The sequence below is a fragment of the Leptodactylus fuscus genome, chromosome 3 (assembly GCF_031893055.1).
Source record: "Leptodactylus fuscus isolate aLepFus1 chromosome 3, aLepFus1.hap2, whole genome shotgun sequence".
Classification (NCBI taxonomy): Eukaryota; Metazoa; Chordata; class Amphibia; order Anura; family Leptodactylidae; genus Leptodactylus; species Leptodactylus fuscus.
Window position 1 is genome coordinate 38,567,109 of NC_134267.1, and position 60,948 is coordinate 38,628,056.

At 44.8% G+C, this 60,948-nt stretch overlaps 1 protein-coding gene across 1 annotated transcript; it reads right to left on the reverse strand.

Moving 5' to 3' along the window:
* Positions 1–36,220: 36,220 nt before the first annotated feature.
* Positions 36,221–53,776, reverse strand: ANKEF1 (ankyrin repeat and EF-hand domain containing 1). The gene is made up of 9 exons (XM_075269504.1): positions 53,408–53,776; positions 50,172–50,371; positions 48,870–49,019; positions 48,100–48,223; positions 44,422–45,244; positions 39,935–40,161; positions 39,029–39,225; positions 38,100–38,219; positions 36,221–36,388 (listed from the first exon to the last, which is right to left on the reverse strand). Exons 1-9 carry the CDS (start codon positions 53,763–53,765, stop codon positions 36,221–36,223), a joined length of 2,367 nt encoding a protein of 788 aa, XP_075125605.1. The 5' UTR covers positions 53,766–53,776.
* Positions 53,777–60,948: the final 7,172 nt, after the last annotated feature.

Genomic DNA, 60,948 nt, shown 5'->3' on the forward strand with positions numbered 1-60,948 from the left:
TAAGAGACAGGGATCTAGTCAGGGATCTTTAGTAGGGCAAATCTGGTGTAAGGTCTGTGTATAAATGGGCCTGATCAGAGATCTGTATTTTTAAGGGTATTTTCATTAGTGTAAGGCATCTGGGAAAAATAAGAAAATGAAACTGAGAATTGGAGTAAATGGAACTGAACGCATACCGAGCACAATCACTACTAAAATTAAGGTCATGTGACTCATGAAATTTAGTCTTCATGTTAAAGGGGTTGGCCACCCTTAAGCTGAAAAAACCACAGTGCCCCAGGCAACTCAGAAAGATGGTTATAGGACAAATGTGCGGTAAAAATGAAATTTATCTTACCTGTTCCCCATTAACATGAGATATTGCAGTGTGAGCTCAGCCGGCCTGTGTGGGCGGGACATCAATAAACTGAAAGTAAAACTCCTGGCCTGCATTCCAGGCTGAGGCGCATCACAGCGCTGCCCACACATAGGATGTGATCACACAGCTTCATTCACCTCAGCACCTCCAGCCAGCAGAATGCGCTCACAATGGCTGTCACAACACTGGGCTGAATCCTAGGGGTCCTGCACAATTAATAGCCGCTGAGGGCCGCTATGATTCATCCAATATGAAAGGAGCCCCAAAACACCTTCTTTAGCGCTAAATTCAAATGGACTAATCAATAAAATGCCACTGGACACCATTGATTACAATAGGGTTGTGACTAAATCCTATACTCAGTAAGGACCTGCTCCTTATCACTTATAGTATTAGCCACCTCAGTGTGATCTAATTCCCATTACTGGTCAGGACCTATTCCCCCCTAGTGGTCAGGATCTGAACTGAAGTAGTATTTAGCCAGCTCACAGTAAAATGGCTAAATCTCCTACTCCAGAATGACCAGGTCCTCACCAGTGACTGTATGTATATACACTCACCGGCCACTTTATTAGGTACACCATGCTAGTAACGGGTTGGACCCCCTTTTGCCTTCAGAACTGCCTCAATTCTTCGTGGCATAGATTCAACAAGGTGCTGGAAGCATTCCTCAGAGATTTTGGTCCATATTGACATGATGGCATCACACAGTTGCCGCAGATTTGTCGGCTGCACATCCATGATGCGAATCTCCCGTTCCACCACATCCCAAAGATGCTCTATTGGATTGAGATCTGGTGACTGTGGAGGCCATTGGAGTACAGTGAACTCATTGTCATGTTCAAGAAACCAGTCTGAGATGATTCCAGCTTTATGACATGGCGCATTATCCTGCTGAAAGTAGCCATCAGATGTTGGGTACATTGTGGTCATAAAGGGATGGACATGGTCAGCAACAATACTCAGGTAGGCTTTGGCGTTGCAATGATGCTCAATTGGTACCAAGGGGCCCAAAGAGTGCCAAGAAAATATTCCCCACACCATGACACCACCACCACCAGCCTGAACCATTGATACAAGGCAGGATGGATCCATGCTTTCATGTTGTTGACGCCAAATTCTGACCCTACCATCCGAATGTCGCAGCAGAAATCGAGACTCATCAGACCAGGCAACGTTTTTCCAATCTTCAATTGTCCAATTTCGATGAGCTTGTGCAAATTGTAGCCTCAGTTTCCTGTTCTTAGCTGAAAGGAGTGGCACCCGGTGTGGTCTTCTGCTGCTGTAGCCCATCTGCCTCAAAGTTCGACGTACTGTGCGTTCAGAGATGCTCTTCTGGCTACCTTGGTTGTAACGGGTGGCTATTTGAGTCACTGTTGCCTTTCTATCAGCTCGAACCAGTCTGGCCATTCTCCTCTGACCTCTGGCATCAACAACGCATTTCCGCCCACAGAACTGCCGCTCACTGGATGTTTTTTCTTTTTCGGACCATTCTCTGTAAACCCTAGAGATGGTTGTGCGTGAAAATCCCAGTAGATCAGCAGTTTCTGAAATACTCAGACCAGCCCTTCTGGCACCAACAACCATGCCACGTTCAAAGGCACTCAAATCACCTTTCTTCCCCATACTGATGCTCGGTTTGAACTGCAGGAGATTGTCTTGACCATGTCTACATGCCGAAATGCACTGAGTTGCCGCCATGTGATTGGCTGATTAGAAATTAAGTGTTAATGAGCAGTTGGACAGGTGTACCTAATAAAGTGGCCGGTGAGTGTATATATATATATATTTATTTATTTATTTATATACACACAGCCAGGTCCTCACCAGTCCAAATTCCAGAGAAAAGTTCAAATTCTTATGACCCCCCCTGCAAGATACCCCCGCACTGCTAGCAGTTATTTCACCAATAGCTATATATTTCCTGTGCACCCCCAGACAAGCATTATACATCTCTCTAGTGCACCCCCATAGTGTTAATAAGCACTCCACAGCTCAGAGCACTCCAAACAAGTTTCACACAGCTCCCCATGTGTCTTTTATGGCCGAAGCCCAACGTTTGCCTCTCATGGAAACCTAAGGCTTAGTTCACACGTAAATTACGTGTGGCTTATTTTGGCACCGGAAAAAAATGCTTCCTAATTAGGAAGCGTTTTTTTGGACCTTGGCCTGTTTTTGTGGAGCTTTTTTTTGTAAAAACTGCTTCCAACAAGGCCAGGTGGTTTTCCCATTCCTTAAAAGAGAACGGGCCGCAAAAACCGCGTTGCGTTTTTACCGCGCGTTTTTTTGTAGAAAAAAAAACGCGACGCATTTGTATGCAAAAAACCGCGCGGTAAAAAAAAAGCCTGAAGAAACATCATGTAGCTTCTTTTTTCGTCTAGGGTAAAAAAACGCTAGCGAAAAAAAAAAGCCTCTACATAGACTATCATTGTATGGAGGCCGATTAGGACGTGGATTCCGCTGTCAAAATCCTCCTCCATGTCCCCGTGTGAACTAGCCCTAACACAGATATGAAAGCTTCCTCCATTCTTCATGAGCCTCTTGTGCATCACCACAACCACCCCCCAGCTCTCCATGTGCCTCTCTACTACCGTATGCACCCCACATCTTTCCTCCATAGTACACCATGCACCCCACATCTCTCTCCCCACAGTACACACTACACCCCACATTATACAATCTCTCCACCTCCACACTACAACACGCACCCGACAACTCTTACCCCATAGTACACCATGCACTCAAGATCTTTACCCCCCCCAGTACACTACACAATGCACCCCAAATCTTCCCCCCCACAGTACACCCCATATCTCTCCCCATTAGACAATGCACCCCACATCTCTCCACCTCCACACTACAACATGCACCCTACAACTCTTACCCCATAGTACACCATGCACCTGAGATCTGCCCCCCCCCCCACAGAGCACACCATGCACCTACATCTCTCAGCCCCACTACACAATGCAGCCCAGATCTCTCCCCCAGATTTGTCCTCCCCTCCACACCATGCACCCTACATCTCACCCACACTACACAATAAACCCCACATCTTTCACATCCCCACAGTACACCAGGCACCTCACATCTCTGCATGTTCCTCCACTGCAATGGGATACAACTTTTATACAGTACATATTCAAGGACCTTCTTGCAAGCACAGACACGCCTACCCAGTAACAAGACTAGAGAGTCATGTGACTGTGACGTCATAAGGTCCTTGCTGAGTAGTGAAAGACCAGGCAGAAGAGCAGAGCAGGCACAGACACGTGACATGGTCAAGCTGTGTCAGATGCCCCTCCATGTCAGGAGCTCAGTGGTCAGAGAAGGAGTGTCAGAGAGCCGGCAGAGCCAGGGAAGCGGGGGGCGTGGCTTCAAAAATAAAGAGACAGAAGCAGAATTGAAAATGAATGTCTATGAGAAAGTCTATTATTTATCTTTGGGCTACACATTACAGACTGTTAGTTATAAACTGGCCAACCCCTTTAAATATTAAATTAAAAAACAGAAAATTTCAAAGAATAAAACATACATTAATCAAACATAGGAGTACCTGTGGCTCACTCAGTATAACAGAATTGTATGTTTGTATACATGATATGAGTTAAAGTTCTGTCTCGCACTCACCCAGGTGAGCTATAAATTGCAGCAAACGTTAAAGATTAGAGATGAGCGAGTGGTATTCGATCGAATACCTCGCTGCCATAGGAATGTGTGTAAGTGGCTGGACACCAAAGGGTTAAGCGCATCAAATATTCAATGCGCTTAACCCCTTGTTGTTCGGCCGCTTACATTCATTCCTATGGCGGCGAGATATTCGATCGAATACTACACGATCATCGCTATTAAAGATCCATCGGCTCCAAGTCAGAGATTGAAAATCTGAGGACTACTAGTGAACAGACAAGTCTCCAGATGTGACGTTCTGAAGAGGCAACCTGGTAGAGTCCTTCACAGGGTGATTTGCTAATGGTACCTCAAATCAAAAGTGGACTTTCTTTACTTTCGCCTTCCTTAATTTTTTATTTTATAGGAGCAAAAACAAAAACACATTTTTTTTTCTGCAATGTATTAATGAGATGACACAAAACCTCATTCGCTTTCATGATAATGAGAAGCATGGCATTTTTCTACTGCATTTTCCAATCACTCAAAGCTGTCATCCTACAGACAGGACAGCCGCTACCAGGACATATACTCAGAAAGCTTATATTGCTCTGAGTTAAGCGCAGTGTCAGTTTTCTAGTGGTATGTAATGCTGCTCATCTCTGAGTACATGAAAGGTCCTGTTTAAATATAAGGTTTGTATACCCCATCTCACTTCTGAATGTGTATGTGAAAATGTGGACGAGGCTTCCAACAAAACTTTTTCCTAAACTGATTAATTAGGAACAGATCGACTTTGTACTGTAACTGAGAACTATATATTTCCATCAGAATTATTAATACTACCGTGTTTCCCTGAAAATAACACAGTTTCTTATATTAAATTCTCATCCTAAATATAGGACCTGTCTTACTTTTGGGGGACGTCTTATTATGGAGCGGCTGACAACCAGCAGTCATGCCGGCACTTCCTTCCGCCGGCATGACTTCCGGTTGTAGGTAGTGCAAGGGGGTCAGGGGGAGGTATTCTACTATTATCTTCCCTATCTGCCTCTGCTGTATGTGGCTGCTGCCTCCTCTGTATGCCGGCTGCTGCCTCCTCTGCTGTATGCCGGCCGCTGCCTCCGCTGTATGCCGGCCGCTGCCTCCGCTGTATGCCGGCTGCTGCCTCTTGGATGAGCTGGGTGAGTGAACTCCCCGCACCATATGCACAGCGGGCATCTCCCAGCTCATCCTACAGCAGTCAGAACAGTGGATACAACAGCAGAGGCAGAGGCTGCAATGATTTTTGGGGATGCCTTATTTTCGGGAAGGGGGGGTGCCTTATATTAGGCAATTCAACTGAAAAAAAAACCCATGCCTTACTTTCGGGGGGTTTCATATTTTGGGGGAAACACGGTATATACTATGCAATCGAGCAGAAGATCTCACTAGTCCTCATTAGTACAGATGTCAAGAAGGTATTTCATCCTGTAAATTGGACATTCATTGGAGGGGTTTTGAGATGCTTTGAGATACCAGATATCTTTGTCCAAAAAAGTCATGTCTTTGTGCAGGCATGAGTGCTAATATTAGGGTAATGGCACCTTTTCAGGGTGGCACTCCAAATTAGGAACGGCATGTGACATGGTTGTGCTCTATCTCTGACTTTGAATTGACCATGGAAACTTTGTTCCAGGCCATACGAGAACAACCACTGATGGAGGGTCTATGAAGTGAAGCAACAACATTCTGCTTATGCAGATCATCTCATAATGCTCAACATTGGTTACCCAAATAGGCTTTTCTATTCATTATTGATCACTTTGACCAACTCAGAAGACTCCGATTTCAAAGTGATTTACACATAATACATAAATACAGTAAACAGAAAGACCAGAAGAGGTTCTGTCAATGTAATATAGAAAATATTCCAGGCTTGTCTGCCTCTTCTCGCCTGGCTCTGCTTCTTGGCTGCATATGTGAATGACTCATCAGACTCTGAACAACAGTAATCCTAGAGACAAATGAGTAATTGCAAAATACATTGTTGTGTTTGTTACAGGAGCAATAGAATATTCAGTCTAGTATGAGCTGCAGTGTATGGTGAGAATGCATTGCACACAGTGGCATAACTACCGGGGTAGCAGCCGTAGCAGCTGCCACAGGGCCCGGGACATTAGGGGCCCGGCAACAGCCACGACCGCTGCGTTTTTTTTTTGTTTTTTTTTTTAATAGGCCGTTATCGACTGGAGTTACTGCAACCGGTAATGGGCCCTACTTACTTACCGATCCTGGCAGGGGCCGGGATCGTTAAGTGACGTCGCAGGCCCCACAAGCACTATTATACCCGGGGGTCTTTTCGGACCCCCAAGTATAATGATCGGAGGCCCAGGAGAGGTAATGGAACATAAAAAACTGTGTTACTTACCTCTCCGCGCTCCGGGCATGCTTGGGGCCTACTGGTGTGACATCACATGAATGGGCCAACGTCCTTATGCGTTGCGACGCAGGCCCCCCGGTCACATAACGTCCCAGCCGTCACTGAAGATGGCCAACAGCGGTGGAGAATGCAGCGGAGCCGGGAGATAGGTAAGGCCACAGTGGGGCATTATAGTTTGTGCAGAAATTAAAGGGGGGGGGGGTAGTTGTCAGTAGGTTGAGATCATCGTCATTGGTTAGGGGGGGGCCCATGTCAAAAGTTCACCACGGGGCTCCGCCATTCCTAGTTATGCCACTGATTATGCAGCTCTCGTATCAGGCCTTTTATGCTAATATTTATTAATGTTTTTGCATTAGGATTATTATTTATTGATGTGGTTTGAATAGATTACATTGATGAGATTATTTTAATAGCTGTAAAGATACATAAGCAAAGGCTGACACAAACAATAAGAACTGTTCTGATACAGAAGCTCCAAATCCCTTACATAGATATAGATTTTAAGTGGTTTTAAATATATAATGTCATTTCCACTAACTGCATAAATGAGCAGTACAGCTGAATATAAGTAATTTTGTAATATATTTTATCAGCAGAATATGGCCCTTTCTGCATTCATTAGGCTGTTTCTCTGCTTCTCCTCCAGTTGACAAACTGGATTTAACTGTGAAAATCCCTGTTCTATCCATCTGGAAACAGACTGAGAAAGAGAAGGACAGGCTTATTCTTCAATTTGTGGATGGGATTAGCCAGAATTCCGTCTATTTTGCAGGTATTGTTAATTGTAGTGGTTTTTTGCTGTGGCGTTTTCACTGCGTGGGGCCCCAGTTTTCAGTATTCCCCTCTCAAGGATCCTATCTATACTGGTAGCTTATGTAAATTGAAGATTTTTCCTAAATATATTACTTTAGAAATGCTGCTTTGTTTACCTGCTATGTGAACTTATTCCTCCCATTGTTAACGCAGCATTTCCATAGCGCCAGACCTGTGTGATAGGACAAGTGATGTCACTCACTGCTTTGCCGGCAGGACAATAATTTCAACTAATTGCAATTTGGGAATAAAGCCTCTTATCTCTCTATGTAAACACACAGATAATACTGAGTCCATTCTCAACAAGCATGTGCATATTATCTGATCTGCATAAGTATTGGAATACTTCATAGTGGCAGGGGGGAGGAGAAATACAGGAAGTGAAAAGAAGAGACAGCAAGCAAATTTCTGAAACAGTAAGGCCTGGTTTACATCTGCGTTCGGTATTCTGTTCGGGGAGTTCGCATGGGGACCACCCAATCGGAATACTGAATGCATTGACAAGCAGTGAGATTAGAGTATTAGAGTATAATGGCATCCGTGTGTTTTCCATGCGATGTCTACACAAGTCATGTGGAGAGAACAGTAGTTCATTAAGTACTTTCGTCTCCGCAGGTTCAGTGCGGAGACCGCGCGGAAAACACATGCACCCCATTATAATCTATGAGGTCCATGTACTTTCATAAGCTCACCACTTGTTAATGTGTTCAGGGGTCCCCATGTGGACTCCCCAATCAGAATACCAAACGCAGACGTAAACCAGGCCTGAGATGGGAAAACCCTTTAAGACTGCCTAATCTAAATTCGCTTCGTCTAATTTATAGAAAGTATTAGTAAATCTGCCCCGGTACACACACTGCCTCCCTTCCGATGACTTATTCTCCAGAGGAAACACCGTTTTGTTGCAGCTGACCCAGATATCGGCCGGCTTAAGACTTTTTATGTGCTTTTTAATGGCAAGTGCATCTAATAGGGTAGGGGTTCCCCTCTGCTAGCTAAAGCCAAGAGCTACGTCCAGAATAATAGAAGTCTGGAGGGATGCCCAGTGCACACCCACAGATTACAATGTAGACCATCATGCTTTGCTGCGCATTCAGCATGCTATAGGGAAAAGCAGCATTGATATTCCAGCACCCCTGGGAGGGAGATTTACAATCTGAGATGGATGACCCCTTCTTATCAATATTGCATAGCTCTCTGCCATACTGTTGATTTTATTCTATAAAGCACAGAGTTAGACATAATCCTCTTCTGGCTATTTTCCCCTGAAATCTCATTTAACTCTTTGTTTTCATTCTAAAGCTCATTAACAAGTGCAGAGAATGAATAGTCAGACCCAGTAAATGACTCGTCCTCCATGTTCAGGTACTTGATACACATAGATGTGTTATTTTCTATTATAAATGATACGGTATTATTATTATTTAGCTGATACTTTGTATCTATAGCCGGCACTGAGCAGCGCAGCGTCAGCCATAAAGCATGTTAATTAAAAGGGAAATGTTTGCCACTGCTGCAAAGTGTAAAGCCTATAAATGCGAGGCTGGAAATAGGAGCTGATCTGTACTGCAATGAAACTGTAACCTACAGAGCAGAGGATTTAACAAATCACTGCTGTGTGGCAGAATCGATTCATTGCAGCATTCACTTGGCACAGTAAGTGCCATTTTTTTCTTCCTTCTGCTGCAGTGTTCAGCCTGAAGAACTTGACTCATTGTTCTACATAATTTCGGTTTATCAGGGTGAGGTCAGAAAGCGGCGGTCACGCTTAATGTCACATTCTGAACTGAACCTTCACGTTCTTTAGCAAATAAAGTTGATTGAAAAAAATGGCAAAACAAAGACGGCCGATAGCGAATAAGGGGAAAAAACGGCCAATGGAAAAAAATGGAAATGAGATCTCAGCGCTGATAAAATAAAATGTGATTTTCGGTAAAATGGCTTTTATCTCCTATAGTGCACGCGGTGGAAGGAATACATTACACAGGGATGGTTCTGATGGGATGCCAGGAGCCTGCTCTCCCTTGCATTACGACCCTGAAGATTATTCAGCGTAGTCCAATCCTTTGTGCTGTGTTGTTCACATAATGTGATGTTCGGTCATGTAAGTAGAGAACGCTGTATAATAGATCAGCAGGAAAAAGGTGATAATACAGCAGGAATACATTACAGTGTGACAAGCATGGGGGCCTGATGGATATGGACGCCAATATAACATAACATGCCATATTTTTACAGTATATATGTATTAGATAGATAGATAGATAGATAGATAGATAGATAGATAGGAGATAGATAGATAGGAGATAGATAGATAGATAGATAGATAGATAGGAGATAGATAGATAGATATGAGATAGATAGATAGGAGATAGATAGATAGATAGATAGATAGATAGATAGATAGATAGATAGATAGATAGATAGATAGATAGGAGATAGATAGATAGGAGATAGATAGATAGATAGATAGATAGATAGATAGATAGGAGATAGATAGATAGATAGATAGATAGATAGATAGATAGATAGATAGATAGAAGCAATGTGTGAAGAATTAAGTACACCCCTACTGCTTCCATGGGAATTAAAAGGATAACATTAATAGAGAAGCAGCACGTGTGACCACTTCTATAAAAGCAGGTTTGCCAATCTGTTGATCTCCAGCATTCAGGAATGTCTTAATACAATGCCAAGGAAGAAATGATGTAATGATCTGAAGCGCACAAGACTTTGTAGAGTATATTATACTGTGTAGGGCCACTATGGAGCATTATACTCGGAACCATCTGGAGAACATGTTATATTGTGTGGGGACACTGTGTAGCATTATATTAGGGAAGTCTTTTGGGGAGCATTATACTGTTTGGGGCCCACTGTGAGGAGCATATTATACTGGAGGGAGCTCTGAGTAGCATATTATATTGTGTGGGGCCACTGTGGAGCATTATATTGGGGTGGGGGTGCATTATAAAGCATATTATACTGTGTGAGGCCACTGTGGAGCATTATACTAGGTGGACACTCTTAGGACACTGATGAGCATATTATACTTTGCAGGCCACTGTGGGGAGCATATTATACTGGGGGGGCTCTGTGTAGCATATTATATTTTGTGGGACCACTGTGGGGCATTATACTGGGAGTGGCGCTCTAGGGAGTATATTATATTGTGTGGGGCCACTGTGGAGCATTATACTAAGGAGGAAACTTTGAGGAGCATATTATAATGTGTAGGGCCACTGTGGAGCATATTATACTGTGCAGGCCACTGTGGGGAGCATATTATACTGTGGGGGTTCTAGGTTGCATATTATATTGAGTGGGGCCATTGTGGAGCATTATACTAGGGGTAAACTCTGAGGAGAATATTATACTGTGTGGGGCCACTGTGGATCATATTATACTGTGTGGGGTCACTCTGAGGAGCATATTATACTGGCAGGGCCTCTGGGTTGCATATCATATTGTGTGGGACTACTGTGGAGAGTTATACTGTGTGGGGCCACTGTGGAGATTTATACTGGGGGGGGGGGCAGTGTGGGGAGGTTAATATACAATTAGATTTATTTTTGCACTGTGGAGAGCCTATTATACTGTGTGGAGCCACTGGAAAGCATATTATATTGAGTGGGGCTTCTCGGCTACATATTATACTGTTTAGGACCACTGTGGAGCATTACACTAGGGACACATTATACTGTGTGGGGCCACTATAGAGCATATTATACAGTGTGGGGCCCCTGTGGAGTATATTATACTGTATGGAACCACTGAGGGGAGCATATTACACTGAGGGTTGCCTCAGGGTAGTATTATATTGTGTGGGGCTTCTGTGGAGCGTTATACTGTGTGTGCCCATTGTGGAGCTTTTTTTTTCTGGGGAGAGGGGCATAGGGGGGAGCCTTTTAAACTGTCAGATTTATTTTTCTGCAATGTGGGAGGATTATTATACTGTGTGGGGCCATGTAGAGCATAGTATAATGTGTGGGGCTTCTCAGGAACATATTATACTGTGTGGGGACACTGTGGAGCATTATACTGGGGGGGACACTGGGAGGAGCCTTTTATACTGTGAGGGGCAATATTATATTGTGTGGGACTGCTGGGGAGCATATTATACTGTGTAAGGCCACTAAGAGGTATTATACTGTACTGGGACACTAGGGAGCATATTATACTGTTTGGGGCCACTGTGGGGGAGATAAGGTGAGCAATTTATACTGTAAAGAGCACTGTGGAACAATAAATACCATGTGGAGCATTATACTGTGGGAGGAAGAAGGGGGGGGGAATTCCTGCTGAAAGCCCTGTGTGCTATGTCTGCATCACACCCCATACATTCATGTGCATGAACCAACCATGGAGATTCCTGGGCCTGCACAGTACTATAGAGGGTGGCTATCCTGGGAACATCCCATACTCAGTAACACTGAATAGTTAGCACATATGTAAGATGTCAGTGAATGAGCAGTGGTGCAGGCTATTAGCAGGAAGCTGTTGGGTGGGCCCTAGGACCTTCTGTCCAACAGTGCATATCATCCTTATATGCGGTACACACCTGTTATGGCATATTCCCAACATAGGTCATAACCTTGTGGAATTGGGGCATAAAGGTAACCAGCCCCAGTCACAGGGGGAGGCTTTCAGAAGGGGGTTGGGTTAGGAGTGCTAAAAATTAGTGATGTACAGGACCCTCCTTTGACAGATACTTGGAGATACAGCTCAGTCTGTAAATCTTTGCAATCCTTCTGCTGATCTGTAAACTCAGTACTTTTTGTGTTTATAGAATCCTAAAATTTAATAGGATTCTCCTTGGCTCTAAACCTCCTCCTAGAGATGAGCGAACACTATTCGGAACAGCCGTTCCGAATAGCACGCTCCCATAGAAATGAATGGATGTAGCGGGCACGCAGGGGGTTAAGCGTAGTCCTCACAGTTCTGAAGAGAGAAAATAGTTTGTTACCTTTTTGTTTGCCGGAGGGTGTAGGTGTGACAGATTTGGGTTTCTCAGTGTTCTGTCTACAATAAGGGGCAGGTAGTGACAACTATTTGTGTGGAGGTGCAGATGTTGGGGTTGCTATTGTTATAGCTGACAGTGGAAGTAGCGCCTCCATTTACAGTCATATCAAGGGTCACACATGCTTGTTTGGTGAGTGTGCCTTCGGATCTCTGACAGTTCACGGTTTAGGACATAATTTATCGTTGTAAACTTGAAGCAGATCTGTATATCTGTCCTTTCCTGCTCCTTCCCAATGAAAACAGGTTGTTTGCAGATCAGCCCTGGAATGAAGCCAATTCTGTGTGTAACATGCGGCTCCCATCACCGAATTAATCCAATACGTCTTTGGAGCTTTCTTACTTTTCAGGAATTCATACTGTCTCTCAGTTTCATCTCATTCGGCATGTTAATTAATACCTATTAAGTTTTAATAATTTACTCCAATAATTACAGAATGACAATATAACAGGTATATTTTTTGCAAAGGCTGGCCCCTCCAACATGTCTTACCGGGTATCCCACCCAGCACTAGATACAGTACATAGAATAATTCATAAGGTCCTGAACCACCAACATTATCATCTCTTTCGATCCACACGTCCATGTAAGGTAAATGTACAATAGGGTAGAAAGTCATTTATTTGTATTCATACTTGCCAACTTCATTTCAAAGACGGCTTCACATGTTGCAGATTGTGGTGCAGAAAATCTGCAACTGAAAATCAGTTCAATTTCCTTGAATGGGGCTTGTAGTCCATGGATTTATAGTTTTAGCAACTGTAGGGTCAATGCAGAGTTTTTTGGCAAGGATTTTGGAGAGGAAAAAATCCACTTCAGGAATTATGAAATGGTTTTTTTGAAGCGGTTTTAGTTTTTTTTTTCCTCAAGTGCATTGTGCGGACCTTTGCAAAAACTGTGTCAAAAACCGCTAGCGGTCTTTCCACCTCCCATTGACTCCTGTTGTTTTTTTTCAGGCGGAATCCACCTGAAGATAGGTCATGTCGCTTTTTTTCCCACTACCGGAAAACATCCGCTGGCGGAAAAAAAAGTTAGCGGAATACATAGAACTCTATGGAAAGCCGTTTTTTTTGGAGGCAGATTTTGATGCGGATTCAAAAAAATTAACCCTTAGTGGAGATGATTTTCAGGCCGGGGCCCCACTGGCCGGAAACGCCGCAGTAAAAATTGTGTCGTTTTACAGTACTTGCAAAGTGGATGGGATTCGTGCGAATCCCATGCACACTTTGCGGAAAAAATCGCAGGGCGGACACGCTGTAATTTCCAAAGCCGTCAACGTTTTGAAAAGGGCAGCATGTCATTTATATCTACGGAAACGCTGGTGGCTTTCCCATAGATATAATTGTAACAGAAAGTCTGCGGAGGAAAACTCAGTGAACTTTCTGTTGAAAGCGCTGCAGGAAGAACCGCGATGCGCTCATGTGGGGCCTTAGCCTAAGACAGGTTTACTGCAACACAATCTGTAATTTTTGAAAGCAACCTTAGGGAGCCTTCACACGGAGTTTATGCTCCGCTCATTCAGACACGTAAACACGTGTCAAAGTGACCACTGTAAAACACAATCCCATAGACTTCATTGTGTGTCGGTCTTATGCGCGCTACACATTGAAATCAATGGGAGGATTTTTAACCCATTGATTTCAATGTGTAGCGCGCCTAAGACGACACACATTGAAGTCTATGGGATTGTGTTTTACAACGGTCACTTTGAAATGCGTTTACGTGTCTGAATGAGCAGAGTGTAAACTCCGTGTGAAGGCTCCCTTAGTGATTGATGTTATCCTGTCAGTAATGTGATCCTTCGGCAGCTCAGTCCCAATCCAGAGCTGGTATACCAATCACAGCTGTATGCTATATAGGATATTGTGCCTTATACATAGTGCATTACTGTCTGCCCCGATCCCTTCACCTCTCTTCCCTACGTGCTGTACAATTATATTATACCTATGGAACAGTGATGCAGGGGATGAGAGCTGCGCTGGCACAGGCTGTGTGCATCTTCTATTCTCCTCCAGGCTCCCAGCAGTGCCATAGAGGAGTCAGAGGGTCAGGAAGAGAATAGAAGATGCACATGATTTGTGTGCCAGTGCAATTCTCACCCACTGTATCACTGCTCAGTATGCATAATATAGTAATACAGTTCAACAGAGCAGACTGAACAATATTGAGTGGAGGGGACAATCACCTGTAGGGGGCACTATTAGGCCACTATTACAGCAACAGTACTCCCTGTAGTTAAAGGGGCTCTATCACTGGGAAAAGTCATTTTTAACTAATCACATCCTTGCATAGGTTTTAGAAATACTATTCCACACCTACCATCCGTTTTCATTCATATGCTAATGAGCTTCCAGCCAGCACAGGAAGTTCCCAGCAGCACTCATCTCTGCTATTATCTCCTATGTCTGTGAGCAAACAGGAAGCTAACTCATCAGCAGCAGCCTGTGCTGTATACACCCATAGGAAACAATAGCAAAGGGGGTGCACGATGTATTGTGCACCAGTCTAATTAGCATATGAATAAAAACGGACTTATTCAAAAACCACTGAGGCAATTTACATACTAAAGGTAGGTGTGGAATAGACTTTCTAATGCCTATGCAAGGATGTGATTAGCTAAAAATGACTTTTCCCAATGCTAGAGCCCCTTTAATATCATTACTTGTCTGGGAGTGGGACTATTACCTGTAGGGGAAAAGGGGCACTATTAGAGGCCAGAGGGCGGACATTCTATGGAAAATGTGCACATCTGACCATGGGGGGGATTTATTATGTGACCTGGGTTGAAAAACTCAGCCTACAGTTATTTTGAACAAAAATTGTGACTTTTTAGTATTTTTACACTGCTGTCGTCACTTTTCCAAACATGGATGGAGATTAGTGGGGGAGGAGAACAGATTTACTGTAATAATACCAAAAACACTTCGCTGAAGAAGGACATCACATAAAATCGTATCACTGAAAGAGGCCACATTTATCTAATGCTTTAAAGGTTTGGATCAAATTCCTAAGTGTCTTCAGCTTTAACTACTTGTCAGATCTCTGGCTCGGGTTTACTGTAGATGTGCAGTCCTTTATAAATATTATATAATACATTGATAGTATATGAGGACGCACCATTGGGTCTTTATAGTGCTCTTATACATTGTATACATTGCATTGTATAAATAATGTAAAGAATAATGGTCAGTAGTCAGGTAATGGGCAAAGTAATGCCAATAGTGCGAGCGTCAGTCAGTGCAGGAAAGCTGACAAATCTATTTTCCAATGAATATTTACACTCAGAATAAATCCTGATCTGTCAGGATGATTTGTATAAGACTACATGCTACGTGACACACCCGTAAGGTGATGTAAGGGCTTCTACCCAACTCTGATTCCGATACTTTCTCTCCTGAAACTGCTGCAGTAGTTTATCTTAGTTCTTGTTTCAGCCCCGTGCCGGCCACTTCCATTCATTTCTATGGGAACATGCTATTCAGAACGACTGTTCCGAATAATGTTCGCTCATCTCTAAACATAAGCATAGCCAGAGGAGTGTTCTTGAGACAGTTGTACATGCTTATGAGTATTCAGGGCTCACAAAAGTCATAGGAGGAAATGATCAAACTTATATCCCAGAATTCTGGTATAGAATGCTGCAAACTATTTGAGTAAACTTTGCAACAATTTGCATTTTGTACCACTTTTGAAAAGTGAGTGGGAAAGTGGCTCAAATGGTCAACCTGTCTCACTAGCCGTACTCCACATCTACCAATTGCGACTTTTTAAAGAGATGCAAAAATTTTTGGAATTTCTCTCCAGTAGGGGGTTGCGTAGAAAGTGGAATGACATCTCAGGGCAGAAGTGTTCGTCTTATGGATGTGCCAAATGTATCAAACATCGCCAAAGCAGACTCCAACACAACCGACTTGAAGACTTCGCTTTGTGATAAATCTCCACTATAGTGCCTTATATAGACTGAGAGCTCATACGGACAAGACAATGTTCTGCCATGCTATTATTGGTATGCTAAATAGTGTTTTATATAAGTGCTTGGTATAAATGCGCTACCTGTATAACTCTATAACATCAAAGATACACAGGGACAATTTGGAATTCTGGTCATTTTATGGCCAGGGACTCACGTAGCGTAAGCACTGCAGGATATATGGCAAACCTGGGGGGCTGAGGGTTGTGTAAAATGTGAAAAGAAGTGATATTCTGTTATACTCAGTTCTCCATTTGGATATCGTGGCCCCTGCCCCTGGACGAGTGTCTCTTTTTGTAGATTGTGAGCCTCATATAGGGATCACAATGTACATTTTTCCTATCAGTATGTCTTTGTAGAATGTGAGGTAATCCACACAAACACGGGGAGAACATACAAACTCCTTGTTGTTCCTGATGGGATTTGAACCCAGGACTCCAGAGCTGCAAGGCTAACCAGTGAGCCACCATGTTGCCCCATAAAATTCAGGTGGTTCTTGTGCAGTCACATGTTGGGTACTGGTGACGTCACCACTGACTGATATGTCATACATTTCCAGTGCTCTACATGTTATCGCTGAGACCAATGATCAGCCTCAGCAGTCATTTGCTCTTATCACCCAGCCAGGCACCAGAAAGAAAAGCCCAAAAACTGGCATGAATTTTCCTGAAATCTACACCAGTTCCTGACTGACGCAGATATCATTTCTAGCACAAGTGACCTTACACTTACAGAGCCTCTGAATAATTCAGATGCATCTCGTGTCAGCGGGAGAACTGATCAAAACTGATGTAGGAAATGCCTGTCTCAATATATTCCCCCATTATTTCCATTGCTGCGATTCCTCTTTAAATGTGACACGGATAAGATATTACCTGAGCTTCCTTGGACATAATATGTGCAAATGTAATAACCGCACTGCCTTAGTTGCCTTCTATCTGTTCGGCTATTTCTGTAGCTTTTCTACAAACCCTTTTCATGCGGCGTCCTGAGAGAGCAGATACCTAATACTGTACAGAGCATATGTTATTGGGGTGTAATAAAGGGATACGAATGGCTCTCTATAACCCATATAGCTCATTCACTGTGAGACTTGTTAGCATTGCTTCAGTATTAGAGTATGAGGTGGTAATTCCGTAATATACTGCATTTATCATCCTCCCTTTGCAAAAAGAAGGAACAAGGATGGAAATCAGATTTATTACAAGTGTTCTACACAGTGTCTCAGCAGAATGAATAATCCTTTAGGGTCCATCCAAGTTGGGGGACAAATTTCACAGATGCAGTTGGATGACATCTGAGTGTACAGTCATGGCCAAAAGTTTTGAGAATGAAACAAATATTAATTTTTACAAAGTCTACTGCTTCAGTTTTTCTAATGGCAATTTGCATATACTCCAGAATGTTATAAAGAGTGATCAGCTTAACAGCAATTACTTGCAAAGTCAATATTTGCCTAGAAAATGAACTTTATCCCCCAAAACACATTTCAACATCATTGCAGCTCTTCCTTACAAGGACCAGCTAACATCGTTTCAGTGATTGCTCCATTAACACAGGTGTGGGTGTTGATGAGGACAGGGCTGGAGATCAATCTGTCATGATTAAGTAAGAATGACACCACTGGACACTTTAAAAGGAGGCTGGTGCTTGGCATCATTGTTTCTCTTCTGTTAACCATGGTTATCTCTAAAGAAACACGTGCAGTCATCATTGCACTGCCCAAAAAAGGCCTAACAGGGAAGAGTATCGCAGCTAGAAAGATTGCACCTTAGTCAACAATCTATCGCATCATCAAGAACTTCAAGGAGAGAGGTTCCATTGTTGACAAAAAGGCTCCAGGGCGCCCAAGAAAGACCAGCAAGCTCCAGGACCGTCTCTTAAAAGTGTTTCAGCTGCGGGATCGGGCTACCAGCAGTGCAGAGCTTGCTCAGGAATGGCAGCAGGCAGGTGTGAGTGCATCTGCACGCACTATGAGGCGGAGACTCTTGGAGCAAGGCCTGGTCTCAAGGAGGGCAGCGAAGAAGCCACTTCTCTCCGGAAAAAATATCAGGGACAGACTGATATTCTGCAAAAGGTACAGGGAGTGGACTGCTGAGGACTGGGGTAAAGTCATTTTCTCTGATGAATCCCCTTTTCGATTGTTTGGGACATCTGGAAAACAGCTTATTGGGAGAAGACGAGGTGAGCGCTACCACCAGTCTTGTCTCATGCCAACTGTAAAAACACAGCCATGAATAAAGAATGGTACCAGAATGTTGTCACATCTCTGCCTGTTCGGGCCCCTGCGCCACCCTCTGCTCGTGTGCTGCGGCGCAGGAGGCACGTGCAGTTTGATAATCTGCTTAAAGTTTTTAGTTGCACTGTGTGAACACGGCTCTAGTCCTTAATTGGATTTGCACCACACCCGTCTTCTGCCAAGGTTGCCTCTGTCCATTAAGTGGTTAATCTGGCCTTGCCCTTTGATTGACAGCCTGCCTTCCTGTGAACTCCATGGGCGGGTTCTTCCTCCCTATTTAGCCTTGGTTCCCATTCACACCAGTGCTTGCTATTGCCGTGCGCATACCTGCTCTTACTGTCCCTGTTTGCTTATACTATTATACCTGACCTCTGGCTTTCCTACTGACTATTCTCTTGACTCCGATTTGGCACTGCATCACTCTCTTGTTACCGAACCCTGGCTAGCTGACCTCCCTTTGTTGTTGTTCGTCTTGTCTGCGTTTTGTGTTTCACATATTCAGGGAGGGATTGTCCTCGTGGTTGTCGCCTATTACCTAGGATAGGGCCTGGCAATAGGAAGGGAAAGCTGGGGGCTTCAGCTTAGGGCTCACTGTCTCTTGTGCCCCTCCCAGGGTTTAACAGTTCTGGGAATTGCTGTCTTAGCAATTCCCTTACATAATAACAAGCCCAAAAACCTACATCCATTGCTTCCCTACAGACAGCATGGATCCTATTCAGTGCTTTGCAGCCAAGTTGGAGGGATTGACAGGCCTGGTAACTGAGCTAGCTAAACAGGTTCAGACCCTAACTGAGGCTGCTGCATCATCCCCAGCTGTTTTGGCACCTTACAAGGTCAAGATGTTACTCCCGGATCGTTTCTCAGGGGACCGTGAAAAATTTGAGACGTTCAGGGAGTCTTGTCGCTTGTATTTTCGGATTAATCCACATGTGACTCAGGCCCAAATGGTGGGAGTGGTTATATCTCTGCTACAGGGGGATCCACAAGCTTGGGCCCTTAAACTCCCTCCTGATGCTGATGAGTAGTCTGATGTGGAAAAAATTTTTAAGTCCCTGGGCTCTATCTATGCTGAGCCAGACCACATTGCGCTTGCGGAATCTCAACTCCTCACCATGCGGCAGGGAAAACGCTCTGCAGAGGAGTATTGCTCTGAGTTCCATAAGTACAGTGTAACTGCAGGTTGGTGTGAGTCAGCTCTAAAGGCTCACTTTAAAAAAGGTTTGTGTGACCGTGTTAAGGAGCTCTGGGTTGGTCACCCAGATCCCCCGACGCTTGAGAAAGCCATGACTTTGGCAGTCCGTATTGACCGCAAGATCCGAGAAAATTTAAAAGAGAGAGTAGGGTCTGTTGCCTCCAAGTTTTCTGTCTCTTCCTCTCTCTCCTCTGAAAAACCTACCTTTCCTCCCATCACTTCTGGTGAGGAACCCATGCAACTGGGAGCTATGGACGCCAAGACACGACGAGAGCATCGTCTCAGGAATAACCTGTGCCTGTACTGTGGTTCCTCTGGTCATGTCATCCGAGACTGCACTATCAGACCCTTGTCACCTGCGCAAAGACTTCAGTGCCTGAGTGGTAATCAGAAGAACCACTCAGGCAACCAGGTATTTGGTGGGAATAACAATAAGATGATGTTATCTGTGTCTCTGTCCTCTGGGGACAGATCTGTTTCTGGCAAGGCCCTAGTTGACTCTGGGTCTGCAGCAAATTTTATTAAATATTCAGTTGTTGAATCTTTGGGCATTGAGCTTTTGCCACTGGACTCGCCTATGTCTGTTACTGGAGCGGATTCTACTCCACTGGCCAGGGGTAAAGTCAGTTTTAAAACCCCTTTGATCTCTTTGCAAGTGGGTTCTTCACATTCAGAGGTCATAAGCCTTTTTGTTATGGAGAATCTCTCTGCTGATGTTATTTTGGGGTTCCCCTGGCTGAAGCTCCATAACCCTATTTTGGATTGGGGTAAAAAGGAGTTGGTAAAGTGGGGAGATCAGTGCTCATCCCACTGTATTGCTTTACATTCTGTAGATTGTGTCAGTGAGGAGAAGGTCTCAGCTACTAAAAGTTGGGAGCGCCCCTCCGGTATTAAAACCTGGTGGTATCAGAAACGCCGGATGAATAAAAAATGTTTGCCTGGTTCTCAAGCGTCTGTGGTTCAAGCAGAACCAAAATACAAGGCAGGGAAAACTCAGAATCCCTCTAGAACTGGTTTGTCTGGTGAGGGTCCGGTGGCCCCTCATAAAAGGGGGGGTACTGTAACATCTCTGCCTGTTCGGGCCCCTGCGCCACCCTCTGCTCGTGTGCTGCGGCGCAGGAGGCGCGTGCAGTTTGATAATCTGCTTAAAGTTTTTAGTTGCACTGTGTGAACACGGCTCTAGTCCTTAATTGGATTTGCACCACACCTGTCTTCTGCCAAGGTTGCCTCTGTCCATTAAGTGGTTAATCTGGCCTTGCCCTTTGATTGACAGCTGCCTTTCTGTGAACTCCATGGGCGGGTTCTTCCTCCCTATTTAGCCTTGGTTCCCATTCACACCAGTGCTTGTTATTGCTGTGCGCATACCTGCTCTTACTGTCCCTGTTTGCTTATACTATTATACCTGACCTTTGGCTTTTCTCATTGACTATTCTCTTGACTCCGATTTGGCACTGCATCGCTCTCCTGTTACCGAACCCTGGCTAGCTGACCTCCCTTTGTTGTTGTTCGTCTTGTCTGCGTTTTGTGTTTCACATATTCAGGGAGGGATTGTCCTCGTGGTTGTCGCCTATTACCTAGGATAGGGCCTGGCAATAGGAAGGGAGAGCGGGGGGCTTCAGCTTAGGGCTCACTGTCTCTTGTGCCCCTCCCAGGGTTTAACAGTTCTGGGAATTGCTGTCTTAGCAATTCCCTTACAAATGTCCTCCAAGATCAATTTCTCCCAACCATCCAAGAGCAGTTTGGCGATCAACAATGCCTTTTCCAGCATGATGGAGCACCTTGCCATAAAGCAAAGGTGATAACTAGAGATGAGCGAACAGTGTTCTATCGAACACATGTTCGATCGGATATCAGGGTGTTCGCCATGTTCGAATCGAATCGAACACCACGTGGTAAAGTGCGCCAAAATTCGATTCCCCTCCCACCTTCCCTGGCGCCTTTTTTGCACCAATAACAGCGCAGGGGAGGTGGGACAGGAACTACGACACTGGGGGCATTGAAAAAAATTGGAAAAAGTCATTGGCTGCCGAAATCAGGTGACCTCCATTTTAGACGAATAGTGGATTTCAAATCCGGGTCATATGAGAATGTGAACTTTGTGACTATGAGACAGGGATAGCTGTACAGGCAGGGATAGCTAGGGATAACCTTTATTTAGGGGGGAATGTTATTAAAAATAACTTTTTGGGGCTCTATCGGGTGTGTAATTGTGATTTTTGTGAGATAAACTTTTTCCCATAGGGATGCATTGGCCAGCGCTGATTGGCCGAATTCCGTACTCTGGCCAATCAGTGCTGGCCAATGCATTCTATTAGCTTGATGAAGCAGAGTGTGCACAAGGGTTCAAGCGCACCCTCGGCTCTGATGTAGCAGAGCCGAGGCTGCACAAGGGTTCAAGCGCACCCTCGGCTCTGATGTAGGAGAGCCGAGGGTGCACTTGAACCCTTGTGCACCCTCAGCTCTGCTACATCAGAGCCGAGGGTGCGCTTGAACCCTTGTGCACACTCTGCTTCATCAAGCTAATAGAATGCATTGGCCAGCGCTGATTGGCCAATGTATTCTATTAGCCTGATGAAGTAGAGCTGAATGTGTGTGCTAAGCACACACATTCAGCTCTACTTCATCGGGCTAATAGAATGCATTGGCCAGCGCTGATTGGCCAGAGTACGGAACTCGACCAATCAGCGCTGGCTCTGCTGGAGGAGGCGGAGTCTAAGATCGCTCCACACCAGTCTCCATTCAGGTCCGACCTTAGACTCCGCCTCCTCCGGCAGAGCCAGCGCTGATTGGCCGAAGGCTGGCCAATGCATTCCTATGCGAATGCAGAGACTTAGCAGTGCTGAGTCAGTTTTGCTCAACTACACATCTGATGCACACTCGGCACTGCTACATCAGATGTAGCAATCTGATGTAGCAGAGCCGAGGGTGCACTAGAACCCCTGTGCAAACTCAGTTCACGCTAATAGAATGCATTGGCCAGCGCTGATTGGCCAATGCATTCTATTAGCCCGATGAAGTAGAGCTGAATGTGTGTGCTAAGCACACACATTCAGCACTGCTTCATCAAGCCAATACAATGCATTAGCCAGTGCTGATTGGCCAGAGTACGGAATTCGGCCAATCAGCGCTGGCTCTGCTGGAGGAGGCGGAGTCTAAGGTCGCTCCACACCAGTCTCCATTCAGGTCCGACCTTAGACTCCGCCTCCTCCGGCAGAGCCAGCGCTGATTGGCCGAAGGCTGGCCAATGCATTCCTATGCGAATGCATACTTAGCAGTGCTGAGTCAGTTTTGCTCAACTACACATCTGATGCACACTCGGCACTGCTACATCAGATGTAGCAATCTGATGTAGCAGAGCCGAGGGTGCACTAGAACCCCTGTGCAAACTCAGTTCACGCTAATAGAATGCATTGGCCAGCGCTGATTGGCCAATGCATTCTATTAGCCCGATGAAGTAGAGCTGAATGTGTGTGCTAAGCACACACATTCAGCACTGCTTCATCAAGCCAATACAATGCATTAGCCAGTGCTGATTGGCCAGAGTACGGAATTCGGCCAATCAGCGCTGGCTCTGCTGGAGGAGGCGGAGTCTAAGGTCGGACCTGAATGGAGACTGGTGTGGAGCGATCTTAGACTCCGCCTCCTCCAGCAGAGCCAGCGCTGATTGGTCGAGTTCCGTACTCTGGCCAATCAGCGCTGGCCAATGCATTCTATTAGCCCGATGAAGTAGAGCTGAATGTGTGTGCTTAGCACACACATTCAGCTCTACTTCATCAGGCTAATAGAATACATTGGCCAATCAGCGCTGGCCAATGCATTCTATTAGCTTGATGAAGCAGAGTGTGCACAAGGGTTCAAGCGCACCCTCGGCTCTGATGTAGCAGAGCTGAGGGTGCACAAGGGTTCAAGTGCACCCTCGGCTCTCCTACATCAGAGCCGAGGGTGCGCTTGAACCCTTGTGCACACTCTGCTTCATCAAGCTAATAGAATGCATTGGCCAGCACTGATTGGCCAGAGTACGGAATTCGGCCAATCAGCGCTGGCCAATGCATTCTATTAGCCCGATGAAGTAGAGCTGAATGTGTGTGCTAAGCACACACATTCAGCACTGCTTCATCACGCCAATACAATGCATTAGCCAGTGCTGATTGGCCAGAGTACGGAATTCGGCCAATCAGCGCTGGCTCTGCTGGAGGAGGCGGAGTCTAAGATCGCTCCACACCAGTCTCCATTCAGGTCCGACCTTAGACTCCGCCTCCTCCAGCAGAGCCAGCGCTGATTGGTCGAGTTCCGTACTCTGGCCAATCAGCGCTGGCCAATGCATTCTATTAGCCCGATGAAGTAGAGCTGAATGTGTGTGCTTAGCACACACATTCAGCTCTACTTCATCGGGCTAATAGAATGCATTGGCCAGCGCTGATTGGCCGAATTCCGTACTCTGGCCAATCAGCACTGGCTAATGCATTGTATTGGCTTGATGAAGCAGTGCTGAATGTGTGTGCTTAGCACACACATTCAGCTCTACTTCATCGGGCTAATAGAATGCATTGGCCAATCAGCGCTGGCCAATGCATTCTATTAGCGTGAACTGAGTTTGCACAGGGGTTCTAGTGCACCCTCGGCTCTGCTACATCAGATTGCTACATCTGATGTAGCAGTGCCGAGTGTGCATCAGATGTGTAGTTGAGCAAAACTGACTCAGCACTGCTAAGTCTGCATTCGCATAGGAATGCATTGGCCAGCCTTCGGCCAATCAGCGCTGGCTCTGCCGGAGGAGGCGGAGTCTAAGGTCGGACCTGAATGGAGACTGGTGTGGAGCTATCTTAGACTCCGCCTCCTCCAGCAGAGCCAGCGCTGATTGGTCGAGTTCCGTACTCTGGCCAATCAGCACTGGCCAATGCATTTCTATGGGGAAAAGTTAGCTTGCGAAAATCGCAAACTGACAGGGATTTCCATGAAATAAAGTGACTTTTATGCCCCCAGACATGCTTCCCCTGCTGTCCCAGTGTCATTCCAGGGTGTTGGTATCATTTCCTGGGGTGTCATAGTGGACTTGGTGACCCTCCAGACACGAATTTGGGTTTCCCCCTTAACGAGTTTATGTTCCCCATAGACTATAATGGGGTTCGAAACCCATTCGAACACTCGAACAGTGAGCGGCTGTTCGAATCGAATTTCGAACCTCGAACATTTTAGTGTTCGCTCATCTCTAGTGATAACTAGAGATGAGCGAACAGTGTTCTATCGAACACATGTTCGATCGGATATCAGGGTGTTCGCCATGTTCGAATCGAATCGAACACCGCGTGGTAAAGTGCGCCAAAATTCGATTCCCCTCCCACCTTCCCTGGCGCCTTTTTTGCACCAATAACAGCGCAGGGGAGGTGGGACAGGAACTACGACACTGGGGGCATTGAAAAAAATTGGAAAAAGTCATTGGCTGCCGAAATCAGGTGACCTCCATTTTAGACGAATAGTGGATTTCAAATCCGGGTCATATGAGAATGTGAACTTTGTGACTATGAGACAGGGATAGCTGTACAGGCAGGGATAGCTAGGGATAACCTTTATTTAGGGGGGAATGTTATTAAAAATAACTTTTTGGGGCTCTATCGGGTGTGTAATTGTGATTTTTGTGAGATAAACTTTTTCCCATAGGGATGCATTGGCCAGCGCTGATTGGCCGAATTCCGTACTCTGGCCAATCAGTGCTGGCCAATGCATTCTATTAGCTTGATGAAGCAGAGTGTGCACAAGGGTTCAAGCGCACCCTCGGCTCTGATGTAGCAGAGCCGAGGCTGCACAAGGGTTCAAGCGCACCCTCGGCTCTGATGTAGGAGAGCCGAGGGTGCACTTGAACCCTTGTGCACCCTCAGCTCTGCTACATCAGAGCCGAGGGTGCGCTTGAACCCTTGTGCACACTCTGCTTCATCAAGCTAATAGAATGCATTGGCCAGCGCTGATTGGCCAATGTATTCTATTAGCCTGATGAAGTAGAGCTGAATGTGTGTGCTAAGCACACACATTCAGCTCTACTTCATCGGGCTAATAGAATGCATTGGCCAGCGCTGATTGGCCAGAGTACGGAACTCGACCAATCAGCGCTGGCTCTGCTGGAGGAGGCGGAGTCTAAGATCGCTCCACACCAGTCTCCATTCAGGTCCGACCTTAGACTCCGCCTCCTCCGGCAGAGCCAGCGCTGATTGGCCGAAGGCTGGCCAATGCATTCCTATGCGAATGCAGAGACTTAGCAGTGCTGAGTCAGTTTTGCTCAACTACACATCTGATGCACACTCGGCACTGCTACATCAGATGTAGCAATCTGATGTAGCAGAGCCGAGGGTGCACTAGAACCCCTGTGCAAACTCAGTTCACGCTAATAGAATGCATTGGCCAGCGCTGATTGGCCAATGCATTCTATTAGCCCGATGAAGTAGAGCTGAATGTGTGTGCTAAGCACACACATTCAGCACTGCTTCATCAAGCCAATACAATGCATTAGCCAGTGCTGATTGGCCAGAGTACGGAATTCGGCCAATCAGCGCTGGCTCTGCTGGAGGAGGCGGAGTCTAAGGTCGCTCCACACCAGTCTCCATTCAGGTCCGACCTTAGACTCCGCCTCCTCCGGCAGAGCCAGCGCTGATTGGCCGAAGGCTGGCCAATGCATTCCTATGCGAATGCATACTTAGCAGTGCTGAGTCAGTTTTGCTCAACTACACATCTGATGCACACTCGGCACTGCTACATCAGATGTAGCAATCTGATGTAGCAGAGCCGAGGGTGCACTAGAACCCCTGTGCAAACTCAGTTCACGCTAATAGAATGCATTGGCCAGCGCTGATTGGCCAATGCATTCTATTAGCCCGATGAAGTAGAGCTGAATGTGTGTGCTAAGCACACACATTCAGCACTGCTTCATCAAGCCAATACAATGCATTAGCCAGTGCTGATTGGCCAGAGTACGGAATTCGGCCAATCAGCGCTGGCTCTGCTGGAGGAGGCGGAGTCTAAGGTCGGACCTGAATGGAGACTGGTGTGGAGCGATCTTAGACTCCGCCTCCTCCAGCAGAGCCAGCGCTGATTGGTCGAGTTCCGTACTCTGGCCAATCAGCGCTGGCCAATGCATTCTATTAGCCCGATGAAGTAGAGCTGAATGTGTGTGCTTAGCACACACATTCAGCTCTACTTCATCAGGCTAATAGAATACATTGGCCAATCAGCGCTGGCCAATGCATTCTATTAGCTTGATGAAGCAGAGTGTGCACAAGGGTTCAAGCGCACCCTCGGCTCTGATGTAGCAGAGCTGAGGGTGCACAAGGGTTCAAGTGCACCCTCGGCTCTCCTACATCAGAGCCGAGGGTGCGCTTGAACCCTTGTGCACACTCTGCTTCATCAAGCTAATAGAATGCATTGGCCAGCACTGATTGGCCAGAGTACGGAATTCGGCCAATCAGCGCTGGCCAATGCATTCTATTAGCCCGATGAAGTAGAGCTGAATGTGTGTGCTAAGCACACACATTCAGCACTGCTTCATCACGCCAATACAATGCATTAGCCAGTGCTGATTGGCCAGAGTACGGAATTCGGCCAATCAGCGCTGGCTCTGCTGGAGGAGGCGGAGTCTAAGATCGCTCCACACCAGTCTCCATTCAGGTCCGACCTTAGACTCCGCCTCCTCCAGCAGAGCCAGCGCTGATTGGTCGAGTTCCGTACTCTGGCCAATCAGCGCTGGCCAATGCATTCTATTAGCCCGATGAAGTAGAGCTGAATGTGTGTGCTTAGCACACACATTCAGCTCTACTTCATCGGGCTAATAGAATGCATTGGCCAGCGCTGATTGGCCGAATTCCGTACTCTGGCCAATCAGCACTGGCTAATGCATTGTATTGGCTTGATGAAGCAGTGCTGAATGTGTGTGCTTAGCACACACATTCAGCTCTACTTCATCGGGCTAATAGAATGCATTGGCCAGCGCTGATTGGCCGAATTCCGTACTCTGGCCAATCAGCACTGGCTAATGCATTGTATTGGCTTGATGAAGCAGTGCTGAATGTGTGTGCTTAGCACACACATTCAGCTCTACTTCATCGGGCTAATAGAATGCATTGGCCAATCAGCGCTGGCCAATGCATTCTATTAGCGTGAACTGAGTTTGCACAGGGGTTCTAGTGCACCCTCGGCTCTGCTACATCAGATTGCTACATCTGATGTAGCAGTGCCGAGTGTGCATCAGATGTGTAGTTGAGCAAAACTGACTCAGCACTGCTAAGTCTGCATTCGCATAGGAATGCATTGGCCAGCCTTCGGCCAATCAGCGCTGGCTCTGCCGGAGGAGGCGGAGTCTAAGGTCGGACCTGAATGGAGACTGGTGTGGAGCTATCTTAGACTCCGCCTCCTCCAGCAGAGCCAGCGCTGATTGGTCGAGTTCCGTACTCTGGCCAATCAGCACTGGCCAATGCATTTCTATGGGGAAAAGTTAGCTTGCGAAAATCGCAAACTGACAGGGATTTCCATGAAATAAAGTGACTTTTATGCCCCCAGACATGCTTCCCCTGCTGTCCCAGTGTCATTCCAGGGTGTTGGTATCATTTCCTGGGGTGTCATAGTGGACTTGGTGACCCTCCAGACACGAATTTGGGTTTCCCCCTTAACGAGTTTATGTTCCCCATAGACTATAATGGGGTTCGAAACCCATTCGAACACTCGAACAGTGAGCGGCTGTTCGAATCGAATTTCGAACCTCGAACATTTTAGTGTTCGCTCATCTCTAGTGATAACTAAATGGCTCAGGGAACAAAACATAGAGATTTTGGGTCCATGGCCTGGAAACTCCCCAGATCTTAATCCCATTGAGAACTTGTGGTCAATCATCAAGAGACGGGTGGACAAACAAAAACCTACAAATTCTGACTAAATGCAAGCATTGATTGTGCAAGAATGGACTCCCATTCAAGTCAATGGGAGCTGCTTTTTACGCGCTCATTCTGAACGTGTTTTTACGATCAGAATGAGCGCAGCGTTACATCATGTGAAGGCGCCCTGAAATGTATTCCATAGGCAGATAAACAGTTTGGTGCACTCAGGGAAGGACCACACCTGCTGGAGCACCCATTTACTTTTATGGTTGCCACTAGAGATGAGCGAACACTGTTCGGATCAGCTGATCCGAACAGCACGCTCCCATAGAAATGAATGGAAGCACCTGTGATGCCGGCCGGCCGCCGGCAAAGTCAGCGTCACAGGTGCTTCCATTCATTTCTATAGGAGCGTGGTGTTCGGATCGACTGATCCGAACAGTGTTCGCTCATCTCTAGTTGCCACCCAGGGTCACCACGAAAACAAAAAGATAGACATGGAAAGTGATTTGCAGTGAACACAAAGGAAGATGGTGCTCTCGCAGGTGTGACCCCACGCCGAGTGCACCAAACAGCTGTTTTGTGTAAGGAATAAAAGTTGCATTTCTCAGCATAACTATGCACTTTGACACAAAAAATGTTTACTATGCCCTAATACAGCATATAAGTGGTGGTGGTAGACTCAATATGAACCTAGACCTGTACAATCCCCCGCCACGTCACCATTGTCTCTTCAGTAGCCCCATCAGTTACTGTCTATTGGCCTGCATGTGACTGCTGCAAGTAATCACTGGCCTCAATGGTGATGCAAACTGCTGAGGCCGGTGATGGCAGTACTGCCTTTGAACCTTATGCTGCTTATATACCATATATTCCGATGAAAGTATAATGCCTAACTAGGATCCCATATTTAACATGCGGCCTAACGTGTGTTATGAAAGGTTTGTATTTTATCTTTTTTTTTTTTTTTTGTGGAAATCACAGATTTTAGTTCATTTTTATGCACTGTAAAATATTTTATGCTTTTGCAGCTGCTGCTTGGCATTGAGTGCTTACTGTGTTAAATCCTTCACCATCCTTTATGTATTTTCTCAAATAGTATCCCATTAAATGTACAGACAACTAGACTTACTATGGCTTAGAACATAACTTTACATGTATAAAGATTATGCATGACGGCCATTATGTCACCATTTAGATGATAAGGGTCCATGCACACGTCCGACTATGAACCTGAGTTGGGGGCCAAGATTATCGACATCCAAGTGCAGTCTGTGATCCATTGATATCTATGGGGATTCCAGATTCATTACATTCTGATAACACGGAGCAGTATAGGATCTGCTCTACAATCATCCATGTAATTGGAACAGAATGGGTGCGGAAGCCCCACAGATGTCAATGCAGATGTCACAAATATAATATTTTCACATGATCTGCTGCTCTCTGGTTTTTATGTGTGTTTGTCAGATGTTTTTATCACATACAGAAATATAATTGCAATCATATTATGAGTAACAAAAGCTTATATTGGCAGTTAGAATGAGTTAATGCAGAAAGTCAATATTTGCAGTGTTGACCCTTCTTCTTCAGGACCTCTGCAATTCTCCCTGGCATGCTCTCAATCAACTTCTGGACCAAATCCTGACTGACGCGCGTAATACTTTGAAAGCATAGGGAAAAAAGCCTCCCATTGATTTCAATGGAGAGCGCACGTATGCCGACTCCCATTCAAGTCAATGGGAGCTGCTTTTTACACGCTCATTCTGAACGTGTTTTTACGATCAGAATGAGCGCAGCGTTACATCGTGTGAAGGCTCCCTCAATTGGTATTTTGACACAAGAAAGTTATGTTCACAATGTCACTAACCAGCTGTACAACAGCATAGAAGTGGTTTAGAAGCAGTTTTGTGGTGGTCGGGTAGACCTCCTGTAATATAGGAAAGGGTTCTTTACAGTAAGAGGAGTTAAATCGTGAAATCCTACTAATATTAGTGTTTGGATGTTTGTGGGTTTGTGTGTTTGGATGTTTGTTCCTCAATCACGCGTATACGGACGAACAGATTAGCTTAAAATTTCCCACACACATTACTTGGGTCTGGGATTGAAAGATAGGCTACTTTAAATTCACGTACACCACCAGACTTTGCTGCCGCGACTGGTGATTTTCACGGAGTAAGTCACTGAAGGACCTGAGATGACGTCATCCCAAGCCCTTCACTCGGTTGGCTGGCGTCACTGCGTGGGCGGCGCTAGCCGTCGGGCAGCAAGCAGTGGAACATGGCGTCTCGCACACCTCCGGCGCGTCCCAAACAAACCGCCGTAGGAGGTCGCCTGCGCCACTGCCAGAAAGATCTAATCGACCTGCAGTGCTGCAGCAGCCTAGGGATTCTGTGTGTCAGTCGGAAATGTAGCAATCGTGCAGCCTGTGTCTGCACTCACGCACACCGTCGCCTCCCAGGCTTCGGTAAGTATGCAGTGTTATTCACCCACGAGAAAGGGGGTGTCACGGCAGGGAATGTTGGGGAAGGGGGGTGCTCAGGAGTGGTGCTTGCAGTAGGTGCCTGCCAGGTGGGAGACACAGGAGGAGGGGAGGTTAGAGGGGGGGGGCGCTGGACAGGGGGCCTGGGGAGGAAGCGCCAGGGGGCTGAGGAGGGACAGCCAGGGGGTCGAGGGAGGGAGAGGGGAGCCGGTGTGCCGTGACAAAGGGCGCAGGGAGAGGCAGATTCCGCAGGGGATACCCTGGGGAGGGGGAGGGCAGGGCCGTGAGATAAAGATGAGGGACACGGGACAGGTAAGGAGTATCATCGCAGAGGCCCAAACGGGTGCGGGACAGGGGGGGGAGCCAGAGCAAGGCTGCAGGTAGAAAGGCCAAACGGGGTCACGGAGCGCAATGTTGAACGTGGGGCCACACGAAGAGTCCTAACCAAACACCAATTCCTATATATAAGCGGCACAACGCCAACCCGCAAAGTCGTGAGCAAGATGCTAGTGGAGGTAATAATAGCAAAAATGAAAACAGAATTTGAAAACTGAACTAGAAATGTATCTTATGACATTGGTAATATGAATTCTAATTAATAAATGGATGTCATGGAGCTAATTTTTAACCTAATAAAATATCCCGCTGCTTTTTCAGCTGCTGCTTGGCATTGAGTGCTCTTGTTTACTGTGAGTTACATTATTGTCATGAGTCAAAATATTCAATCTCCCAGAAGGGTAAAGGGAAACCCCGGTAAATATTAGGTTGAGCTATGGCCATTGGGGGGTTAAAGCAGCGGTTGCGAGGCTCTTCTTCTGCATTTGTTTTTGAGGAATACTAAGTGATAATTGGAGTGAGACAACGATGTGTGGGAAGTAAAATGATCAAAGCGACAGCGCAATTTATATTCTTTTGTCATCGGCGACAAAGCTCCAGCTTAGATAATTTTCATTTTCAGTCTAAAAGCTTCCCTAAATCTACTCCGCAACCCGCGAAGTGACAAATAACAGGGCTCATGTGCCCGACTCATGGTCACACGGCTGCTGTTTTCCGTCCTTAGGTGGAAAGCATTCAGCTCTCTTCTGACACCTGTAGTAAGCGCAAGTGAAAGATAGAACATTTATTAATAACCGGGAGAATAATGAAACCTGAGATAAGTAGGTGAGTAAATAGAGCCAAGAATAATAACTCCAGATAGACAGAAGAGAACGGCGATGTCGGTCATGTGACAATTGTCTTTTGTTCCACATTTACCCGGTTTGACAAATAGAAATTAATTCTATTTTTACTCTGATGCAGTAATCTTTAAATACAGGGCCTGCCTTTAAGTTAGAGCATCTGTATGGAACAGTAGAAGAGGACTTAAAGAGATACGCCGCAATAACCGCAACACTGGGGGTATACAGGCAGAGGAGGATTACAGAGAAGAGAGCTGGACTAGATTGTGGGGACGAGATTGGGAGATTTTTATTGGTATCGGTTTCGACTGACGGTAGATTTCTGAAGACTGGAGGATATCACTTAGGCTAAGAACAGTGCTGCGACTATTGCCATAGCAGGGCCCATGACATTAGGGGGCCTACTGGGTCCCCTTTTTTTATTTTTGTTAAATAGGAAGCTAACTCCTGTAGTAATCCCAGTAGGTATCAGCTCCTATTTACTTACTGATCCTTGTTCCTGCTGACTTCCGCTTCCCTTTCAGCCTCCAGTGGGCCCATGCTCCCCATATTACGTCGCTGACTCTATACAACATCACAACGTGATGTTGGACGCAGTGACTGCTGAAGGAAAAGCGGACGAGGCCGTGATTAGGAATGGGGATCGGTAAGTAGGGCCGTAGCACTTAGAATATTTGTTGGGCAAACCTTGCGAGGTTCACCTGGAGGTTTCGTTCAGACACATCCACAACTCCACTGCTATTATTATAGTCCGGGGTCTCTTCAAACTCCAGAGTATAATGATCGAAAGCCCAGGGGAGGTGAAAACATAAAAACCAGTGTTACTCATCTTTCTGGTCTCTACAGAGACCTCGCAGACTACTGAGGTCTGTAACTGGGTCACATCATTGTCACAAAGACACCCCTTAGTCTAACAATGTGTGAAAGGGCTACTGTGGAACATTATACTTGTTGAAATGGCTACTGTGGGATGTTATACTGTGTGAAAATGGGGCGTTATACCACGTCAGGGCCAGCAAAGGGAGGGTTTTGCTGTGTTGGGGTCAAGAAAGGAGGCACCAAAAAACGGAGCCCTATGCAATGTAGGGGGTAGGGGCAAGTCAAATGTTTTCTATGGGGCCCAGTCTTTGCTAGGTACAACCCTGGGTAAGAATGACCACAAGGGTGCTACAAATAGTAGACCAAACTCACCTGTAAACTGGCACATGTGTACAATACACCTGGTGCTGCATTGCACAATAACATGGTAGACCTCTCTTATAAGCAATGATGGGCAAACCTGGTTCCAAACATCAGTGTAAAAGTATAGGCCGGTTATATTGATTTTCCTCCCTGTGTCATATTATTCTCCATTAATAGGGGATGTCAGTACTTGGGAAGTATAATGTCTTCCTCATGTGCCTGCCAAATGTATGCAACAGGTATTAGACGGAGGAGGATAAGCGTGTAGGTGACACTATTATAAATAAGAGTAGAGAAGTCCCAACCTGTCAATCACGTCAGTAAATAAGAGACTTCACACTCAGCAGTGCAATGATAGTAGATTTAATCCCCATATAGGTGTATAGGAATGGTAGATCACAATTCTTGTTTAACATCAGCATCAAATATTGTGTCTTTTTTAGCTGCTGCTCACGTTTCTCCCCCTACAGACTTCTATAGACACGTGTAATCTGGTACATGTGGCCTTCAGTCCATTTTGAGACTGATACAGCAGAGATTTCAGAGTTAAGTCAGTAAAAGAGCCTGATAATGGAAAGAAACATTTTGGTCTAATAAGATATATTACATGGCTTCTTACATTTGTCCATACTATTCATTTATGCAAAGTGTGTTAAAGTGACAGTGCCTTGTTGTCAACTAGCAGGCTTGCAGAAACCATGCCTGGTCTGTAGTTTCACTGTATATATAACACAGCAGACAAGGATAATACCGCTGTATTAGTGAGTTAGGAAGAAGGAGTGGACAGCAGGGCTTTAAAGGAAACATCCTATAAAGGCGCTGCCTATGAGGATCTTAGAGCATTGCTATAGTTTAACAACATTCACAACTACATTTGCATATAGGTGGTTTCATTGTTGGGGTCATTCTGTTATTCCAGAACAATGATCCCATAGTATACATACAACTGGTCAGACTGGTCTGGAAAGTGTTGACTCCAGGTCTGTGAGCTTTGAGATTATCTATCTATCTATCTATCTATCTATCTATCTATCTATCTATCTATCTATCTCACCAGAACCCAGAATATCAACCCTGTAGAAATAAAGATTAGGGCCACCTATATTAAATAGTGTATTCCCCCGGTGAATCGCCGCCTCCATCGCTGTTTTTGGAGCAATGGCCATGCCTTCATTACTACAAGAGCTCATCTGCATATTGACAAAATAGGCATCTCAGTAACAGAAGCAGCGTTTCACAAGGGGAAGCACAGTTTGATTCAGGTGACCTAAGGCCGGGTTCAGACAGGTTTTTTTGGTCCGGAGGCCACCTCAGGTTCCGGACAAAAAAATGGGTAGCCGTGACTGAATGCCAGTGCACTGCACCGGCATCCAGTCGCGCACTCCGCTCCGGATTAAGGCCAATAAATGGGCCTAGTTGGGAGTGTCTTCACGCCGAATCGCGAGGCAAATCCGCCTGAAGAATGAGCATCTCGCCTCTTTTTCCGGCAACCGGAAGAAACGGCTCCTGGAAAAAAGACCTGAGCGGCTCCCATTGAATTCAATGCGAGGTGTCTTTTTGGTTAGGATTTTGAGGGGATACGGCCTCAAAATCCTGACCAAACAACCCTGTGTGAACTTACCCTAACCTATCTATCTTTGGGTTGGGTCGCCATGCTGGGTTCTGGTCCCTTTAAATAAGAAACAACATCCAATTCTTCAAAGAATTTATTAAGACCATCATTAGGACACTTCTTATGTAAACGCTTCCTATTGGTTGCATCAGACCATTGTTTTACCTAGACAGTTATTATCACAAGCTTCAGGTAACACTGAATTGTCAGCTCAGGTTTTTGGGGGCTAAAAATGAACCCGTCACTTCCATGCGTCCGAGCATCTTTATCATTGTTCTTCTGGCTATTTGCCAGGATGTCCTGGATTTGGGGGGGTCTATGACTATTTTCTTCGCTTGTATAGTCCAAAGGCCCATATAAAATTTTAGGCTAACCCTAAATAACCTGATTCCAAATCATCCAGTGTTGGACTTGTCATGTTGCATGAAATAATACAATCACTAGCCTTGCTTAATTCTACATAATTTTATATGAGTCATTTATTTCATAGCACTAACAGTACAGGGAACCCACACAAATCTGTCATTAGTAAAGAAAAAAAAAATGTTATAATATTAGAATTAAAAAAAAAATCTATTTTTCTGAATAAAGGAATGAAATTAATGTCTTTATTGTTACTATGATAATATTTTTTTTTCTTTTATTTACTTTAAATGTAAAAATAGCGTAGCAAGCAGTTATTAAGTTCAAGAAGCTCCTGCAGGCTCTGGTCCATCATGGTATTCATTTATAACAGCGTCAATCATCCAGATGTATCATATTATTACAGAATCTTGTAAGAGTTCTCCTAGATAGGTTAGTCTCACCAGAACCAGTATATCACCCCAGCCCTGCAGATAGATAGGTTACGGACACCTAAACCAAACAGTGTTTTCCCCTCCATTGCCAAGATATACCTGTTTTTTGTCGATATGCAAATGAGATCTTGTAGGAACGAGGGAATTATCGCATATCACTTTTGAGCAATGGCAACGCCCTCATTACCCCCAAGAGCTCGTTTGCATATTGTCAAAAACAGAGATATGTTGGCAAGAAAGGCATTGGGTCACCCAATAACTCTCACCTGTAAACCACTGACCTGACCATTTTACTGACTTATATGGCTACAGAGATCACAAGATAGATTATATTGTACGACAGCTGAAGAAATGTATTTCTCACCGAGCTCACCTAACTATTGGCATTGTAAATACAGTACTGTTATAGAATTGATGGCTATAAACATTTTATCTCAAGTTTATTACATGTAAACTGTACGTCATGTAAACTTGCCCACTGGTATATATGCTTAAATACACATGGAAGCCTCACTATTCATTAATGCCAATGATTTCTCCATTAAATTCTTGCTAAATGGCATCTTGAAGTCTTCAAAGTCAACTTCATATGTAAATCGTTCCCTCTGGTGCTCTCTCTTCCTTATACGATCTGATGTTGAAGGCTCAGTAATCCAAACCTTGGAAAATATGAGAATATATTATATATAATAAGTGGATGGCAAAGAAACAAGACTGTCCCATCCATGGCAGAGAGGGGAGGTAAAGGGGTTTCTCACTAATGGTGTTCATTTTATATCCATAGAATAGGGGAAAAGTGTTGGAAATGCTGCAACCAACAATAATCATAAGAACGTGGATCTGATCTCCAGCAGTTTAAGGGTCCATTCCTATGATGTAACGCGACGTTGATTCTGACACGTAAATTTGTGTCAATGTCAGCGCTGCAAAACAGGGAATGGACCCTAAGCATGCACGCTAGCACTTTATTTAGCTGCTCGTGATAGCTGCGGGTTAGACTCTCATCCCTTATTTGGTGGAATCAGGATTATAGTTGTAAAATCCCTTTAAGATCCAAATATACAAATTAATTAATTAGCACGTTAAAGGACACGACTGGTGATGGCTCATACAGTTTTATGTTTGTGTAATGACAGTAACCTCTATTACAAAATTGTCTGACCATTGTATAAGCAATGCCGCCCCTGCTACCTCGTGTCACCCCCTCTACCTCATAGATTGTAAGCTCTTGTGAGCAGGGCCCTCAGTCCCATTGTGTGAAGTGACTATTTCTTTGTAATGTATCTTATTGTCTGTACTTGAACCCTAAAATTGTACAGCGAATATAATGGTGCTATATATATATATATATATATATATATATATATATATATATATATATATATAATGTATTATTATTAATAATAAACTATGAATGGGAGTGCAAAGTTCGACAGTATTGATAAATGTGTCCCATAGTCTTCCTATTCATTATGACCCAGGGATATTTTGTGCCTCGTAGATCTATTGTCCTGTCCACTGGAAAAAAAAGTGACCAACAATAATAACAAAAACAAATTTTCTTAATGTAACCATACTTGTGATGACTTATCTACCTTGAGAAGAAAGCATAAGATATGTTGAAATTCAACAGGCCTATCCATCCAACTCTCTACTGTCTGACGGCTGGTCCTTGGCTGGAGCAGGAGTAACAAAGAAAAGCTATACAGTCCAGTCCTATTAATGTGAGCACCGCCTACTTTTGCCGTCAACGTTAAATAACCAATGGCAGAAGACACGTGTCATCAGCCATCTGGGTGCACTCATCATTGTGCAGGCACGATGGATCAACAAAAGTATGCATCTATCCTTGCGGACCATGTTCACCCCTACATGCGAATTGTTTTTCCTCAGGATGATGGCATCTAATAGCAGGACAATGTGACATGTCATAAAGCTCGCAGTGTACGTGCGTGGTTCAAGGAGCACCAGGATGAGTTTACCGTACTCCCTTGGCCAGCAAATTCCCCGGACTGGAACCCAATCGGGAATCTGTGGGACCACCTCGATCGGGTTGTTCGCGCCATGGATGCTCAACCACGTAACCTAGCGCAGCTGGCCATGGCACTGGAGTCGCAATGGCTCAACATCCCAGTGACATCATCACAACATCCCCTCTCTTCCTGCACGTCTCGCAGCGGTCCGCTCTGCCAACGGTGGTTATTCTGGACTTTGACCAGTGGTCACATTAATGTGACTGGACTGTGTATAATGAAAAGTTTTATCTTTTGCGTTTTATCCTACTCTTGGTTTTTGGCTTACGAATACTGAAGCAAAATACTGCCATGTACATATAGTAATACATCTATTATTATGAGAAAAGCTTCTTACTGATTTTGGTATAAAGGTTATGTCGACTTTCTTCGTTTCTCCCAAAGCGATGAGATTATTTAATTGGACAATGGCACTCTTCTTCTCTTTTATTGGAAGCAGAACCTCTGATTTTGATACCTGCCAATAACAATGCACAACATTATTAGAATCACATACACAACAGAAGCATTACAGTATATTGTACGAGCACCCGAATGTCTTAGAAGGACTAAGGAAAAATCGTCCTCAGGATGAGCAATCGATATAAGATCTGCCGAGACTGATCACTGGTACTGAGGCAGTGCAGGAGTGTCGCATCTATCCATATATTTTTTATGTTGTATATTAAAAGTTAAGTTTTTTATATATCCTTTTTTCTGACTGTACTCTTGGTGAATGACTTAAAAGGACACTACCACCTCCCCTAAATGTGTTCAGCTGCTGCCTCTGCATTAGAGAGCACATTTTCGTGATAAACAACTTATCGGTTTTACGAAGGTCGCTTTTGTAGATCTTGAAGTCTTACGCAAATGAGGCAGTTGGTGCACTAGGGGCGGGCCTTGAGCTCTGAGAGAACAGCTCTTGATATTCAAGAGGAATGGGTGATATCATAGCACTGGGCAGGACTCAGCGCCGCACCTCCCATGAGGCGACTTGAAGCGACCACTTCAGGCGGCGCTATGCCAGGGCCCCGTGGGGGGGGGGGTTCTGTCGTCCACCTCGGGCGGCAAAAAAGGTAGGTCCACCCCTGGCAGGACTACTCGCACTTCATGGGGTGGCGCAGGCAGAAGATGGTAGGTGTCTGAGTGACAAGAGCTGCACTCCCAGGGCTGAAGGCCCGCCCCCAGTGCACCAACTGCCTCATTTGTATAAGACTTCAAAGTTGCTTCTCTAGAGTTCTATGAAAGTGACATGGGGAAGGAGGTAGGTAAATAAGTAAATTGTACCTCTTGCTTTGTAGATATGACCTCTGGGATTGCAGGGGTCTGTGGCTTAGATAATGCTTTTGCTTTGCCTTCCATTCTACCTTTCTTCTTCGCTCCTTTCTTTTCTTTTGGCTTTGGCAAGCTGTCCAGTTTGGCTTGAATTAAGTCAATGAGTCTATAATCGGCATACGCTTTCGCCACATCGAGAACATTTTGTCCTACAAAGATAAAAGAAAATTATAGATTGAGGATTACTACCACAATACATTACAGGAAAACATGCTTCATTCACTCAAGGAAGTGATAAGAAATATGCCTTACATAAAGATGTAGCGGAGTTAACCCGAACTTGTGCAATTGCTTAAACTGACCACAGAAGACAACAAAAACCAAAGTTATTGGAAAAACATTTTTCTGTGACTTTTCTTTGGTTTGTGTTGTCTCCTGTGATAAGATATCACACTGCAGCAATGTAACTGATTGCAGAAGATCAAATTATTATAGTCTGGGATCTCTTCAGACCCCAGAGCATAATGGGTAGAAGCCCGGTAAAGGTGTAAACTAGTGTTGAGCGAGTAGTATTCCTCGAATACCTCGCCCGGCATAGGAATGCGTGTAATCGGCCGAACACCAGGGGGTTAAACGCATTGAATCTTCGAAACGTTTAACCCCTTGGTGTTCGGCCGATTGCACGCAAAATATTTGACAAATACTACTCGCTCATCATTAGTGTAAACCACGAATAAACAAAACTGGTGGGCGAATTTTCCGAATCTTTGTCAAACAAATCTTCAAAGATTCGCCAATCTGGAGTTGAGGATTTCCCATAATAGACATATGGTACAGACAACTCCGACACCTACTCCAAACCCCAGGATATGTTTGTTGGTTTCATCTCTCCATAGACTTCTTTCTTGCACTAGTTACCTTTCTTGTTCACAATCTGCACCTTTGCTCCGGATTGCATTAATACTTGAACACAATCCAGGCTTCCACTTTCCACGGCTCTCATGAGTGGTGTGGATCCATTAAAGGCAATGGCATCTATTTTAGCTCCATGTTTTAGCAGCAGTTCAGCAATGTCACTCTGGCCAGCATGACAAGCATGGTGAAGTGGAGTCCACATGAAATTATCGCTTGTGTTCACGTCAGCGCTGGGAGCAAAAGAAAATACTGTAAGTGACAAAACTCCAGACAGATAGATTCCTGGAAAAAAAATGGTAAAAGCTATAGAGGCCAAGGTCCTATAAGGAATTATCTAGACATTTAAGGCCCAACGTAATGAGCCGCAGACAAACCGTGGTGCTGGACAAACCGTGGTGGAAACGCATCCTGGTTTTTCCTGCAGCGCTTTTCACAGAAAGTCTGTAGAGTTTTCCTCTGCAGACCTTCTGCTTCAACTATAACTATAGGGAAACTGCCGTCATTTCCTCAGGTAGAATTGACATGCTGCAGTTTCAAAAAACGTGACTGTAAAACACCAAGGTTTTTGCATTTACGGCACGTGGGGATTCTGTCTAAATGACAGATACAGATGAAGCCCCTTCTGGCTGGCGTCCGTCTGCACAGGGGCATAACTACCGGGGTAGCCATGGTAGCAGCTGCCAAAGGGCTCGGGACATTAGGGGGATGGGCGACAGCCGCTACCACTATGTTTTTGTTTTGTTTTTTAATAGGCCGTTACCAGCTGGAGTTACTCCAGCCGGTAAAAAAGCCCTACTTACTTACCTTTCCTGGCAGGGGCCGGGATAGGTAAGTGACACCGTGGGCCCCCCACAAGCACTATTATACTCGGGGGGGTCTTTTCAGACCCCTGAGTATAATAATTGGAGGCCCAGGGGAGGAAAAAGAACCTAAAAAAACAGAGTTACTTACCTTTCTGTTCATGGATGCCCACAATGGAGCAGAATACTGTGTGCAGGAGCCACTATGGGACATAATACTTTGTGCAGGGGCCACTATGGGGCATAATACTATGTGCAGGGGCACTATGGGACATAATAGTGTGTGCAGGGCTCTCTATGGGGCATAATACTGTGTGCAGGGGCCACTATGGGGCATAATACTATGTGCAGGGGCACTATGGGACATAATAGTGTGTGCAGGGCTCTCTATGGGGCATAATACTGTGTCCAGGGGCCACTATGGGGCATAATACTGTGTCCAGGGGCCACTATGGGGGATAATACTGTGTGCAAGGGCCACTATGGGACATAACACTGAGTGCAGGGGCCACTATGGGGGATAATACTGAGTGCAGGGGCCACTATGGGGGATAATACTGTGTGTAGGGGCCACTATGGGGGATAATACTGTGTGCAGGGGCCACTATGGGGCATAATACTGTGTGCAGGGGCCACTATGGGGCATAATACTGTGTACAGGGGCCACTATGGGGCATAATAGTGCGCGTAGGAATGCGCAGGGGGGGGTATCGGACTTTAGCGTCGGTCAGGGGGGAGGGGTGCCATGTCAAAAGTTCGCCACAGGGCCCCGCCATTCACCTCATGCATTCACCCCAAAATCAAAAACATGACCAAGGCTTGCTTCCGTCATGTTTTTTTTTTTTTACTTTTCCGACAGAAGAAAAAGTCCTGCATGCATCCATAAACAAAGTGAACAAACGTGATGAAGGAAAGTGTCCGTCATGTCATTTACATTAGTGTCACACACAGGCATTGGGGGCTCAGTGTCTGTTACTCTGATCCAGTTAATGTCTGTTGCTGCCATCTTATGACGGATGAGAGTAATAACAGTAGTGTGAATGTAGCCTTAGAGCACAGCAGATGCATACTGTACTAGCTTTAGAGGATTTGCTCTTTTACACACAATGACCATTATGTACAATATGTATAGTATTATCTATAAGGACAGGGCTGCAGACTGCGGAGACCTCCAGGAATCTCTATGGCAGTCTCGGGAAGAGTAGTAAGAAGCAGTGGCGAGCGTCAGTCCACACTGCAGCTCCTCAGGAGGAGCAGCTCTGCAGATGAATGAGGCTTCTTGCTCTTACAGACATAGCGTAGCAGAGCAGCTCTCATACAACTCTGCTCCCTCTGCTGGTAGTATATATATATTTCCATCATATTATAACAATTCTACATATTTTATCAGGATTTCAAAGTAACAGAATTTAGAAGATCTTAAAATAGTAGATGTCAGGATGTGCCGGTAATAATGAATGATATAGATCAGCAGTAGCGTAACTATCAGGGTAGGAGCTGCCACAGGGCCCAGGACAATAGGGGCCCGGCGACAGCCACCACCGCTGTTTTTTTTTTTTTTCTTAATAGGCTGTATTTTCTTAATGGGTCCTATTTACTTACCAATCCTGGCAGGGGCCAGATCATGTGACGTCCTGAACATCATTGAAGATGGCCAACACCACTGAGGAGTGCAGCAGAGCCAGGGATAGGTAAGTAACATTGTTTTTTATGTTTATACCCCCCCCCCCCCCCCCCCCCCGGGTCTCCAATTATTATAAGACCCCAGAGTATAATAATTGTTCATGGGTGTCCACCGTGGAGCATAATAGTGTGTGCAGGGGCCACTATGGGGCATAATAGTGTGTGCAGGGGCCACTATGGGGCATAATACTGTGTGCAGGGGCCACTATGTGGGGTAATACTGTGTGCAGGGGCCACTATGGGGCATAATACTGTGTGCAGGGGCCACTATGGGGCATAATAGTGTGTGCAGGGGCCACTATGGGGCATAATACTGTGTGCAGGGGCCACTATGAGGAATAATAGTGTGTGTAGGGGCCACTATGGGACATTATACTGTGTACTGTGGCCACTATGGGGCATAATACTGTGTACTGGGGTATAATACTGTGTGCAGGGGCCACTATGGGACATAATACTGTGTGCAGGGGCCACTATGGGACATAATAGTGTATGCAGGAATGTGGGAGGTTGGTCGGTCGGTCGGTTGAGGGGGGGGGCATGTCAAAAGTTCGCCACGGGGCCCCGCCATTCCTTGTTACGCCACTGTAGGTCAGATATCTAAGAACACTATAAAAGAGTAACCAAAACTGTCCAGACAACAGAGAACTACTGTATCATCTTACATTCATGATTGTGCTGCAGACGACACATAATGTACTTTAGTGACATAAGATCAGTGCGGACATTATAGTAAAACTTTCCCCAGTTTTTGTCAATGGAGGCCTACACTATATCTGGATGCAGCTCTGGAGCAAATAGTGCAGATCTGTATGAAGAGGAGTACAGAGGGGCAGTACGTGGAAGATCTTATGTATGTAAGGTACATTGGGGGGAATTTATCATCTAGGCCCATCTTTGGTGCAAAGCCCTTTCTTGCACCAGAAAAATGTGCCACATCCCTCTTTCTGTGCTTTGCTTTTTGAAAAGTGGGCAGAGTATGACAGAAAGGCAAGCCCGAAATATTTATTATAACTCACACCATGAATTATGGCATGGCATAAATTATGCAGGAAATTTATCCCAGTGCATCTGATTTATTAAAGGGGTTGTCCCATCTCAAGGATCCTATCTATACTGGTGGCTTATGTAACTTGAAGCTTTTTCCTAAATATATTGCTTTAGAAATTCTGCTTTGTTTGCCTGCTATGTGGATTTATTCCTCCCATTATTTACACAATGTTGCTACAACCATGGACCTATAGGACAAGTGATGTCAATTACTCAGTGCCGGCAGGACAATCTGTTCAGATAATTGCAGTTTGCTGGTAAACACACAAATAACATAGTCATTCTGTACAAGCATCTGCATATTATCTGACCTGCAAAAGTGTTGTTTGTCCTGTTCAGCAGAAGGGAGAGAAATACAGGAAGTGAGAAGCAGACATTGCATACAGCCTGACTGAAAAGCTGAGATGGGAAACCCCTTTTAGAGGCTGGATCCCCTTGATAGCAAACATCAGTCTTAATACATTCCCCCCATTAGGTGCTGTTTGAAGCACAATATAAGAAGAAAGCAGCCAACCTGTTTCAATTATCCCCAAGACATACCAATCATGATAATGGGGGTTTCTTGTACTGCTGTCTCAATGGAGTGAGCGTTGCACAGAAACACTGTATTTCCATTCATTTTTAGGGCACTGTTAAAGAGAAGCTATATACAGCACTTGGCTCTATCACAAAAAAAGAAACCCCTAAGCAACCAACACTACATTTATACAGGGGAACAAGGAACCCCCATTCTTATTATCATGGGGGCCTAAGCATTCAGATCCCATCTATCATCAAATCTATAACATATTCCCTATCAGTTAGTCCAGATTTACCATTAGGTTGTATTCACACACAGTCTTTTTACACATTTTCCAGAAACAGTCTTGGCATAGACTTAAATGACTAAATAATCGTATACACAACAATCTCTAGGTAATGTTCATTGTCAATACTTTTAAAGCAAAGAAATCCTACCCTTTCACTAGAAGGAACTTGACAGCCTCCATATTCCCATAAGCACATGCAGATATTAAAGGTGTTTTATAAAAGATGTCTTTCACATCCACTGATACGCCCTCTTCAAAGGCCCTCTTCAGGGACTCAAAGTCTCCGGCTTTGGTGGCAAAGTTTATAGGAGTATACACTTTTTCCTGGTCATCCATATACCAGCCGGTATCATCTGTCAGTGGGTTTTGGGGTGGGTGATCAAAATCAAATCGGTTGACATCAGTAACGTTATGGCAGGCTTCAATCATAAAGTTGGGTGGTCCACCATCTTCTCTGCGGGAGATGAGGTGACTTGGCATTGTACATATTGGCATTGGTAGTGTGCGCTTTCCTTTTTTTCCTTTCTTCCCTTTCTTTCCTTTTTTCTTTTTTGCTCCATAGGATGATAGTAAAAAAGCTTTCTGTAGGTACTTTGACCCTTTCAAAAACTCCTCCGGACTGATGTTCCCACCTCTACCTTTTTCATGAAGATGAACAATATTCTCCATTTGCTCTGGGGTCACTGGAGCTCCTTTCTCTGTAAGAACTTCAACAAAATCTTCCCTGGAGACAATTCCTTCCCCCTTATCCAACGTGGCGAAAGATTCTCGAAGGGCCGCCTGGTGCTCGAATGACCAGTCGTGTAATGTAAGGGCCCATGGCGGGTTGGGATTTTTTGCGCTTGGCTTGGAGTATTTTTTAAACAGACGCATTGCTTTTCCTAGCTCCTTCATTGCAGCTTTGAAGCCTCCTTCTTTGGCAATTGCTTTAGGTGTTAGGGTTTTTATATTTTTCCAGGTGGGATCACAACCTATATATATTAAAAAAAAAAAAAAATTACTGATTTTTGCAAAATTTTAACAGCAAATCTCAAGAAGGCATCTGGAAATAAAAATCTAATACAAAAACATAAACGTGGTGAATAAAATGTTTCTGCGTAAAAGGAGAGCACATGGGGACATTGGGTCTTCACCACTTTAGGTTTTGTAAGAGTCCCCTGACACCTCCCACCATCCTTAATGGTCATTTGTTGATCCTATCCAGCTAATAAGAGGAGGCCCTACAAAAGAGGTGGAATTCGCTTGTGAAGTCTTAGGTAGGGTTGAGCGATCGGGAAAGATCGGATTTCGATGGGTGATCAAGTAAATTTCACGATCGCGATCGGAATTCCGACCTGATCTTTTCCAGTGGGATCGAGATCGGAGGTTATCTCAAGATCGGCTCAACCCTAAAAGCAACTTTTCCCATAGAGAAGCATTGACTAGGGTTGAGGATCGGGATCGGAAAAGATCAGATTCCGATCGGCGATCGACCAAATTTCACGATCGAGATCGACTGGAAAATGATTGGAAATCGGATTTTAAAATCGATCTTGAAATCTCAAAATTGGCTCAACCCTAGTCTTAGGTAATTGATGGCTTTCTCCATAGTACATGCACTTAAGAGAAGAGGGCCATGTGCATGTGTGGCCGACATGTTGTCATATGATGCCACATAACAGCCACATAAAGGAGAAGTAGCCTCACATAGGCACTGCAACCCTTTCCATAAACGGTTGGGGTAGGAATCAGATGGCAATTTGAGTCAAAGATGTGAAATAGAAGACTAAACCAATTTTTTTCCGCAAGGACTTCCTGACCTTAAAGTACTTTCTATGAATCCATACACCGCATGCTTGGGGGTCTCTACACCCAAATACCTTCAGATCAGAACTCCAACATGTCACAATGACGTGCCAGAAGTTTATGAAAATCAGATAAAATAAGATAATCCTTTAATAGTCCCACCATGGGGAAATCCATGTTGCTGTAACACACTGAATTTCCCCATGGTGGGACTATTAAAGGATTATCTTATCTTATCTATGAGTTTTAAAAACTTCTGACACGCTATAGTGACATGCTGGAGTTCTGATCTGAGAGTGTTTGGGTGTAGAGACCCCCCAAGCATGCGGTGTATGGATTCATAGAAAGCCTTCTTCTCAGAGGAGAGCTGATCAGAACCAAAGGGCCACACTGCCCAATACTTAGTGCTTCTGCCCTTTTATTTTAGAGAGCTGTGGGGGAATCTGCTCCCAGATTTCCACTGATAAAATCATGACACGACACAGGTTCATCCTTGAAGGAACACAGGTTCCTTCAAGGATGATACTTGCGCGACCTTCCTTGAATTTCTCTCTCCATTCATATACGCTTCTTCACGACAAAACACTTTCTCCATACTGTGCACAAAAACTTCGATAAATCTTGGGACCAGACAGAGTTTTATTACCTGGAGTGTGGATAGTTTTTGGCACGCCTTCGTATTATTGGCAGGGGCAAGACAAGTTCTTTTGGGGTCTTAGACAGATAAGAAAAAATGCTGCTTTTCTTTCGAGCCATGAAATGGAAATGAATGATAGTATTTGCATCACTGGTAGAGAATAAGTTAAAGGGAACTGGTTTGCAGATGTTTTGCTACGCTATCCACTCTTCTATAGAACCATGGGTTGGTCACGGTGGCTCCTCTTTGGCTTCTCTTCATCCATGAAATGCATTCAGGCTTTCCACCTCTGTGCAGTTCTGAGGACCTGTACATATATGGTCATGTGACCATGGGTCCTTCTATAATAAAAGGCCCTTCACACATATGTGCTTTAAGGACTGTTACACATTGTAATTTCATCCCGTTTTTTGTCTTGATTTATGATGAAAACGCAATGAAAGTACAACGCTGGTCAATGCATTCCTATGGGAAAAAGTCAGCTCCGCATTATTAGTGGCATAATACAGGGACTCGGGTGTTTTAGATGCCCCCAGACATGCTTCCCCTGCTGTCCCAGTTGCATTCCAAAGGTGTTGTCATCATTTCCTGGGGTGTCATAGTGGACTTGGTGACTCTCCTGAGTCGAATAGTGGTTTCCCCTGAAATGAAGCTTTTTTTCCCCATAGACTATAATGGGATTCGATATCCGTTCGAATTGTCGAATATTGAGGGGCTATTTGAAAATTATATCGAATATAAAATATTTCACTGTTCGCTCATCTCTATTCTTAACATTAACCTGTTCATTACACCGAAAGGAAAATTATCATGTTGACCAGGTAAACTGGAAAATCCTTGGGGGGCTGAGGAAGAGGTAACATAAAAATAGAAGCAATGAAGGACCCTACCGGCCAATCACTGGTCTCAGTGGTCACGTTGGTGACATATTAGCAGTGACATCATGGTGCTTATCATGTGAGAGCTGAGGTCAGCGCTCTGACATAGCAAAATGGGGAACAGAGAGATTTGGTGAGCATTGCTTATTTTTTCATTTTACTCCCCCTGTAGGGTTTTCAATCCAAAGGAACAACAGAATCCAAATTTCAATTGAGGATCCGTTGGGGTCCAACACATGGAACCATTGTGGATCAGCTTTTGGAAGGAACAAGGAGTTGAGATGCGAAACCAAGCACAGCCGCACACATGAACAACACTGTGCTTGGGAAGTACTGCAGGGGCTTTAGCCCTCACATGAACACTGTAGCCCCTTTAAACAACTGATCGGCTGGGATTCTGGGTGTCAGGCCCTGACTATCTTTAAGTGATGACCTATCCTAAGGATAGGACCTCAATGGTAAAATCTGGAAAATGTCTTCAATAAAATAGCATTGAGCTCTAATCATATTCAGCACCACCTAATACCTCTTTGTCCAAGGAACTTGCAACAATCCGCGAAACCACCAGTGGCTGCATGGTGAAGGGCATTGTTCCCATCCATTGCAATAATTGCCATGTCTCCTTTGTATGCAGACAACACCTTCAAGATCTAGAAGTAGAGAGAGTCATTTCAGATAGTCATCAGATATATCATCAACTGTTTTAACCATGTGATGGGAATAGATGGCTCTACTTATTGATGCATGACTTCAAGATTCAATTGTCCAGGTGTCTTCCCCTACATACACAGTAAGGGTAAGTTCAGACGAGGTTTTTGGACCGGAAACTGAGGCGGAGGCTGCCCCAGTTTCCGGTCCAAATAAGGGTAGCCATGACTGAATGCCGGTGCACTGCATCGGCATCCAGCCACGCACTCCACTCCGGATTAGGCCCAATGTATGGGCCTAGTCGGGAGGAGGGAGTGTCTTCAGGCCGAATCGCAAGGTGAAACGGCCTGAAGAATGAGCATGTCGCTTCTTTTTCTGGCAGCCAGAACAAACCGGCTCCCGGAAAAAACACCTGACCGTCTCCCATTGATTTCAATGGGAGCCGTCTTTTTGGTCAGGATTTTGAGGCGTTTACGGCCTCAAAATCCTGACCAAAAAACTCCATGTGAACTTACCCTAAAATCCTTCCACACCATGTTAAACTCTACATAGAGGCAGTCCTGTGCAGTTACAAACTAATAGACTGGAAAATGATTTGACTTCTGGTTGTATTTCAAACCGTGAGACCCAAAGAAGTATAAGTCATACCTCAAAAAATCCACCTTTAGCAGCAAAATGAACGGCGTGATATCGCTGGTTGTCAATAGCATTCACGTCTCCCCCTTTCTCTAAGATACTGCGGACCACTTCCAAGGCTCCTTCTCTAGCCGCTTCCATTAACGCAGTGCGACCTGTTTTCTAAATGGAAAAATATAAGATATAGATTATATGTCATATTAATGGGACACTATCAGCAAAATCTTTCATGGTTCCAAATGTACAGATTTTTTTCAATATTTGGCTTGCTCCCTTCATATTATTTCAGGTTTCTTCTTCATGTAGCACTAGGAGAGAGAATACTTCATATTCTTCCCATCAACTACCTTATCTGTGCATTATAAGGGTGCATTCACACGGAGTAATGTGCCGCGTGACCCGGCACCTATACGCCGTGTGAGATTTTGAGCGCCGTATACGCTCCCATTGACACCCAAACCTCACACCGATCAGTGCCAACACTGTGGCCTGATGATGACCATAAGCTTCAGATGAATGCAGAACCTGCGGATTTCTTGCTACCCATATTAAGCAGATATGTGCAAATCTCAAAAGATTTGTTTTGCGGAATATTCCTGAGTTCCCCCTCCTGTTTAGTCTTTTTCGGTCTGTCTTGGAACCTTTATTATTATCCTCTGGGGTCTCTTCAGAGTATTATAAACATTGGCTCACTCCGTGTGACCCTCAAAGCCCAATCACGGGCCTGAGCAGTACCCGACAGTCACTGATATAATTCAGAAGACTAGGGGCAACATGGTGGCTCAGTGGTTAGCCTTGCAGCGCTGGAGTCCTGGGTTCAAATCCTGTCAGGAACAACATCTGCAAGGAGTTTGTATGTTCTCCTCGTGTTTGTGTGGATTTCTTCCCATACTCCAAAGACATACTGATAGGGAAAAATGTATATTGTGAGCCCTATATGGGACTCAGTCTACATTTAAAATAAAATAATTCAGAAGACTAGAGGAGGGCCACAAATGATGTTGAGGGACCGCTGGATGGTACAACATAGTCCAGGTAAGGTTAGTATCACTGTTTGCAACAGATACTCACCTGCCCGGGCCTCTGCTCTTCAGACCCCCGAGTATAATAGTGTTTGCAGGTGGAAAATCCATAATGAACCCAGCTTGTTACAAGCCAGTTTGCTTAGCCCTAGTATTAAGTGGTTCTGAGCCTTCTTCAATGGCATGTTGGATTTCAACCTGTCTATCCTGCGTTCACGAGTTAGATAACCTGCCAAAAGCAGCTTCTTTCCCTCCCATATTGAGAATACAGCCATGCAATGTATATTCCTACCGGATTAAATGCATTGGGATTAGCTCCTTTCTCCAATAATTTTAGACACATTTCTTTACAATCTCGAGCCTGTTCACATGCCGCCAGCAGCACCGGTATACCGTCCGCCGATGTGTTATTGACATCAGCTCCAGAGGCCAACACTAGCTGAAAGCAACGTAAATGTCTCTTCGTTGGGAAAATGCAGTAAAATAGTACCCCTGATGAAAAAAGAAAATAGTCACAATTATAAAGCCATAAAACATGGTCCTGAATACAAACTCAGAACTACTTGCATGGTCATGCCCCTTATTCAAACCTAAAAAACAGAACGGGTTGATATTTGGCATTTCTGGTGGATGTGTGTTCATAAAAAAGACTAATTCACAATAAAATGCACCCAGACAGAAGTGTTTAGATCCCGGGTCTTGCTACAAGAAGGCAGAAAAGTGCTTTCTCCATTGCCCTAAAAAAAGATCTCAGAGCCTACTTTTGGATAGTGTAATTCTTGGTGAGAGGTAGGTGATTGTTCGGTATGTCTCTACATTGTACTCAAACAGAGACCAATGACAAATCCGGGTTCTAGTTGGCATTTGACAACCCCCAGGTTTGAGTATGAAAGCATCATGGCGAGTGCTTCAATCCTGCCTTTGCAGGTATGATGATCTGAGAAGCCATTGCATACGATAGTTGGCAGCACTTGTGGTGATACGAGGGACTTCTTAGCAATATGTGCAGGGCATCCTGGCATACGAGGGTAGTCTGAAAAGTTTCCGACCTCCACGTGTAGATGGCAACACTTGTCAACCAAAGTTGGGGAATGTGTTCACGCATGCGTTGGAATGTACTCACAAAAATGTCAGCCATTTTGCACCAGTGGTTTTTCTTTGACAGTCGTTGCGAGTGATTTTGTGAAAATGGATAAAATCGAATATCGAGCTGTCGTTACATATTTGTTTTTGAAAGGCAATACGCCTTCGCAAATTAAAGACAAGTTGGACGCTGTGTACGGGGACTCTGCACCATCATGTATCACCGTCAAATTTTGGGCAGCTGAATATAAACATGGCCGTACCAGCTTGGTTGATGATGAACGTTCGGGACGGCCAAAAACTGCAACCACGAACGAAAACATTACTCAAGTTCACCAAATGGTGCTAGAGAACCGTCGAATGAAGGTTAGAGGGATAGCAGAGGCTATGAGCATATCGAAAGAATGTGTTTGCCACATATTGGTTGAAATTTTAGGGATGAAAAAGCTGACCGTGCTGTCATCGTCAACCAAGCTGGTACGGCCACGTTTAAATTCAACTGCCCAAAATTTGACGGTGGTACATGATGGTGCAGAGTCCCCGTACACAGCGTCCAACTCGTCTTTACTTTGCGAAGGCGTATTGCCTTTCAAAAACAAATATCGATATTCAATATTATCCATTTTCACAAAATCACTCGCATCGACTCACTTCAACGACTGTCAAAGAAAAACCGCTGAAGTTTTTGTGAGTACATTCCAACGCATACGCGAACACATTCCTCAAGTTTGGTTGACGAGTGTTGCCATCTACATGTGGAGGTCGGAAACTTTTCAGACTACCCTCGTATGTTGCTTATTTTATCAAGGCTTCCAAATGGCATTTTTCAACATGTAACTTCTGCATCTTGCAAAAAATATTTCCAAGCTCAAATATCATGAAATTCCAAAATGGTCTGGCAATTTCAAGATGGGAATAATGTCCTAGTCCAATACCTTAAATAGATTTAGAGTATTCTAGGTGATGGAGAATTTGCTTTGGTTGTCTAAAAGGGGTCAAAGAGTTCCATAAATGGATTATAGTATGTTTCTTACCATAAGTATTAGATTTAAGTTGGTAGTATCAAGGTTTAACTGTATGACATAGGATCATCAGATACATGGATACATATAGAAGAACGCTAGTTAGTGGCCCTTATGTCCACTGCTGGTCTACCAAAACCCTACTTGCCCACAGACAATGATGAAAATAAATATTGCCGTATATACCTCGAGTATAAGCCGAAATTTTAAGCACAGTTTTTGTGCTGAAGAAGCCCCCCTCGGATTATACTCGAGTTAACGGGGGGGGGTCTATGACCAGCCGTAATACTAATGCAACTACTGCACCCAAAAAACATTTTAATTTTTGAAATTTTCCAGTAGCTGCTGCATTTCCCCCCTAGGCTTATACTTGAGTCAATAAGTTTTCCAAGTTTTTTGTGGTAAAATTAGGGGGGGTCGGCTTATACTTGAGTATATACGGTAACTAAAAATGAAATCAGGTCCTGAGCTGAGAACATAAACTCTTAGGGCTCGTTCACATCTGCGGCCCGGTCTCCGTACTTAGGTTTCCGTTTCCTGCCTAAAACACAGGCAGGAGACGGAAACCTGCAGGAGACTTTCTCACCTATTCATTTGAATGGGTGAGAAAGCTGTCCGGCCGTGCGCGGCGGTGAGCGTTTTGCGCTCTCCGCCGCGAAACCGGGTTTTATAATCCGGACACAGAGTTGGACATGCACTACTCTGTGTCCGGATAAAAAAATCCGGTTTCGCGGCGGAGAGCGCAAAACGCTCACCGCCGCGCACGGCCGGACCCGGTCTATGGTTTCCGTCTTCTGGCATGCAGAAGACGGAAACCATAGAACGGAGACCCCAGACGCAGGTGTGAACCCAGCGTAAGCCATAAACATAACAACCAGCATAAAAAGTTAGGGTCAGTTAACACGTGAATTGCCCGCGCGGGTTTTGACACCGAGAGAGACGCGGCGAGCCGCGTCTCTCTCTTGTCAAAACCTGCCTGCTGCGACCATCGCGGTCGCGGCTTTCCCCTCCGCTGTCGGCTCAAATGAATGAGCCGACAGGAGGGAGCTGCCGGGGGCGGAAGCCGCGCGGCTTCCGCCTGAAGAAAGGGCATGTCCTTTCTTTTCTCCGCTAGCGGCAGCCCGCCGCTAGTGGAAAAAAAAAGCCCGGTGGTCTACATAGACCACCATTGTAAAGGGGCGGATTTTGAAGCGAAATCCGCTGTCAAAATCCGCCCCCTTGTCTACGTGTGAACCAGCCCTTAGTCATTACCAAGTCTGACGGACTAACTGAATAATTATGACACTTTTTAGTGTTTTTTTAATCTAGAAATTCAGTTTTGCGATGTTAACATATGATACAAAGGGTTCTGAAAAGAATTCTAGGTACAATAAAACTGCATGTTCTACAAAAAACATAAGACAATGGTTTACGTGTGAATAACCTTTTCCTTCTTTATTGACAATGGTCATGTCAGCTTGGGCCTCCAGAAGAACCTCCAGCACTAAGTCATGACCTAGTTGGATAGCCTTCATAGCTGGCGTATACCCCTTTAAGTCCTGCATATTAGGGTGGGCTCCAAGGTTAAGCAAGAAATTGCACATGTCAACGTTATTAGCCACGGCGACCACGTGTAGAACACCGTCACCATTGTTGGGCTCCGTGAGGTTTATAAGGTTTGGGACGCCAAGTTTTGTAAGTTTTTCTAGTTGTTCTTTGTCTTGCTCTCGGACGCACTGAAGAACTTTGTAGATCTGCAGAGTTTCTAGTCTTCCTTGAGCCACAGTTGTCTCTAATGCCATTTGTTGAATAATTTGTGTTTCTGGGGACAAAAATCACAGTAAAAAATTAATTTTCAGTAACATTACAACATAAATAGAAGTTCTTCACTTGTATATGATACCTTGGTACAAAAACGCAAAAATACTGTAACCCTAAATGGTTACGTCTAGTTCTCCATGGACACAAGATACAAATTTCAGGCTATGGATTCCTCAACAACCAGGAGGTAACATGTACCTGGGCCGGAGTCTGATATTAGATTTTAGCACAATGAAGAAGGATTGTGTGAACTGCATGGGGTGAAAATCACAGCCACCAACACGCTTCTACCTTAAAGGGCTTTTTCAGGAAGTTCTTGTTATGGCCTGTCTATGGGATGGGTCATAAATATCAGATAGTTGGGGCCTGACAACCAGTCCCTACACTATACACTTTATAGCAGGGGCTCTCAACCTGTTGCATGTACTCCAGGGGTACATCCCTCAGTCCTTGCGGGTATTCGCCATGGTTGAGAACCACTGTCCTACCATAATTGGAACAACTGAGGGGACAATTTCACTACATGTGGGGACGCTGAAAGGGCCATTATACTGAGTGTGGGACCCATTACACTAGACGTGGGAGCACTGCAGGAGCCATTATACTGAGTGTGGGTACCATAATATTACATGTGGGGGCACTGAGATGGCGATTATACTACATGTTGGAGCACTACAGGGCCATTATACCAAGTGTGGGTGCCATAATGTTTCATGTGGGGGCACTGATAGATACTAAAGCTTACTAGTGTATTCCTTGTACTGGATAAGCTTTATTACTAATATATATCTCACACTTCTAGGACCCTGTTTATTACATTTGTGGGAGGGCAGCTGGGGAGGCCAGAACTATCGATCCTCTGTCTCCCCTGCAGCTGCACAGACTCCCACTGACATCACTGACTCCGCTCTACTTAGGCAGAAGATCCATTGTGTAGAGAGGAGCGGGTCATGTGACCGAGAGTCGGAACATCAGCAGAGGACCAAGAGCTGTGGTCTCCCCTGCTGCCCTCCACAACCGGGCTCAGGGGGACCGGGGTGTATATTAGTAATACATATTAACCCATGTCGGTAACATACTGGTACATTTTATTATTATATCTCAGATAAACCCCTCTAAGCTTCTCAACCCCTCTAAGCTTATTAAAAGACCTAAGGATGATGATTTTTGTGGGGTTTTCCTTTACAAAATTTCTTTTGCATCCTTTCATATCCCTCTTCACTAGTTCCTAGGACTATTTTGTTGCACTATTTTATACGCAGTTGATTGTTGTGTTGCTTTAACTGAATTCTTTAGAAACAAGCTTATGACAAAATGAAGACTTGTTATTTCCCGAGAGACGGAGGATTCGGAGATGGCAATGTATTTACCATATACCAACGTAGCTTCGAGCGATTGTGACCTCTGGTGATCTTACTGTAAAGCTGCACATAGAAATGAGAGGTCTTCATGGAAAAATCCTACAATATAATATCTGTAAGGGTGAATTCACACTGAGTAAACGCTAGCTTATTCTGAATGTAAAACACGTTCAGAATAAGCGGCGTCTAAAGCAGCTCCATTCATCTCTATGGGAGCCGGCATACGAGCGCTCCCCATAGAAATGAATGGGCTGCTTCTTTCACTCCGTGCAGTCCCATTGAAGTGAATGGGGAGTGCCGGCGTATACGGCAAGCTCTGCTCATGCCGGAGCGTACACGCCGGCACTCCCCATTCACTTCAATGGGACTGCACGGAGTGAAAGAAGCAGCCCATTCATTTCTATGGGGAGCGCTCGTATGCCGGCTCCCATAGAGATGAATGGAGCTGCTTTAGACGCCGCTTATTCTGAACGTGTTTTACGTTCAGAATAAGCTAGCGTTTACTCAGTGTGAATTCACCCTAACTGTGATGGATCATCATTTTTATACTCATAGACAGATATAGTATTTCCTCTGTACAGAGTAAATGTAAATTAAGTACAACCTACAGGGTATGACTAAGGCTCCATGCACACCAATGCGGGCTGGTCAGTGTGCAATCTGTGTTATTAACGTATATCATGCTGCCCCATTCATCTCTATGGCCCCGTATACACAACCATGTGGCTTCCATGCAACTTATTCACGGACACATACAGGCAGACATATATACCTTAGTCCTAATAAGTGAATACACTGTCTACCAATAAGTATTTGGACACCCATGAAAATGAAGATATCTGCGGTCATGATGTACGTCACGCCTTCTGCCGTTAAATAGGAAACAGCATTGGCATTAGTGCATTGGCATTAGTCGCATATAAGATGCCACGTAGTGCAGAGTTGTCCGATTTCGAGAAAGATGTAATTGTGGGGTACCACAGAAATGGTCGATCCTTAAGGGACATAGCAAGTGAATTGAATTACCCAAAATCGATAGTGGCCTATGTGATTACGAAGTGGAAGGTGAACGATGATTGTCGGACTGTCCCCCGAGTCAGCAGACCCCCGAAACTGGGAGATAGAGAGCGACGAGTGCTGGCCAGAGAAACCGCACCCAACCGATGGCTCACATACACCAGGAGTCTCACCAGGCATCCGGGAGTATTGTGTCCATCAATACCATCCGTAAGGAAGCATCTGCTGGGGTCTACCAACTATTGGATAGGAATAAATGTTGGTTTTCTATTCTACAACAGGGGTCCAAATACTTATTGGTAGACAGTGTAGAGCCGCATCACAACACAGAAGATGCTACAACTGTGACTAGTCTCAAAAACATCCAGCAATGCTCAATCGTTTTGCAACTCGGGGTCCCAATGTGACTCCTTTCACTTACATTAGGGAAATCTTAGTTGCGTATAAGGGTTCATTTACACGGAGGAAAACGGTGAGGAATTTGGTGTGGAATTTCAGCGCTGAAAAAAAAAAAGCCTCCCATTGACTTCAATGGGTTCCTTTTTCTGCTAGAGAAATACTGTCACATCAGCCACTGACCGCTATACCAGGGCTAAATACTGTCATATCACCCGCTGACCGCTATACCAGGGCTAAATACTGTCGTATCACCCGCTGACCGCTATACCAGGGCTAAATACTGCTAAGGGCTCGTTCACATCTGCGTTGTCCTCTCCGTAATGCAGGTTTCTGTTTCCTGGAGAATATACCTCTTTATAGCATTCAGAGGGTATAACTCAATATGAGGTGGGAAGGTATACAGGTATACCTCTGGGTATACATCAACATAGTAAATAGATGGGGCATACTCATGATAGGTGGTGGAGTATAGTCATGTATACAATAGGAAAGTATTACTCAGGGAATGTATCTGGAGGGTATTCCCCTGTATACAGTTGGTGTGTATACCCATGTACAGTATATAGATGCAGGGCATGCAAATGTTTTGTTGGAGGATATGCTCAGACTCTGAGTATGTATCTGGAGGGTAAGTCTATGCTCACTGTTGGGAGGGTTTGTTAATGCTTACAGTTAGAGAGTATACACACGGATGTAAATGAAGAGCCCATATACAAAGATGAAATGTATGGCTATGCAGTAGAATTTAGGATTATTCATGAAAATAGAGATATTCATCATTTGGTTTTCCTCATGTTTAATATGGTCACAGTCACCTTTACAGGCAGAGCCGCCATCATGACATCATTAGATCCTACCACTACAGATAGAACCTCCATGATGTCATCATCAGAACCTGCTATCATCAGAACCTATATACACCCTGAGCCCGATCATAGCGCTGCCATTTCTTTAGTGAACACTTTGTGTGAACACATCTTTTTGGCTCTGGAGGAGCGAGTTATTACTTGTGCCTTCACATTGCTATTATATTTGCGTATTTGTACAAGTCGTACTTGTAGTGCAGCGCTATAAGTCCTACACCTGCACACCGTACAGACCTCAAAAGAACTTATACATAACCGAAACCATGAGTTATCGGGAATTGCTGCAGTTGGCCATCGAAGACAGCCTATGGATGAGCCGACCTGAAAACCAAAGTATGTGAACCTTTCTAACTACACGGGGTCTGGGTGAGGGATTATCAGTGGGGTGGTCTGGACTTTATTCCTGTTGTTATTCCAGATTCTGCATTATAGATACACTATATACCTGTTACTTTATATAATCCTAATTAGAGACATTTGGGGGGTTCATTACCCAACAATCAGAAGGGAAATTATTATACACCTAAGAAGCCTTCACACGGAGTAAACGCTCCGCTCACTCCAAAACCAAAACCAATTCTCAAACCCAAAACCAATCTTCAGAGGTTCTCCCATCTCTATTCCTAATATATAATCCTTCTCTTTAGATCAGAGTATTGTAGTCGGAAGACTCCGTTCTGCTCAAAGAACAAGGCCGACAACAAGTGACAGAACTAGGAGACGCCAAAGACAAGTGGATGCTGAAAATCCTGAACCTGCCCCAGAGAGCAGACGAGGAAGAACCAGAATCCGATCCAGGCATCCACCACCCAATGAGCGCAGACACAGAAGCCGCTCCCCACATAGACCGGTCCCTGAACGTCCCCGCGGGGCTGATACCGCACCCTCAACCAGCACGGATGATACTAGTCATGAAAGTGAAACGGTAGCCTCCACCTCAACCTCTTCTGAGGAACCGGATATTTTCACTAGAATCTGGGAACTGCTGGAGCTACTGGCTGAATTACAAGCAGCGAGGAATGCTCACATGGACGAGAGGAGGACAACATGGTGGATGGAAAAAATCAGACATCTTCCCACCAGGAATGTAACAGAGCAAGATGAGATCAGATCATGTGCCATCTGCCAGACTGAGTACGAGACTGGCGAGCAGGTGACTAGGCTGCCATGCCAGCACATTTACCATGCCACCTGTATTACAACATGGCTCTTGCAGAACCCCCACTGCCCCCTGTGCCGCCATAACTTCTTACATAACATGCCATCATAAGCTTATATACAGAGGTGACTATAAAGCTTCCTCTATTATAATGTACAGAAGGAAAATGAAGGTGTGCGAAAGCGGAGGAAACCAGATATATACAAAGGGGTTAACCAGATCGGCTGCCACTGCTTGTAAGGGCACTTTCTGGTGAATTGAGTTAAAAAAAATTAATAAAATGAATAAAAATTAAAAATGGCCTCATAAAGTTTTTATTATTTAGTAAAAGGGCAAAATTTTATTTTTGTAGCGACTAGAAGTCCTGGTTACAATGCGACTTCCTTTACTAATATGAGTGAAGAAGTTGTTGATGTAAATGGGAAACTTCTCCTTCCATGCTATTATCCCATCACTTCATCTCTCTGATACAATCTGAAGCTGAATTAATCGGGTATATTACAAATATCTATTCACACAAGAAAGAATCCAGCGGGGAGACTAGTCCAGCGCCAGAACACGCAAAGCACGAAAGCCATCACACCAGGGGAGGAGAGGTCTGGCCCAAAAGCCTAGAATACCCCACAGGTCTGGAATTCCATCCGATAATACCAAGTCTTATAAAATGTGTCCTAGGAGTCAGTAATGGAGGAGGGGCGACCTTGTCCTAGAGATCCAGAGGGCTTATAGATGGATTGATTGAAAAACCCGACATGTAGGTTTTTTCTGTCCGCTTGAAAAGTCGGACATCTTTACTTGCAGACAGTTAAGGAAGGGCATGGAGTGCAAAAGAACGCACCCGATGTCCATTTAAATAAATGACAGGTGTCACGGACACAGCTAGTGTCCGCTCCTAATGTCCGTGCCAGATTTTGAGCGGACACTAGGAGCGGACACTACCTGTCGGACACAGACGGTAGTGTGAACGCTCCCTAAATTGACGTTTTATTGGAAAAAAGTAACTTTTCATTTTCATGCCACGATGTTAATAAATATTCTTATAATAGGTCAGGGCTACACATTACAGAAGTCCCAGATGGGATATCACTGCCGGCATCAGCACTAAGGCCTGGAGACAGAAAACCAGAATTGTCATTGCTGGATACAGAGGACCTAGTTTGTGGAAACAGTGATAAATGTGCTGAAAAACTGAAGATAATTCGGTGCATTAAATTCTGAAGAGTTGAGAAGAAGTTGTCATGGCGGTCTGGGCCAGATGGAAAAGAAAAGGAAACTCCCAGATAATGTCACCTGTAGAGCACCGACATGGAGCTGTTGTCTACCACTACCATATGTGCGGACAATTTAGGGCCTTTCTAGGGTGTTCTTAATTGGAGACCATTATTGGAGTATAATTCATCTACTATGTGGACTTAATATGTGGTCATGATAGTTTGGTCCTTTATACGGTACACTGGCAGGGCCGGTTTTAGACAAAATGGGGCCCTGGGCAAAATTAAAAGTGGAGCCCCACTTGTACATACAACATAGTCACAGTCTGTTAACTCGATGTGCCGCAGCGCCTATCACCGGTACATACAGGGGTGTTCTTAATGTCTTTTAAGTGGTTGTTTGTAAATTTGTAAGGCTTTTTTGCCCAGGCAAACGAGGTGCTTGAGAGCCTTATCTTTAAAGATCAGGTCCAGAAGCAACAAGGCACATGCTCTCCCCAGACTAAAAAATATTTATATACATTCAGTTATCAAATAGGATCTCTATACCAGGACTACATACTGTCATGTCAGTCAATGACCGCTATATCAGGACGAAATACAGTTACATCACCCGCTGACCGCTATACCAGAAATATATACTGTCATCTCACCTGGTGATTTCTATACCAGGACTAAATACTGTCATGTCACCCACTGACTGCTATACCAGGAACAAATACTGTCACATTAGCCACTTACTGCCAGATTCCCCTCTGCCCACATAATACAATGCACAAAGCTCTGTTTTTACTGTATAATATTCCCCTCACAGCACCAACCACTCGACAACTATCAGTTTAATTACTGTGCAAGTAAGATACAGAGCAGCATAACTAAAGGGTCACAGACCCTGGTGCAAAAGTTCAGCTTGGACCCTCTGGACAACTTCTCCTCACAACTATCTGCTGCGTCCCAGTCCATCCATACATTTTAGCAGCTTTTATATTTCCCCTCTCTGTCTGAGCACTGTCATGAAGACTTGTCAACAACGTGTCTGTACACACAATGTCCCCATCATTCACATCTGCTGTCGGTGACCTCACATACGGTAGTAATCATTTTCTTTTTATGCCCCAGTCTCACCCACAGAATTATTTGGCAATATGCTG

Excerpts from the sequence above, each read along its gene's own strand:
- ANKEF1 (XM_075269504.1), bottom strand. The coding sequence starts at position 53,765 with ATGGCATTAGAGACAACTGTGGCTCAAGGAAGACTAGAAACTCTGCAG. Across the intron at positions 50,372-53,407 it reads TGTCAATAAAGAAGGAAAAG|GGGTACTATTTTACTGCATT; the intron begins GTTATTCACACG and ends TTTTTTCATCAG. Across the intron at positions 48,224-48,869 it reads CTAAAGGTGGATTTTTTGAG|ATCTTGAAGGTGTTGTCTGC; the intron begins GTATGACTTATA and ends CTCTACTTCTAG.